General features: G+C 45.4%; 1 protein-coding gene across 1 annotated transcript; it reads right to left on the minus strand.

The window, feature by feature from the left end:
* Positions 1-36,523: 36,523 nt before the first annotated feature.
* Positions 36,524-38,486, minus strand: LOC125548314. Its single transcript, XM_048711960.1, has 3 exons — positions 37,752-38,486; positions 37,104-37,470; positions 36,524-36,967 (listed from the first exon to the last, which is right to left on the minus strand). The coding sequence occupies exons 1-2, from the start codon at positions 38,334-38,336 to the stop codon at positions 37,441-37,443; spliced, it is 615 nt and encodes a 204-aa protein (XP_048567917.1). The 5' UTR covers positions 38,337-38,486; the 3' UTR covers positions 36,524-36,967; positions 37,104-37,440.
* Between the last annotated feature and the right edge of the window lie 33,603 nt (positions 38,487-72,089).

Below are 72,089 nucleotides of genomic sequence, written 5' to 3' on the forward strand. Positions count from 1 at the left end.
GCGAGGGCCCGAGGCCGGCCCTCCCCGCCGACCGCTCGGGCCAGAGCGTCGCGCCGCCGCCCGCCTCGTCTTCCTCCCGCGCCGACCCTCGCCTTGCCGCGCCGCCGTGCCGGCCGGTGCGCCAACGATGCCGCCCGGCGCCGCAGGCCGCCGCCGTCTCGACTCCGGCCTCCTCCTCCTTGTCGCCGGCCTCGCCTCCTCGCTCGGATCCGGTCGCCCCGACGAGCTCCGGCTTCTCCAACTCCGGCCGCCGCCTCCGGTGAACAGTGCGCGCGCCGCCGCCTCGGATTGCGTGCCACCGAAACCCTAGATCCGGAGGTTGATTTTTCTACTAAGTCCCCGGATTTTCTAGTCCAAGTGCTCCTGTTCATAGCCCCGTAACTTTGCATCCGTAGCTCCGATTCATGCATATAGCATATCAAAATGTTCATCTCAGAGAGTACATCATTTCATTCCATTGCATCATTTTCATTTGAGTTCATCTTGATGCCCGAAATGCTGTTAGAAGAGGGCTACTTGAGATAATTGTCAGATCTGCTACTCCATTTGCATATTTGTCATTTTTGCCATGATTATTGTGTGCATGATATGCCCATGAGCTCTACATATGTTTTGTTAAGGGTTTTGCCATCTCTCCAGAGGTGCAACCCATGTATTTTTGCAATGTGTGTCGTGACTAGTGCAAGCTTGCGAAGTGAGGCACTTGGTAGTGCTGATCTCAGGGACTTAGTAATTTCACTAACTCCTTGATCTGTTTATTTCATATGGCCATATGTTCATGTTGTTTCGTAGTGATCCGTGCCTCTTTTGAGGATGATCAGTAAGGATGTTTTGTTAATCTTGTAGTGCTCTATCCATCCATGTCTTTGTTTGCAATTATGGAGCACCCTAGCTTGAGTCAATTGAGCTCTACTTTTGCTACTTTGTGAATCTGGGCAGATTGTCAACTTGTTTGCAATTTTGCCGATGATGTTGTAGTTGATCCGTGCATGCTATGCTATTGTTCTTGCCATGTATAGCTTTCTTTTTGTGTGTTCTTGTTAGATGTATGCTTATCTTGTTATGACTTGCACCGTAGTGAGTGCATCGAGCTCGTAAACATGCCTACTTGATATCTGTTTTCAGCAAGTGCCAGTTTTCACTAAGTCTGTGAACTGTTTATGTTTTTGCCATGTTCACATGCTTGCAATTGTATTTTCTGATCCCTTTTGTCTCAAGGTCACTAAGGGACTTTTGTTAAACTCTTTGAGTAGCTCTATGCCATGCTTTACTTTGCCATGTTCAGGTCCTGTAGCATGTAGTTTTGTTGCTCCGAAGAGAGCTACTTGATCTGAAATTTCAGACAAGTGTTAATTTCACTAACTCTGAGATCTGTTTACCATATGCATTTTTGCCATGCTTGTTTGAACCTGTTAAGGGATGAATTGGTCGTAGCTCAGTGCTAGACTTTTGTTAAGAATCTTGAGTGCATCCCTTCCATGTATTTTGATTCCATGTTTGAGTGTTGTAGCTTGTTCATTTCATTGCATTTAGATGGCTACTTGCTGTAAATTGCAGACCGGTGTCATATTTGAATCGCTTGCCATTTCCAAACCGTAACTCCGATTCCGATGATCTTTATATCGTTTTCAAGCGATTTCATCTCATCTTTCCAGTGTCACACTTGGATTTCCAAGTGGAGGCCAGGTTGATGCATCCCTTGTCAATTCTCGCATATGCATCCCGCATCGCATCCCGCATAGCATACCATGTTTGCATCTTATTGTTTGATCTTGCACGTGGTTGATTGTATCCTTGTTGCTAGTTTGTCTTGTTTGGGTAGAGCCGGGAGACGAGTTCGCTAACGAGGATCCCGTTGAGTTTGCTTTCGAGGATCCAGTCAACTCTCACAACTTTGCAGGCAAGATGATCATACCCTCGAAATCACTACTATCTTTGTTATGCTAGTTTGCTCGCTCTTTGCTATGTCAATGCTACGATGCCTACCTTTTGCTTTCAAGCCTCCCAAATTTCCATGTCAAACCTCTAACCCACCATGTCCTAGCAAACCGTTGATTGGCTATGTTACCGCTTTGCTCAGCCCCTCTTATAGCGTTGCTAGTTGCAGGTGAAGATTGGAGGCCGTTCCTTGTTGGAACCATTTATTTATTTGTTGGGATATCATTATACTGTCATGTTTTCTTAATGCATCTATATACTTGGTAAAGGGTGGAAGGCTCGGCCTCTCGCCTAGTGTTTTGTTCCACTCTTGCCGCCCTAGTTTCCGTCATATCGGTGTTATGTTCCCGCATTTTGCATTCCTTACGCGGTTGGGTTATAATGGGAAACCCTTGATAGTTCGCCTTGATTAAAGCTTTTCCAGCAATGCCCAACCTTGGTTTTACCATTTGCCACCTAGCCTCTTTTTCCCTTGGGTTTCTGGAGCCCGAGGGTCATCTTATATTAGCCCCCCGGGCCAGTGCTCCTCTGAGTGTTGGTCCAACCGAGCGTTGTCCGGGGCTACCAGGGGCAACTCTGGGCTGGCCTACCCGACGTCTGGCTCATCTGAGTGTGCCCTGAGAATGAGATATGTGCAGCTCCTATCGGGATTTGTCGGCACATTCGGGCGGTGTTGCTGGTCTTGTTTTAACATGTCGAAGTGTCTTGAAGAACCGAGGTACCGAGTCTGATCGGAACGTCTCGGGAGGAGGTCTATTCCTTCGTTGACCGTGAGAGCTTGTCATGGGATAAGTTGGGACTCCCCTGCAGGGATTTGAACTTTCAAAAGTCGTGCCCGCGGTTATGGGCAGATGGGAATTTGTTAATGTCCGGTTGTAGATAACTTGAAACTGAATTTAATTAAAATGAATCGACCGTGTGTGTTACCGTGATGGCCTCTTCTCGGCGGAGTCCGGGAAGTGGACACAGTGTTGGAGTAATGTATGCGCAGGTTGTCCTTTAGTTTCTCGCTCGCGCTTTGCCTCCTCTTCTCGCTCTCTTTTGCGAATAAGATAGCCACCATATATGCTAGTCGCTTGCTGCAGCTCCACTTATTTTTACCTTGCCTTACCTATAAGCTTAAATAGTCTTGATCGCGAGGGTGCGAGATTGCTGAGTCCTTATGGCTCACAGATTACTATTACACCAGATGTAGGGCCTGATGATTCCGCTCCAGGTGACGCGCTCGAGCTCAAGTGGGAGTTCGATGAGGACTCTCAACGCTATTATGTTTCCTTTCCTAATGATCAGTAGTGGTGCCCAGTTGGGGGTGATCGGGACCGTGTCGCATGTTGGGTTATCTTTTATTTTGGCGCCGTAGTCGGGCCATGAGTGTTTGGATGATGTAATGTTATTAATGTACTGGATTGACGTGGCGAGTGTAAGCTAACTATGTTATACCTTTTATTTATCTATATTACATGGGATGTTTGTGATGATTGCCTGACTTGCGACATATGCCTTCTATGCGATTATGCCTCTAAGTCGTGCCTCAACACGTGGGAGATATAGTCGCATCGAGGGTGTGACACTAGCAAAGGTGGAAGGGTGAGAGTGCGTATAATCCATGGACTCAACATTAGTCATAAAGAACTCATATACTTATTGCAAAAATCTAGAAGTTATCAAAGAAAAGTATTACGCGCATGCTCCTTGGGGGATAGATTGGTAGGAAAAGACCATCGCTCGTCCCCGATCGCCACTCATAAGGAAGACAATCAATAAATAAATCATGCTCCGACTTCATCACATAACGGTGTCACCATACGTGCATGCTACGGGAATCACAAGCTTCAACACAAGTATTCTTTAAATTCACAACTACTCAACTAGCATGACTTTAATATTATCACCTCCATATCTCAAAACAATTATCATGCTTCAATCTTTTTTCTTAGTATTCAACACACTCAAAAGAAAGTTTCACAAATCTTGAATACCAAGCATATTATTATTAAGCAAATTACCATGCTATTAAGAGACTCTCAAAATAATTTAAGTGAAGCATGAGAGATCAATACTTTCTTTAAAACAAATCCACCACCGTGCTCTAAAAGATCTAAGTGAAGCACATAGAGCAAAATTACTTAGCTCAAAAGATATAAGTGAAGCACATAGAGCAAAACTACTTAGCTCAAAAGATATAAGTGAAGCATATAGAGTATTCTATCAAATTTTAATTCATGTATGGCTCTCTCACAAGGTGTGTACAGCAAGGATGATTGTGGCACACTAACAAACAAAGACAAAAATAATACAAGACGCTCCAAGCAAAACACATATCATGTTGGTGAATAAAAATATAGCTCCAAGTAAAGTTACCGATAGAAGTAGACGAAAGAGGGGATGCCTTCCGGGGCATCCCCAAGCTTTGGCTTTTAGGTGTCCTTAGATTATCTTGGGGGTGCCATGGGCATACCCAAGCTTAGGCTCTTGCCACTCCTTGTTCCATAATCCATCAAATCATTACCCAAAACTTGAAAACTTCACAACACAAAACTTAAGGTAGAAAACTCGTGAGCTCCGTTAGCGAAAGAAAACAAAAGACCACTTCAAGGTACTGTAATGAACTCATTCTTTATTTATATTGGTGTTAAACCTACTGTATTCCAACTTCTCTATGGATTATAAACTATTTTACTATCCATAGATTCATCAAAATAAGCAAACAACACACGAAAAACAGAATGTGTCAAAAACAGAACAGTCTGTAGTAATCTGTAGCTAGCGCAAGATCTGGAACCCCAAAAATTCTAAAATAAATTTCTGGACGTGAGGAATTTATCTATTAATCATCTGAAAAAAGAATTAACTAAATATCACTCTCCAAATAAAAATCACAGCAGTTCTCGTGAGCGCTAAAGTTTCTGTTTTTTAGAGCAAGTTCGACAAGACTTTCCCCAAGTCTTCCCAACGGTTCTACTTGGCACAAACACTAATTAAACACAAAAAATACAACCAAAAAATAGGCTAGATAATTTATTTATTACTAAATAGGAGAAAAAAGCAAGGAATAAAAATAAAATTGGGTTGCCTCCCAACAAGCGCTATCGTTTAACGCCCCTAGCTAGGCATAACAAGCAAGAATAGATCTAGGTATTGCCATAATAGTAAGATAGATTATTAAAACTCATTTCATATTCTCTATGTTCGGCAGCAAGTTTTCTTTGAGGCAAGCAAAATTAATCAAAAGGAATAAATTTAACGGGACAAAAGTCCCCAAGATCAACCTTGGGAGGTATAGGTTCCTCCTTTGGTCCTTCATAATGCACAACCAATTCATCATTATAAGCATTCTTTTGACAGAACTTTGTGAGCCTATATTGAAGAGAATATCCTAGTTCATTATTTCAAATAGCCAAATCATCATTAAGTTCAGAAATTCTATCAACTAAAACATTGTTAGGAACCCTTTTTCTAAGATTTTCATTGAAAGCAACATAGTCTAGAGATTGAAAATGCATTATTTCTTCTTGATCAAAGAGGATAGCCTCTATCGGAGGACGGCAAGCGTCCACCCTATAATGCGCAAAGATTTCTTTGGCTTATTTTATTATGAATCTAAACTCATGAGCCAAAAAGATAGTAGCGGCGCGCTTAATAGAAGAATGCTCAATATTAGAAAATTCCAGAAAAATCCTTTGTATGCAAGGATGCATGTGCATGAATTGTCTTTCAAGTTCAACTACAAGCATGGCAATAGCGTCTGCAAGACTACTAGTTCTGTGAAGGATAGAACTACCCATAGAAGGTAAAGCACCGGCACAAGTAAAGAAATCTTGAATAACTCCTTTTCCAATAATATTACCACTGCCAACACGGAATTTTTTTGTATGAAAGATGGTAGGTTCTTTAGCAGGAGCATCAGAATTTTTCATGATATTATTATTGTCCATATCGACAATAATTTCCCCGATTTCAGACATAGAGGCAGAAGGTAAAGGACTTGACATAACGACAAGAAAACAAACTAACACACAAGCAAACAAAAAGGCAAGCGGAGAAAGAGAAGGAGGAGGAGATTGGGAGAGAGAGGGCGAATAAAACGGCAAGGGTGAAGTGGGGGAGAGGAAAACGAGAGGCAAATGGCAAATAATGTAATGCGAGAGATAGGGATTGTGATGGGTACTTGGTATGTTGACTTTTTGCGTAGACTCCCCGGCAACGGCGCCAGAAATCCTTCTTGCTACCTCTTGAGCTTGCATTGGTTTTCCCCGAAGAGGAAGGGATGATGTAGCAAAGTAGCGTAAGTATTTCCCTCAGTTTTTGAGAACCAAGGTATCAATCCAGTAGGAGGCCACGCTCAAGTCCCTCGTACCTGCACAAAACAATACCTACTCGCAACCAACGCGATTAGGGGTTGTCAATCCCTTCACGGTCACTTACGAGAGTGAGATCTGATAGATATAATATTTTTGGTATTTTTGGTATAAAGATGCAAAGTAAAAGTAAAAGCAAAGCAAAAAAGCAAAGCAAGATTAAAGTGATGGAGATTAATATGATGAGAATAGACCCGGGGGCCATAGGTTTCACTAGTGGCTTCTCTCAAGAGCATAAGTATTCTACGGTGGGTGAACAAATTACTGTTGAGCAATTGACAGAATTGAGCATAGTTATGAGAATATCTAGGCATGATCATGTATATAGGCATCACGTCCGTGACAAGGAGACCGAAACGATTCTGCATCTACTACTATTACTCCACTCATCGACCGCTATCCAGCATGCATCTAGAGTATTAAGTTAAAAACAGAGTAACGCTTTAAGCAAGATGACATGATGTAGAGGGATAAATTCATGCAATATGAAATAAACCCCATCTTGTTATCCTCGATGGCAACGATGTAATACGTGCCTTGCTGCCCCTTCTGTCACTAGGAAAGGACACCGCAAGATCGAACCCAAAGCTAAGCACTTCTCCCATGGCAAGAACTACCAATCTAGTTGGCCAAACCAAACGGATAATTCGAAGAGACTTGCAAAGATAACCAATCATACATAAAAGAATTCAGAGAAGATTCAAATATTATTCATAGATAGACTTGATCATAAACCCACAATTCATCGGTCTCAACAAACACACCGCAAAAAGAAGATTACATCGAATAGATCTCCACAAGAGGGGGGGAACTTTGTATTGAGATCCAAAGAGAGGGAAGAAGCCATCTAGCTACTAACTATGGACCCGAAGGTCTGAGGTAAACTACTCACACTTCATCGGAGAGGCTATGATGATGTAGAAGCCCTCCGTGATGACGGCCCTCTTCCGGCGGAGCTCCGGAACAGGCCCCAAGATGGGATCTCGTGGATACAGAAAGTTGCGACGGTGGAAATAGAGTTTTGGCTCCTGTTCTGGTCGTTTGGGGGTACGTAGGTATATATAGGAGGAGGAAGTACGTCGGTGGAGCTCCGAGGGGCCCACAAGGTAGGGAGGTGCGCCCTAGGGGGGGCGCCCCCCACCCTCGTGACCGCCTCTTTTGTTCCTTGGAGCAAGGTCCAAGTCTCCTGGATCACGTTCGATGAGAAAATCACGTTCCCGAAGGTTTTATTCCGTGTGGACTCCATTTGATATTCCGTTTCTTCGAAACACTGAAATAGGCAAAAACAGCAATTCTTGGCTGGGCCTCCGGTTAATAGGTTAGTCCCAAAATAATATAAAAGTGGAAAATAAAGCCCAATATAGTCCAAAACAATAGATAATATAGCATCGAGCAATCAAAAATTATAGATACGTTGGAGACGTATCAGTCCCTTGCCTTGATCTCTCCGCACCTCGCGAGCCAGCCTGGTAAGGCCACCCCTGAGTAGGTCTTGCATCGTCCGCCTCACGAGGCTTGGCCCCTCGCGAGGGTCTTGAGTGTTTGCTGGTGAAGATAGGCCGTACAGGCCACTGGGGGAGCCACGCCGCAGGCCGCACGCAGGCAAGTCTGGGGACCCCCATTCCTAGAATGCCGACACAGCCTCCAGCTTGCGGGTTTCCTGGACGATGAAGGACTGCTTCTCTGTGGATTGTCGTCGCGCATTCTACTTCACAGGGCGCACATTGGGGCGCACCCTCAAGTGATGCTCGATCACCCCTCTTGGGATCCCTACTAGCTGCTTGGGTTCCTAGGCGAATACATCCTTGTTCGCGCGCAGGAACCTCACCAATGCCTCCTCTTGATTTGGGTCGAGGTTGGCGCCTATGGTGAAGGTAGCTCCTAAGGACCCATCTTCCTCGACCGGCACCTGCTTGTTTCAGCCCGATCTTGAGTGAACAATTGTTTCTTCTTTGTTGGCGTGGCCTCCTTACCCCCTGGGGTGGCCTCGTTGGCCGGTCGTGCTACCGCGGCGGTTTTGAGGGCATACTTGAGCGCCGCTAGAGCCTCCTTGGTATCTCCAACTACAGCGAGGACGTCCTTGCTCCCGGGAATCTTCATGAGGTTGTAGGCCAGATGGGTCGCCGCCATAAACTGAGCCAGACCCGGGTATCCGACGATGGCATTGTATGGGAGGCCGATGCGGGCGATGTCGAAGTCGATCAGCTTGGTGCGGTAGTTATCGCGGGTGCCAAAGGTCACAGGAAGGCGGATCTGCCCCAAGGGGCTGGTGGAGCCGCCGCCGACCCCGGAAAAGGGCTTGCTGGGTCGGAGCCGTTGGAGTGGTACGTGAAGAAGGCTGAAAGCGTCCACAGAGAGCATGTTGAGACCGGCACCACCGTCGATGAGGGTCTTGGTGATAGCTACGCTGCAGATGGTGGGCGTGCACAACATTGGGAGCACGGCCGAGCCGACGGTGGTGGCGGGGTGATCCCCCGTGTTGAAGGTGAGGTCAGCCTTGGGCGCCGCCCAACCCGGGGGAGCTCCTTGCCTCGCGGAGGCGGTGTCAATCTGGCGAAAGAACGGCTTGGTGTGATGGTCCGAGGGTGGTGCTTGCCAGCCGCCGAGGAGGGCCGCGACGGCGAGGGGCGCGGGTGCCGCGAAGTGCGCGACAAAGAGACCGCACAGCTCCTCCCAGGAGGTCACCGAAGATCCTGGCAAGCTGAGCAGCCAGGCGCGTGGCACGCCGGCCGGGGCCAGGGGAACCAGTTGGCCATTACCTGGTCGTCGCCTCCGGCTTCGAGGACGACCTTCTCATACGCCTGCAGGAAGGCCGCCGGATCTGTTGCGCCATCGTAGTGGGGCGACATCTCTGGCTTGAACTTGCGCGGCCACCGCACCTGCTGCAAGGTGTGGGTGAACTCCTGGATGCCCGCGACGCATCCGCAGGCGCCCGTCGGCCTAACTAGAGGGATGGCGTCTGCCATGGAGCTGGACGAAGCAAGCATAGAGGCGGAGCTTCGGCGCACCCCTACCTGGCGCGCCAAATGTCAGATTTCGGGTTCCGGCAAAACCCTTGAGGTTCGAACACTGGGGTGTGCACGAAGATCTTTCCTTCCCCCTCATGCCCTCGCAACGATCTAAAGACCTAGCTCACCGAACTCGAAGAACAAGGGACTCAAGAGTTTATACTGGTACGGGCCACCGATGTGGTGTAATACCCTACTCCAGTGTGGTGTGGTGGATTGCCTTGTAGGCTGAGAATGAACAAGTACAAGGGAAGAACAGCCTCCTGAGAAGAGGTGTTCTTGAGCTTGATGAGCTTGTGCGTATGAGGGTGGAATGGATCTCTCTCCCCCCTATGGTGATGGCTAGTCCTATTTTATAGAGGCCCTGGTCCTCTTCCCAAATGTAGACGGGAAGGGATCCAACAACAGTCAAATTTGAAGGGAGACGACTAGTACAAGTTATCCTGACAAAAGGTGGTCTTCGCCTGCCAAAGGCTCTGATGGTGACGCTGACGTGGGCTCCACGGTGACCTCCATCCTGCCGTCCTGCTGGTCTTGATCTTGTTGCACCGATATGGAAACCTTTGTCTGTTGCCTCGGGACTCCTCGCCTGCGCCTGTCCCTTTAGCACCAAAGAGGAAACGAGGACACTACGCGCGCTGGCGCCCGCCTGGTGTCCGCCTGGTCTTGGTCGTCACGGCTTACGTCACAGGGACCACGCGAGGTGCCCCCTACCTTGATCTCCCCGCCCCTCATGGGCCAGCCTGGTGAGGCCGCCCCCGAGGAGGTCTTGCATCGTTCGCCTTGCGAGGGTCTTGAGTGTTCGCTGCTGAAGATGGGCCGTACGGAGCCGCTGGTGGAGCCACGCCGTGGGCTACAGGCACGCAAGTCTGGGGACCCCCGTTCCCAGGGCGCCGACAAACTACTTGCGTACGATCCTCTGTAGCATTTCGATTGGCATTGGGTGCCCTCTGTGGGTCACTCGGGCGGTATTTTGATGGGTTGTAATCGTGATGTATGTGATGTAATGAACTGGGAGGTTGGTGTATTTTCTCTAGCTGGCTACCATTAAACACAGAGCCTGAGGTCTGTCGTGTGTTGTCGTGTGCGTCTATGGGCCTGCCGATCACTCCCAATCAGTGGCGTTCCTGCTTGAACTTACCAATTTGGTCGGGGCCAAACGGGCTATCAACATGTCGTTGATGGTAGGGGAGATTTTAACTTGATCCGCTCAGGGACGGACAAGAACAATGCTAACATTGACTGGACTATGGTGTCCTTGTTCAATAATGACATTGCGGCGGCGGCATTGAGGCTGCTAGGACTGGGGCCAGGTTCACTTGGACTAACAAGCAGACGCAGCTGGCGTAGAGCGTGCTTGACCGGGTTTTCCTCACACCCGAGTGGAGGTGCTTTTCCCCCTGTGCACACTTGTCTCTGAAACGCGAATTGGTTCGGACCATGTTCCATTGATTTTCTCCTCAAGGGAGGATTACATCAGACGTAGCCCTAGATTCTACTTCGGAACGGCGTGGCTCAAGTCCGAGGGCTTTGCACAAATGGTTGTAGACCGTTGGTTGACGATCCACGCCGAACTTGAGCCGCAACATGGACCGGCAGAGTGCTGGAATGCGGCGGCAGGCAAGCTCCAGGCATTCCTGCGAATGTGGGGTGCCAACCACGATAGTGAATCCAAATGGGAACGCTAGGATTGTTGATGAAATTGCATCGCTGGATGTGGAGGCAGATCATCGCCCCTTCTTGGAGGGAGAATGGGCTCATATATATACCCTAGAAAACCAAGTCATCGCAATCTTACGAGCGGAGGAAGAGTATTGGCGGTGTAGAGGCGGAGTCAAATGGGTTACTAAAGGAGACGCAAACACTAGTTACTTCCACGCTTATGCTAACGGAAGGAAACAAAAGTGTACTATTTTGCGCCTTAAATCAGATAGTGGTCTCCTTCTAACCCAAGAGCAAATAGTTGCCCAAATTTACGAGTTTTTCATTGGGGACGGCTGAGGAAAAAACTCTTTGCCTGCGGGAGGATTTCTGGGACCCAACGGAGCGGGTGTCGCAGGAGGAGAACGAAGGGCTCGCTCTCTCGTTCCTGCCGGAAGAGATCGACAAAGCCTTGGCCGACATGAAAACGGACACGGCGCCCGGGCCCGATGGGTGGCCGATAGAGTTTGTCAAGAAGTTTTGGCCGTGCCTTAAGCACCTTTTTTCTATGAAATTGTTAGCGGCTTCGCTTTGCGTACGGTAGATTTGTCGCACCTTAACTACGGGGCTATTAGTTTGATCCCTAAATTGAAAGGGGCCGATAACATCAAGCTCTTTAGACCGATCACTTTGGTCAACGTCCCTTTCAAAATCTGTGCGAAAGCCTATGCCTCACGCTTGGCTCTTGTGGCACAACGCATGATTAGCTCTAGCCATACTGGTTTCCTTAAACACCGTAACATCCTAGAAGGACTCATTGCGCTACAAGAAATTGTCCATGAGCTAAAACGTACCAAGGCACAGGGAGTGCTTCTCAAGTTAGATTTCGAGAAAGCCTATGACCGCGTGAACTGGGAGTTCGTGCGAGAGGTCCTCCTCAAAAAGGGCCTTGAGGCGGTATTTGTGCACCGCATCATGCACCTCGTGTGTAGTGGGCACACGGCGGTAACCATCAATGGTACTATGGGCAAATTTTTCTGCAACAAACGTGGCGTTCCGCAGGGAGACCCGAGCTCGCCACTAATTTTTAATTTTGTTGCGGATGCTCTTGCGGCCATGATCAACAAAGCCAGATCTATGGGACACATTAAAGGGCTTGTTTCCCTCCTAATTCCAGGCAGTGTTACTCACCTACAATACGTGGACGACACAATGTTACTTTTTGAACTCGACGACCATAGTATCACCTCGATCAAGTTACTCCTTCTCGCTTTTGAGATCTTGTCGGGGCTTAAGATCAATTTCCTAAAGAGCGAAGTGATCACCATTGGGATGGCTGATCAACATAGCATGCAGATTGCCAATGTGCTTAATTGCGGGCTTGGGAGCTTCCTGATCAAATTCCTTGGCCTTCCGATCTCGCACAAGAAACTTACCATTGCTGAATGGGAGCCACTCTATGGCAAAGTGGCCAACCGAGTGAGGCCGTGGAGAGGTAGGTTTATGTCTTCGGCAGCTAGGTTGATCCTGACCAATTTGATCCTGTCCTCGCTCCTGCTATTCACAATGGGGATGTTCCTCCTCGCGGATGGTGTCCACGCTAAGCTTGATACCCCGCGATCTCAGTTCTTTTGGGAAGGAACCGGGACCAAGCGCAAATACCACTTGGTGAAATGGGCTACGAAGTGCAGACCAAAAAAGTTCGTAGGCTTGGGCATTACGAATTCTAAGCTCATGAATGTTGCCTTGCTCACCAAGTGGTGGTGGCGCCTCGCCCAAATGAGTCGGGACTCTGGGCTGATATCCTCTGGGCGAAATATTTCCCGGATGGAAATCTTTGCAAGGCCAAAACCAATGGCTCGGTGTTTTGGAATGGGATCCAAGGGGTGAGACTGGCCTTCTTAGTTGGAGCCCAGTTCTGTGTTAACAATGGCACGTCCACGCGGTTTTGGCTTGAATATTGGTGGGGTCAAGCACCATTGTGGCAAACCCATCCGGAGCTATACCAACTTTCCACGGACACTAACATTCTGGTGCCGACGCCTTGAGAGTTCACCCTCCGGCGATCACGTTCTTTTAGGCACTAGAGCCGGGGGAGGCTGCTAGATGGGTCGCGCTAGTAGCCGACCTTGATGGGCCGAACCTTAGCCTAGAGAATGACTCAATTGTATGGAAGCTTACATCCTCCCGGAAGTTCTCGTTAAATCTCTATACGATAAGTTGACTGAGGGCAACACACTAGACATGGCTAGGGGGCTATGGAAGGCCGGCATCCCCCTAAAGATCAAGATTTTTATGTGGCCAATGCTCCGCAACCGCCTTCCAACCTCGGATAACGTGGCCAAATGAAACGGGCCGGCGGACGGAACATGTGCCATTTGCGGGTTAGGGGAAAATGCAAACCACGTGTTCTTTGGTTGTTGTCTTGCTAGATTTGTGTGGAGTGCGGTTAGGTATGCCTTCAAGCAGAATTGGAACCCTCAATCTAGCGATGACCTATTGACCTTGCTTACCAATGCAAGGGTAGTTTGGCGTTGCGTAGGGGCGCTGCTATGGTCGCTTTGGTTAGTGCGGAACAAAATCACAATAGAACACAAGTTCCCTGCCCACCCAGCTGCTATTATCTTCAAATGCCACATTTTTATAGGCTTGGGCGCCATTGGGGAAGAAGCATGATGAGGACCGCATGACTGAGATTATGGAGCAAATCAAGATGTGCATGGTGAAGTCGCGACAAGGAGGACCGCTAGCTTGAGTCTTTTGCGTTGAGCATTATGCTTTGCTCCGCTTTTGTGATCCATAAAACTGCATGTTGCTTAACCTTTGCTGGGACGTCGAGCCCGAGGAACTTATGTTTTGTTGGTCTATAATGTTTAAAACCTTGTGTGGATGCTGCCTTGTGGCTTTATTAATTTAAAGCCGGACGCTCCGTGCATCTACATTCAGAAAAAAGTTTCAGAAACATTCCCGTATCTCTCTATTTTCCTCGAGCCACAAGGGACATATTTTTTGTCAAGCCAATCCCATTTTTACCATGGGTGTCGAGCAGTCGCCCCTCTCTCTCCCATCAATAGCGCATCACCTCAAACCATGGCACCACTTCCATATCTTCTTCCTCAATCCGTTCTCAGTTTCCTCCTGGTGTGTCGAGCAGCCGCCGTTCTCCTCTACCATGAACAACGCACCACCTACCAGACATCAGGCTCTCCTAGAAAGATTAAAGATAAGAGGGCTTGGCAGATCACGGAAGCTAACTGATTGCTTTCCAAGCGATCGGACGCGGCAAAGATATGCATGTATGTAGCAGCTACCTGATTGATTTCTCACGGGGAGACATGCATGCTACTAGATTGCATGCATCTATAGAAATCGTTATGTAGTCATCACCAGGAGTCAGTGTTCCTCACACCAGAATTGGTCTAAAAACAGGGTATGATGCAATTCATCCTCACACTAGAAGCCCTTTTCGGCAAAGCGGGGCGAAAGCCTTTTTTGGTAAAAGATAGGGTATGATGCAATTCATCCTCACACTGGAATTGATCTACAAAAAGGGTATGATCCAATCCATCTTCTCCTGTTGTGTTCATATTCTTCTCTGACCTTGGAAATCTTCAATGTCATCTGCTGCTTTCATATTTCGACCACGCAGGAATCCATCATCTATTTTTGACATGAGATGAATCTATCTATGATAGTTGATGCAATGGAGGGGTAGGGGCAGATCATCTCCATTGCCTTATCATGGTCCTATGACCTCGCCCCCTACCTCTCCACCTATATAGAGCAAAGAAGTTGAGCGGAGCACCAAGGAAAAAGAGGCCAACGTGGCTCTGTGGTGGTCATGACTGCGACCTAATGATGGTGATATTTGGTGCAGCATAGGATGAGGTGTTCCAATGATTTTTTATTGGAAATGGAGGCGTACCCCCGGCCTCTGCATCATAATGTGCATGCAGCCATTTTATTAAGAAGTCGCAAAGTATCACAAAGTCGTCAAAGTATTACAGCTCGCAAGAGGAGCGGAAAATAAAAGTAAAGCAAAGTTCATGGTAACAATCACAACCGGAATGGCAATAAAAAGGATAAGCTTCCTAGACTCCTATCCTATTATGCGACTGCCATCCGAACCGGTTGAATATAGCCCGTGCGACCATCTCCCACTAGTTGCACCCAGTAACCAAAGGCTCCCTGGATTCCATAGGAGTGAGTAAGGACCACGTACGGATCCAAGTGGTAGCTCTGAAGATGACCTGCAAGAAAGTTAAATTGTGTTGTCTGTTAAATATCAAATCATTCCAGCAATTTCATATAGCCCACAATAGCGCACATATTCCAATCCGAATACGAGCCGTCGTAGTATGTTCGACCCCACTTAACCACATTCCAAACAACGATGCAATGTCAACTGGAGGAGTAATGTTGAAGGCTATATGAATCATTCTCCAAAGCAATTTGGCCAATGGGCATTCAAGAAATAAATGTTGTATTGTTTCATCATGATCACAAAAGCAACATCGTGGACTACCTACCCATCGCCTCTTGATTAAGTTGTTCTTTGTAAGAATTACTTGTTGTGGACAAACCACATAAAGATTTTAATGCGCAAAGGAACCTTAATCTTCCAAATATGCAACGATCTCGGGATTGGGCCAGAATTGATCAAATCCATATAGAAAGTGTTTATCATAAAAATCCCATTCTTAGCTAGTTTCCATTGCGTGGAGTCCGGTTGATCAGAGAGTTGAACATCTATCAATCTCCGAACCAGGTGCATCCATGCAATTCATTGCTCATGTAGCGACCCAACCTCAAACGGTCAAGTCTCTGTGGTTCAGTATCATCCCTGGATCGGTAATGCTGACACACACAGTACTCAAGGATTTATAACAGAGTAGAAATCACACACTTATTACATCGCATGTCACAAAAGAGAACTTATTACAATAAATATGGCTTAAGGCCATCTAATACGATAATAGCGGAAGGCTTGGAAGATAAAGTGAGTCCATCAACTCCAACGGCATAGCTGAGCTGCACGACAACGAACTAACGAACCTTACTCCTCGTCTGAAAAGTCTGCAACATAATACGTTGCAGCCCGAAAAACGGGTCAGCACATGGAATATGCTGGCAAAGTAACACAGTAGAGCAAGAATAGAATAATGCTATCACTACATGCGTATTTGGCTGGTGGAAAGCTCTATGGTTATAGTTTTTGCGAAAAGCCATTTTTTCCCGACAACAAAGGAATAGATTTTATTTAACTATCATGGTAGTTGAAACATCATTGAGAAGGTTCCTCCAACTCAATCCCAATTAAAGTAATTAACAACCCAACAATATTATTTAATAGTGATGAGATACTTTTGATACTCCAAGTACTAGATACTCAAGATGTCCATAACCGGGAACACGGCTAACCATGATTGGTTTATACACTCTGCAGAGGTTTGCGCACTTTTCCCCACAAGACTTGATCTCCTCCATTGTATTTCTCGCACTTCATGGTGTTTGAGAAATGGATGACCGAGACACAGTCTTTCAGAAGCATTAACCCCTTACTCTGGGCAGACCATACCAACCTACATCCCTGTACCTGCTGATCCACCTCTTCGGGAGCTTCACGCAACTTACTCAACTATGCTAGAGCCCATAATAGCTTGTGGCCGCACACGGAAGTTTCTAGCGTGAAAATATCTCAGACCATAGGATTATCACACGGGTACTCCGGGATATCCTAGGACAACATTGTATTCCCCAGGTGCCCAACAAATAATCCACCCATATGTGTATTCAAGTTGCCACCTTAAGTTGAACCATTAATGAATAATCTCACATCTGTCATGGATTTCACTCAACCAATCCACGTCTACGAGCATAGCGTAGCAGTATAATCATAACGTATAAGTAACTCCCAAGGTTTGAATATAACAGGGCAATAGGTTCTACCTCATCAACTACTTCCCAACCCACATGTTAATCACATCCTAATCATGCAATTTTTTAGGATTGGAACTAATGCATAAAAACTGGGTGATAAAGGGGTATGATCAAAGTGTTACTTGCCTTCCTGATGATCCGCAAAACCTAGGGACTCGTAGTAGCACGCTTCGCACTCTGGGTGTTCTATCACAAAGAAACAATAGCATACATAAGAAATCAAGCAAAGAAACATGGGTAAATATCAAATAAGAAGATCTAACCAGAAAGTTCAACTTAAGAACTCCGGTTTGCGAAAAGAATCAAATCAAACAGAGCAACGAAACTAAAACTGCGAAAGAAACAAGATTCGTTTACTAATATGGACTAAGGTCAAATTTTACAGTACCAAAATCATGTTCAAGTTGGTTAAACTGAAAGAGGGTTTCAAGACGAAGATCTAGGCGCTTGAATCGCCTGATTCCGATAAACGAGCGAAAAGATAAACTGGAACGAAAATTGGACCAGAAATCGCGATTGAAAATAATCGCGAAAAATCCGAGAAAAAGAAAAACTGACGAACAGGCTAACGAACGAACGTTCATTGTCTATAACTAACGAGCGAAAGCTGTTCGTTAAAACGAACGTATGGACGAACGTTCACAAAGTAACTAAACCAAAAAAATAACGGCAAACCGATCAAATCAAAAAAAACTAGGGTTTTCTAACAAAAGACCGAGTCTTTCTTTAAAAAAACGAACGGCGCTTATACCTCCGGCGAGGTCCGGCGGGGCGGGGCGGCTCCGGCGAGGCGGGGCTGCGGCGGCGGGTGGCGCGGGGCAGGCGGCGGCAGCGGCGAGCGGCGGCGGCGGCTGCGGCACAAGGTGGCGGGGCGGGCGTGGCGGCGGGGCGGCTTGCGCCGGCGGCGGCGGCTGCAGCTTGGGGTCCCAAAGGGGGCCCCGGGCTCGGCGGGGGTGGCGTGGCTTGGGGAAGGGGGGGTCGTGGCCGACTCGGACAGGGCGTGCGGCGGCGGCGGCGCGGTCTCCAGGTGGGTGACGGCGGCGCGGGGAGGTGGGCCAGCGGCCTGGCTTGGCTGGGCCTCGGCCCAGTCGGGCACTGCGTTCCTTTTTTTAAAAATAATTTCGCCGGAACTAAATAAATCCTAGAAAAATAAATAAAAAATCTAAAAATGCCAAAACAAATTTTCACCATCTAAATAAAATATTTAGAACAAGATGAACATTTTCTTGGCCCTAAAATGCAACTTTGCAAAACGTGCAATTTTTCTAATTCGAATAAAATAGCAATAAACTCCAGATAAAATCAAATATTTGATTTTTAATATTTTCCTCCAATATTTCATTTATTTTGGAGAAGTCATATTATCTCCTCTCATATATTTTAATTATGAAATATTGTCGGAGAGAAAAATAATTAAAACCAAAAGCCCTCGTTTCAATATTTGATAAAACTCAAATATGAAAACAGGGAAATCCCCAACTCTCTCCGAGGGTCCTTGAGTTGCTTAGGATTTCGAGGATTTCGCGAAACGAAGTGCAATAAAATATGATATGCATGAATGATCTATGTATAACATTCCAAATTGAAAATTTGGGATGTTACAAACCTACCCCCCTTAAGATGAATCTCGCCCTCGAGATTCGGGTTGGCTAGAAAATAGGTGTGGGTGGTCTTTGCGAAGATCATCCTCTCGTTCCCAGGTGGCTTCATCCTCAGTATGGTGGCTCCACTGAACTTTGCAAAACTTGATAACCTTGCTGCGGGTGACTCGGCTGGCAAATTCAAGAATCCTGACTGGCTTCTCCTCATAGGTCAAATCACTGTCCAACTAAATCGCCTCCAAGGGTACTGTATCTCTTAACGGTATATCGGCCATCTCAGCATGGCACTTCTTCAGCTGTGAAACATGAAATACATCATGAACTCCTAACAGTCCTTCAGGTAACTCCAGCTTGTAGGCAACTTCTCCCATACATTCCAAAATTCGATACAGTCCTACAAACCTCGGGGCTAAATTTCCCTTAACTCCAAAACGTTTCACTCCTCGCAGGGGTGACACTCGCAGATAGGCTCTATCTCCAATTTCATAGGTTATTTCCTTGCGTTTCGAATCTGCATAACTCTTCTGCCTCAAAGCGTCTGCTAGAACATTGGCCTTGCCTGGATGATAGTGAAGCTTCATGTCATAATCCTTTATAAGATCCAACCATCTCCTCTGCCTAAGGTTCAGCTCCTTCTGTGTGAAAATGTACTTCAAACTCTTATGATCCGTGTACACATCACAACGGTTTCCAATAAGGTAATGTCTCTAGGTCTTCAACGCATGCACTACGGCAGCCAACTCCAAATCATGCGTGGCATAATTCAACTCGTGCGGTTTCAGTTGTCGCGAGGCATACGAAACAACTCTTCCGTCCTGCATAAGCACACTTCCAAGTCCTAGGTGAGAGGCGTCGCAATACACTTGAAACTCCTTGCGTATATCTGGCAGAATCAACACTGGGGTTGTGGTCAAACGTTTCTTTAACTCCTAAAAACTCGCTTCACATTCTTCTGTCCATTTAAATTTGGTATCCTTCTTCAATAACTCCGTCATTGGCTTCGCAATTTTGAAAAAATTCTCAATGAATCTCCGATAGTACCCTGCAAGTCCAAGAAAACTTTGGATCTCGCTAACTGAAGTGGGTGCCAACCATTCAGTGACTGACTGAACCTTGGTGGGATCTACTGCTACACCTTCTCCTGATATAACATGTCCAAGGAATCCGACCTCCTTCAGCCAAAACTCGCATTTGCTGAACTTGGCATACAACTGGTGTTCCTTGAGTTTCTCGAGAACTAAACACAAATGCTCTTCGTGCTCTTCCTCATTCTTCGAGTATACCATTATATCATCAATGAACACCACAACAAACTTATCCAAATATTCCATGGACACCTTGTTCATCATGCTCATGAAATAGGCAGGGGCGTTAGTCAATCCAAATGACATGACGTATATTCATACAACCCGTACCATGTGGTGAATGATGTCTTTGGTATGTCCTTCTCTCGTATCTTCAGCTGGTGATATCCAGATCGTAGATCGATCTTTGAAAACACCTTGGCTCCTTGCAGCTGGTCAAACAAATCATTGATCATCGGCAGTGGGTATTTGTTCTTGATTGTCACCTCATTTAACGCACGATAAGCAACAACCATTCTTAGAGACTTATCCTTCTTCTCGACCAAAAGCACTAGGGCTCCCCATGGTGACGAACTCCGTCGAAAGTAACCCTTCTCCAATAACTCCTTGATCTGTTTCTTAATCTCTTCCAGATCATTTGCGGGCATCCGATATGGTCGCTTCGATATAGGCCCGGTGCCTGGCAATAGCTCTATCAAAAACTCGATGTCTCGATCCGGTGGCATGCCTGGTAACTCCTCTGGAAAAACATCCGGGTAATCCTTGACTACAGGAACTTCCTCCTGAACAACTCCCGTGAGGGTATTCACTTGGCTACTCCTAGGCGCATGCCTAGATACATACTTGATCCTTTTTCCCCCAGGGGTGGTGAGACAAATTGACTTACTAACACAGCCAATGCTTCCTCCATACTTCGACATCCAGTCCATGCCTAATATCACATCCAATCCTTGTGACTCCAAGATTATTAGGTCGGACGGAAAAACATGGCTACCAATGGTTAAGGGTATCTGATCGCACCACCGACTAGCCATATACTCTGCTCCAGGTGAACTCACTAACAGATAGATCCTAAGGGTTTGGGTTGGTAGTTTCCATGAATTCCCTTGATATGTATGAATGCGATGCACCAGTATCAAAAAGAACAAGGGTGGTAAAAGACTTAACCAAAAACTTACCAATAACTGTGTTTGGCTGCTCTTCAACCTCCTCCACGTTGACGTGGTTCACTTGTCCTTTGTTGAATGGATTGGGCTTCTTTCCAGCGCTCCCATTGTCGTTTCCATTCTTTGCTTCAGGGCACTCCGTGGCATAGTGTCCGGTCTTCCCGCACTTGAAACAAGTAATGTGGCTTAGGTCTCTCTTGGCGGGTGTGGCTGGATTGGAACGGTTCTGCTTGTTGCTTGCTCCATTCCCATTCCTTGGGCCAGTATGAATTATGGTTACTTCCTCCATTGTGGGTGTGGCCTCCATGGTTGTGAACAAGTCTTCTCGTGTTCGAGGTTAGGCGAGGCTTCTGCTGAGCTCCTGAATTATACCTTCCTTGTCCATACTTCCTCTTACGGCTCTCAATCTGCTGCTGCTGCTTCCCTTCAATCATAAGAGCCTTATCTACCAACTCCTGGTAGTTGTTGAATGTTTCCACCATCAACTGCATGCTCATCTCATCATTCAGCCCTTCCATAAACGTCTCCTGCTTTGCGGCATCTGTGGCCACATCATCAAGGGCATAGCGAGATAACTTGCTAAACTCATCCGCGTACTGAGCCACAGTACGGTTCCCCTGCCGTAAGTTGCGAAACTCACGCTTCTTCATACTCATAGCTCCAGTTGAGACATGGGCTGTATGGAAAGCTTGCTGAAACTGATCCCATGTAACAGTGGCTATAGGGTAGGTGACAGTGTAATTCTCCCACCATGAGGCTGCTGGTCCATCCAACTGATGTGCGGCAAAACGCACCTTCTCAGAATTTGTACATCTTGCAGTGGTTAACTCCCTTCCAATCCTGCGGAGCCAATCATCTGCTACTATCGGCTCGGTGCTACTGGAAAACACCGGCGGCTGCAACCTCAAAAGGTAGGCTAAGTTATCAACTGGTGGTGGTGGCGGTGGATTGTTGTTGTTGTTGTTGCCTTGGTTTTGAACTAACAACTACATCAGGGTATTCTGCTGCTGGATCAACTAGGTGAGCTCTGGTGGGAAAGTGAATCTGGGGTCACGTCTCGGAGGCATCTGATGGGTTTGGAGGGGAGAGATTAGAATAGAATGAGGTCTAATGAGAAGACACTACCCATATGCACATGAGACAAACACATTCATTTCACTCAATCAATCAAGCAAGGGCATACAATCGATCTAATTATCGTTACAAAAGTGCTCGGACTATACTATATACATGGTGGAATACTACTACTGATGTGGTGGTCTACTAAAAATATTCCTCAGTTGAAGACTCCATGATGTCTACTCCAGCTTCGTCTTCATAGTCATCATCACTATCGTCGGGGTCCGTGTCGGTGTCGTCGATGATGATGTAGTTCTCTGGACGAATCTCCTTGGGTTCTTCGTCTTCTCCTCCTGGTGCGGGTTCTCCCATGAATACTCCTAGCTTCCTTTCCAGATCGTCATTCTTCTCCACTAGTACGACGATTTCCTCCTCATAATCTTCACGAGTAGCCTTGAGTTCTTCCTCCAGTTCTGTGATCCTAGTCATCGCCTTCTTCAGGTCTATCATTCCTGCACACATCTGGTTCTCTTGGCGACGAATGTGTTGGTTTAACTCCTGGATGAAAGCTGCAATTGATCTATCCTTCCTGGTGCTGATCATCTCCTATTGCTCATCTCGGCGCCCACAAATCTGATAGATAGTATCCTTAAGCTCCTTATGATAAACTTCTCCAATGCGTCCCATGGTGATGTGAGCTGCCATACTCTTCCCTAGACTCCAGGTTGGTGCATCGAAGGAAAACTCTATGGGCTTAGTGACTGGCGTGAATGTCCTTCCTGGAACTTGAACTTGAATCATCCATCGCTGCTCCTCTGGTAAAGTGGTGTTGTAAGTCCCGATGAAGCTTGGTATTCCTATGTTCAGGTACCTAGTAACTTCCTTCAAATGTCGTCCAAAAGGTGCGTCTTCATCCGATTGTGCAAACATGTTCCTTGTGTCCGCCATCCTAAAGAGTAGAAAATGGAGAGGAGTCAGAAATGAGAAGAGAATAGTGATCTAGGGTTTTAGCTTAGTGGCCGTGTCCTACACTCAGCATGTGCTCTGATTCCATCTTGTAGCGACCCGACCTCAAACGGTCAAGTCTCTGTGCTTCAGTGTCATCCCTGGATCGGTAATGCTGACACACACAGTACTCAAGGATTTATAACAGAGTAGAAATCACACACTTATTACATCGAATGTCTCAAAAGAGAACTTATTACAATAAATATGGCTTAAGGCCATCTAATACGATAACAGCGGAAGGCTTGGAAGATAAAGTGAGTCCATCAACTCCAACGGCATAGCTAAGCTGCACGACAACGACCTAACGAACCTTACTCCTCGTCTGAAAGTCTGCAACATAATACGTTGCAGCCCGAAAAACGGGTCAGCACATGGAATATGCTGGCAAAGTAACACAGTAGAGCAAGAACAGAATAATGCTATCACTACATGCGTATTTGGCTGGTGGAAAGCTCTATGCTTATAGTTTTTGCGAAAAGCCAATTTTTCCCGACAACAAAGGAATAGATTTTATTTAACTATCATGGTAGTTGAAACATCATTGAGAAGGTTCCTCCAACTCAATCCCAATTAAAGTAATTAACAACCCAACAATATTATTTAATAGTGATGAGATACTTTTGATACTCCAAGTACTAGATACTCAAGATGTCCATAACCGGGGACACGGCTAACCATGATTAGTTTATACACTCTGCAGAGGTTTGCGCACTTTTCCCCACAAGACTCGATCTCCTCCATTGTATTTCTCGCACTTCATGGTGTTTGAGAAATGGATGACCGAGACACAGTCTTTCAGAAGCATTAACCCCTTACTCTGGGTAGACCATACCAACCTACATCCCTCTACCTGCTGATCCACCTCTTCAGGAGCTTCACGCAACTTACTCAACTATGCTAGAGCCCATAATAGCTTGTGGCCGCACACGGAAGTTTCTAGCATGAAAATATCTCAGTTCCCTTTGAGCCTGGGTGGCGGACCATAGGATTATCACACGGGTACTCCGGGATATCCTAGGACAACACTGGATTCCCCAGGTGCCCAACAAACAATCCACCCAAATGTGTATTCAAGTTGCCACCTTAAGTTGAACCATTAATTAATAATCTCACATCTGTCATGGATTTCACTCAACCAATCCACGTCTACGAGCATAGCTTAGCAGTATAAGCATAACGTATAAGTAACTCCAAAGGTTTGAATATAACAGGGCAATAGGTTCTACCTCATCAACTACTTCCCAACCCACATGTTAATCACATCCTAATCATGCAATTTTGAGGATTGGAACTAATGCATAAAAACTGGGTGATAAAGGGGTATGATCAAAGTGTTACTTGCCTTGCTGATGATCCGCAAAACCAAGGGACTCGTAGTAGCACGCTTCGCACTCCGGGTGTTCTATCGCAAACAAACAATAGCATACATAAGCAATCAAGAAAAGAAACATGGGCAAATATCAAATAAGAAGATCTAGCCAGAAAATTCAACTTAAGAACTCTAGTTTGCGAAAAGAATCAAATCAAACGGAGCAACGAAACTCAAACTACGAAAGAAACAAGATTCGTTTACTAATCTGGACTAAGGTCAATTTTACAGTACCAAAATCATTTTCAAGTTGGTTAAACGGAAAGAGGGTTTCGTGACAAAGATCTAGGCGCTTGAATCGCTTGATTCAGATAAATGAGCGAAAAGATAAACTGAAACGAAAATCGGATCAGAAATCGCGATTGAAAATAATCGCGGAAAATCGAAGAAAACGAAAAACTGACGAACAGGCTAACGAAAGAATGTTCGTTGTCTGTAACTAACGAGCGAAAGCCGTTCGTTAAAACGAACGTATGGACGAACGTTCGCAAAGTAACTAAACCGAAAAAAACCGGCGAACCGATCTAATAAAAAAACTAGGGTTTTCTAACAAAAGACCGAACCAGTTTTTCTTTAAAAAAACCGAACGACGCTTATACCTCCCGCGAGGTCTGGCGGGGCGGGGCGGCTCCGGCGAGGCGGGGCTGCGGTGGCGGGGCAGGCGACGGCGGCAGCAGCGGCGGCGCGCGGCACAAGGTGGCGGGGCTTGGCGCGGCGGCGGCAGTAGCGGCGAGCGGCAGCGGGGTGGCTTGAGGCGGCGGCGGCTACGGCTTGGGGTCCTAGAGGGGGCCCCGGGCTCGGCTTATAAAGAGGGGGTGGCGTGGCTTGGGGAAGGGGGCGGGGTCGTGGCCGACTCGGCCACTGCGTGCGGCGGCGGCAGCGCGGTCTCCAGGTGGGAGACGGTGGCACGGGGAGGTGGGCCGGTAGCCTGGCTCGGCTGGGCCTCGGCCCAGTCGGGCATTGCGTTCCTTTTTCTAAAATAATTTCGCCGGAACTAAATAAATCCTAGAAATATAAATAAAAATCTAAAAATGCCAAAACAAATTTTCACCGTCTAAATAAAATATTTAGAACAAGATGAACATTTTCTTGACCCTAAAATGCAACTTTGAAAAACGTGTAATTTTTCTAATTCGAATAAAATAGCAACAAACTCCGGATAAAATCAAATATTTGATTTTAATATTTTTCCTCCAATATTTCATTTATTTTGGAGAAGTCATATTATCTCCTCTCATATATTTTAATTATGAAATATTTTTGGAGAGAAAAATATTTAAAACAAAAAACCCTCGTTTCAATATTTGATAAAACTCAAATATGAAAACAGGGAAATCCCCAACTCTCTCCGAGGGTCCTTGAGTTGCTTATGATTTCGAGGATTTCGCGAAACGAAGTGCAATAAAATATGATATGCATAAATGATCTGTGTATAACATTCCAAATTGAAATTTTAGGATGTTACAGCTCACCAACTAGTGCTCGTCTGAATTGAATATTTAAGGGGATCGTATGTAAAATTGTGCCTACGTAATCCTCCTTCTATTGCACAATGTTATACGGGGTATGATATTGTACGGCCAGAGGCGTCTCTCCTAACCACGTATCCTCCCAAAACCTTGTTGACATCCCATTGCCAACCAGAAATTTGACCCTCCGAAAGAACAGGTCCTTTACTCGCATAAGCCCTTTCTAGAATGGCGAGTCTGTTGGTCTCATGGTAACCTGAGCGAGTGTTTTGGACTGGAGGTATTTATTACGCAAAATATGTGCCCACATGCCCTCCGGCTCTGTCTCTAACCTATACAGCCATTTGCTCATGAGGCACTTGTTCTTAATTTCTAAGTTCTCAATACCGAGACCGCCCTGGTGTTTTGGTCGACAAAGAATGTCCCATCACGCGAGATGGTATTTCCTCTTGGCCTCATCTAACTGCCAGAAGAACCGAGATCTAAAGAAATTAAGTCGTTTCCGTACCCCTTTCAGAATTTCGAAGAACGATAGTAGGAACATCGGCATACTAGTCAGTACTGAGTTAATCAACACTAGCCGACCTCCATAAGACATTAGCTTACCCTTCCCGCAACTAAGCTTTTTTCTATTCGATCTTCGATGCATTTCCATTCTTTATTGGATAACTTACGATGATGAATTGATATACCCAGATAAGTGAATGGTAAAGAACCCAATTCACACCCAAACAATTTTCTATATGTGTCTTGTTCGTCTTTGGCCTTCCCAAAACAGAACAACTCACTTTTGTGAAAGTTTATCTTTAAACCAGACAATTGTTCGAAAAGACATAAAATAAGTTTCATATTACGCGTCTTAGCAATGTTATGTTCCATGAATAGGATAGTGTCGTCAACATACTATAAGATGGATACTCCTCCATCAACTAGATGAGGAACTAACCCCTCCACTTGCCCATGTTTCTTAGCCCTGCTAATAAGAATGGCTAACATATCAGCCACTATATTAAACAGGAGAGAAGACATGGAATCTCCTTGTCTCAACCCCTTGTGTGTCTGAAAATAATGACCGATATCATCATTAACCTTGATTCCGACACTACCCTTCTGGACTTGAGAACCCACTTGGTTCCGCCAGACGTCACTAAATCCTTTCATGCGCATTGCCTGTTGTAGGAAAGGCCACTTAAATTTATCATATGCCTTCTCAAAATCCACTTTGAAGATAACCCCATCTAGCTTCTTCGAATGAATTTCGTGTAGCGTTTCATGCAAAACGACCACCCCTTCAAGTGTATGCCGTCCTGGCATGAACGATGTTTGGCTCGATCGTACCACTGAATGCGCGATCTGTGTCAGTCTATTAGTTCCCACTTTTGTGAAGATTTTGAAACTCACATTGAGAAGACAGATTGGCCTAAATTGTTCAATTCGAACTGCCTCTTCTTTCTTTGGCAATAGTGTAATCATACCAAAGTTAAGATGAAACAACTCTAAATGACCGCTAAAGAAATCATGAAACATAGGCATAAGATCATCCTTAATAATATGCCAACATTTCTTATAGAATTCAGCTGGAAATCCATCTGGTCCCGGTGCTTTATTCAATTTCATTTGTCAGATTGCATCTAGAACCTCTTTCTCAGTAAACGGTGCAGCCAAAATATTGTTCTCTTCTATCTGTAGCTGTGGAATATCACCAATTACCGACTCGTCTAGGGACACCGTACTTGGTTCTGGATGGCCAAAGAGTTGTTTATAGTAATTAGAAATATACGCCTTCAGGTTCTCATGCCCTATAATTGTCCCCTCGTCCTGTTCAAGCTGAATAATTTTCTTCTTCCTATGTTTGCCATTCGCAATCATATGGAAAAATTGTGTATTGTCATCCCCTTGGACAACCTTAATCACTTTGGCACGCACTGCCCACTTGAGCTCCTCTTCTCTAAGAAGTGGACGAAGGCTTAGCTCAGCTTCGGACTTGGAACTTTGCCCATTTGCCGTAAGAAGGGTACTTTCTGCTTTTAAATCTAAAGCTTCAATCAAACGAGTAAGTCTCTCTTTTTCTTGTTTGTAAAGCCCACTTTCGTTTCTGGCCCAACCTCGCAAAAACTGTCTCAAATGACGGATCTTATTTTGCCATCTCTCAAGACTAGTGCTTCCACTAACCGGAATTGCCCATTCACGTGCGATGATCTCCAAGAAGTTTTCTTTCTCGAACCAACTAAGTTCGAAAGAGAAAGCATTCTTATTCGCAACATGAGTGGCCTTGCCCGAGTCTACAAGCAATGGTGTACGATCTGAGATCACTCTTTGCATTGCATGAACCGACACCAAAGTATATTTTTGTTCCCATTCCACACTAGCAAGTACCCTATCCAACTTCTCATACGTTGGAGTGGGCAACGAGTTGGCCTAAGTATACTGTCTACTGGTGAGTTCAATTTCTCTCAAATTAAGACTCTCGATAATCATATTAAACATCATAGCCCACCGACCATCAAAATTTTCATTGTTCTTTTCATCTCTCCTCCGGATTATATTGAAGTGACCACCGACAAGGATCGGTAGAGTCTCATCTCCACAAATCCGCACCAAGTTGGCTAAGAAATCTGGTTTAAGTTCAGGTTGTGCTGCACCATACACAGCCACGAGAGACCACTGGAACCCATCCAATTTTGATCTCACCCGAAACTTAACCGCAAAATCACCCCGAACCACGTTAAGGACCTCAAGTGTTTCACATCAAACTCCTAGTAAGATCCCACCAGATCTTCCTCTAGGAGGTAAGATGTGCCAGTCAAAATCAATTCCCCCGGCAAGAGTTGCAAGTAATTGTGAGGTAAAATTATCCCGTCGTGTTTCTAAAAGTGCAATAAAATCTAAATGTTGCTCCACTGTTGTTTCTGCCAAGAACCTTCGTTTAGCCAAGTCAGCTAGACCTCTGCTATTCCAAAGATTCCTTTCATATGTCATCATGGGATTTTTTCTTAAGCTTAACTCTAGCACTTCTACGAACTGCAGAGGTAGGATAAATCTTTCGTAGAGTGTTCCAATGATGTTCCAATGAACCGCGGAGGTGTTCCAATGATGGTTTAAAGTAGATTATGATGCTGCCATAATTTGTGCATTGCCCATTGGAGAACCTAGAGTGAATGGATGCATGAGACCCCACCCCATCGCGCTTGAGCTGCCCCCAGGGGGCGGCTCAAGCAAACCCTAGCCGCCGCCCCAACCCATCCCGACCCACCCTTCACTGCTACTGCCGGAGGAAGCTGGCGAGCAAAGCTCGTCCGGCGGACGGCGGTGGCGGGCTCGCCCTTCGTCCTGGGGGCGGACTCGGGTTGCGGGCGACGGTGACCCTGGGCGTCAGGCGTGGCGGCGGAGATAGGACGCTGGAGCGGAGGCTCCAGGGCTTTTCGGCCGGGCTGCACCTCCATGGCTGTCGGGGCAGCGTGGTGGTCAGCCATGGCACGCGGTGGCGACAGATCTGAGTGCCCCTCCCCAAATTCATCCTACTGTGGGTGGTGGCGGCCCGTGGAGTCGTCGGCACTTGGTTGTGTGTCCGGGGTGGTTCTCCACTCCGGCGAGTGGAGGTGGTCGTCGGCGCGGCGGATGCGTCGGATCTGGGTGTGGCCAGATCTGTGGCCGGCATTGTCGGGGTCGGCTTGTTCGGCTGCCAGTGCGTTCTAGCACCAGATCTGGCCGCAGTCATCCGACCCTGATTAGTGGGCTTCTCTCCTGTGGGTTCCTGACGGTGCCGGCTTGGTTGCCGAACCCTGGCCGCGGGTGAAGCTGGTGGAGGAGATCCAGATTGGGGGAAACCCCTTGGTCGGCCCCGGCCGGCCGCACCGGCGACGACGCTCAAGGGCGCCGCTTTTCTTCTTGGAGACGTCGGTCTATGTCTGCTCCTTCATTTCCCCACTCTCTGCCTCTTGGGTGAAAACCCTAACTCCGGTGGGCAGCGGCGGTGTCCTTGACGCCGTGACCTTCCTGAAGGCGTCGCCTTGAGGGCTGAGTGGTGGTGGGCATTGTGTGGGTCCTTGACGGTTGCTGGTGATGGGCACTGCTTCAGGGGAAACCCTAGGATCTGGTTCTCCAGATCGGACGATGGCGGTATTGCGGTGTCGTTTCTCTCTTGGGAGCATCGTTTGTGGAGAAGCGCTAGAAGACACAGGCAGGAGGTAGAGCGGCTCCGTCTTGCATGGAGCTTCGGTGGAGTTGTCAAGTCATGCCTGGCCGACAGGTGCTACACTGAGTCATGCCTGGTTGACAGGTGCTACGCACGCCAGATCTTCCAGAGTCTTCGCGTCTGGACGGACGAGCGTAGGGCGGTGGCGCCGTTGGGCGCCGTGGTGGCATCGATGGATGTCTGGACTGGCAAGGATGATGTGGAGCTATCTCCTGAAGATGGGCCTATGGTCCGATGAAGATGGCGGCTTCTAAAACGTGTGCATGTGTTGTGCGCTTTAGGTCTGCTGCACCGGCTGTTAGTCCCGATACGTTATGTTGATGGATCGGCGACGACACTGATTGTAGATATGGGGAGTCAGAGCACTCCTCATTATCGAATTTATAGGTGTGAGTGGTGGCGTCGGGTGATTTGTTGTATGTTCTTATCAGACCTTTGTGAAATAATTAATAAAGATGGCTGCATACATCGATTGATGCAGAGGTCGGGGATTCAACCTCTTTTTCTAAAAAAAAAAGAGTGTATAGAAAACACACCAACTTACCTTTTTTTCGAAATAGCACACCAACTTACCTATCCGATGGTGTTGAGTTTGTCCTCAGTTCTCAAACTCTCCACGGGGCACAGGCATGTAATCTATCGTGAAATTCATTTAATGAATAATTGATAAATTATCTTCATAGCTTGTGTCGTGTCAAGATAAAATTTGCTACTTTGGATCCTATCCATGAGCATACTTCTCTAGAGCCTAGACGTGATTACTAGCTATGTCCGCGCGGCGGCACGCCGCGCCCTTTGATGAGTCATATGATGAAATGTGTTGCATGATAGTAACGTTGGGTTGCCATTTTATTTTCTTCTTTGACTAATTTGGATTTAAGACAAGAATGGTATGTGTGCAATATGGGGCTTACAACAATTTTGCCGCGTCCACACCAACCTGTTTCTCATATTCAAGCTTGTAGAGGTTTTTATAGTGTACAGTTCTATGTAAAAATATAAAGCTACAAAATATGAAATGTGACCTAATAGGTTTTACCATTGTATCAGGAATAACCAGATGGATCAAGGATCACACTTCAGATCACTGATTACAATGGTACGTCAGTAGCAGGTTTAGCATGGAGGTCCAAAGAAACGGATAAAAAGTTCACAGGATTAAAGCAAGCTTACTGTAAAGGTGCACCTCATATCTCATCTCTCTTTGAATCAGCTAAGCCTGCATATTCTAAAAAAGCTTCATCTGAACCAGAGAATCAGCTAAGCCTACATATTATAGAAGAGCTTCTGTATGAAGTACGATCTTGCGTTTGTGAATAGCTAACAGTGAAAAACAAACACCAAAAGCAAATCAGTGTTGAACCACTGCCAAATCTGATGTCCTACTGTTGGCCTTAAGCCCTTAATGGTCAACATCTAATGCATCTCCTTAACTTACAATAATTTCTTCATCAGGGCACCAACTTGTGGATTATATTCCAATTGATCTTTTTGATTCCTATTGTTATTAACATGTCTCTACCTAGCTTATGCACTCGCCTGTTCCCCTCTTGGAAGACACCATTACCTTAATTAAGAGCACTTCTTTTCTCTCGAACCAGAACCAAACTTGGCCATATACTATACTAGATCATCAAAGACGCGCGTTGCCGCGTCCGTCCATTTTTTTCAATAAAATGATAGGTAATTAGTAAAATATATGTTAGTGTAAGTCATTTTTTAAAATTAGTTTTGGGTGAATATTGTATAAGCAAGTTAGTACGCATTACTTTGTGGTTCAATTTAGTAAGTGAATATTAGAATTCAGAGACAAGTCAAATAAAAATAATAATTATATAAATTATAACAGACTCCTTTGAAAACTCATAAAACAAAAGGTCACTCTCGACTTTACGCAAAATCAGCTTCAAGTGACTATCAAACATTTCACATGCCTTAATATTTTATGTGTCATACTACCAGATCAAGCAGACAACTACACAAGACCTTGAACACGTAAACAATCATAGATCATCAAAACTTTGATGTTAATCTACCGATCAGTCACACTGCCCAAGGATCAAAGTAAGACGGTCTTCCTGACCTGCCATCAAAGAATAATGAGGTAGATGAGATCGTATAAATCAAGACAAGATATTGTTTTCAAAAATAATGGAAGTGTACTTCTCATTTTTCATTTTTGATAAAGGGCGATTTTATTATCTCAAATGTAGCATCAAGCGGATACAAAACATTATGAGTAACACCCGGCCTCTACATAACTAGGATGCACACAGCCATTATCCTCTGGGTGTGAACATGAACTGAACAGTTACCTGCCATTTGCTTTGACATCAGGTTTAGTTGTACCAGCATCTATGCATTCAGAAGTCAAGAGATTGATATAATTAGTTTGAATGAGTGCACGTGTGTTTCACCAGCTAAAGATAACTACAAAATCTTTCAAGAAGTAAAAAAGAGATGGACTACACATACAACTATTGGTAGCCCCTTGCACTTTCTACTTGTTCAATTAAGCATTATTTGGCAAGCCTCAACAGAAGCACTGCAGCTAGTGCGGCAGGGAACTTCAAATGAAAAATTGGGAACATAGAAAGTAGTGCATCACCTTCCAGATGGTTAATGCCTAAACTTTCTAATGCAACAGAATCAGCAAAACACCTGCATTTTTTGTGAGCACAAAGAACAATATCAATAAACCCAAACAAATTCTAAAAATGAAGGAAGAATTGGGGGAAGAGGAGATGCATGAAGGAGAGACAATTGGAACGAATTGGAGACCTGAACATCACCCATCGCTGCTGGAGATTGGTTTGCAAGAGTGGGGAGAGTGGGAAAGGAGCATCGGCAAGTCGGGGTTATATGGCGTGCGTTAATTGAATGTAGATGTAGAATATATTTTTTTAACAACAAAAGGCGCACGAAGCGCCAAACTTTCCATTCAGCTCAGCTCAATAGCAACGTACAACATGAATTACAAAGCCCTCAAACTCGAAATTAGAGAGGAGAGAAACTACAGGGCAAGCCATGTTCCTGTGAGCCGAAGCAAAACAACATATGTCAGGTTCTACATTTGATGTAAGAACCTGATGAGCGACGTTGTGAGCAATTTCATTAATTTCCCTGGAAATATGGAACACTCTAGGTTGAAGGTCTGAAGAGTAGCAGAAGAAATCAGCTAAAACTTTCCTGATAGTCCAAGGGGTAGCAGTTTCAGTAATCTTTCTACTAGCCGCAAATGAAGCCAAAGAGAGACAGTCTGTGAGGAAGGTCGGCTGGCTGATGTTGAGACATTTAGCTACTTTTGCGGCCAAGAGAAGAGCAAACTCTTCAGCCTGCAGAGGAGTACTTGTAATTGAGGTGGAAGCTTGAATCTGCACGCTGACTTCCTTCTGATCGTGCGGCAAAGAAATGTAGATACCAATTCCAGTGGCTGCTGTTCCCTGCAATAAACCTGGAATTTTTTTGCACTTAAAAGATGCATCAGTATATATTTTCGGTCCCGTGATAAGAAGATCTGATTTAAGCGTTTGTCCCTGCAAGGGAAGTTGATTAGTATGGGTTAAGATACAACTGGAGTTTTGAGGCTGATGGTGTGAAGAACTGTTAAGCAGATCACAGTAATCATTAGATAGAGAAGTAGCAGCAATATTAACTTGGTGAGGGGTAGCTTTCTTTCTATTAAAAAGATAATCATTCCTCGCTTTCCAAAGACACCACATAAAATTTAGAATGTTGACAATAGAAGCATGCGGATGGTTCATATTAAGTAAAGCAAGAATAATACTATGAATATTGGTATAGATCTGAACTAAAGCATCTGTTCTGATGAACCAAGGATGAGAAAACCAAGCAGCTCTAGCGAAGTCACAAAGAAAAAACATGTGAACCTCATCCTCTTGCTGACCACATCTGCAACAATATTGAGAAATATGTACGGAAAAGCGCCCAACCCTCAAACCTGTGGGAAGAGCTTTCCGAAGGAGTCTCCAAGCGAAAGTTTGAACTCTGGGGATCATCAACTTTTGCTTCCAAATCAACTTGAGAAGATTTTTCATCTGCAAAGAAACTTGGGAAGGAGTATTTCTTGGATTGGCATGAATATCCTGCAAACACAATTTATAAGTGGACTTGGAAGAACAAGTACCATTAGGAGTTAGATCCCAACATAATATATCCGGGCAATCTTGGTGAATAATGTCAGTTTGAACGATAACAAAGGCTAGAGGCTGTTGAAAGAGAGAGTTAATGAGGTCATTGTTCCAGACTTTCTGACCCGGTATCCAAAGGTCCTTAACAAGAGAAGGATATATGTAGATCCTGAAGGCTGAATAATAAGATTGTCATGAACAGAAGCCCAAAGGGAACACCAAGGGGTACTCCAAAGAGAGATATTCCCTTGCGTGAGTTGGTAAAAAGAGTGATCTTTCAGTTTAGGAAACATTTTTAAAATGGATGACCAGAAAGCAGATTTTGGAGTAGTAGAAATAGCAGTCCAAATAGAGGCATCATGGAAGTATTTAGATTTGAGCACAAGATGAAGGTGGGAGGAAGGGTCTTTAGCAAGCCTCCAAGCAGCTGCAAGAAGTAAGCCCTCATTAATTGCTTGCAAGTTCCTAATGCCAAGACCACCTTCCTGTTTGGAATTGCAAATGTCCTTCCAAGCCCTAAGACAAAGGCTTTTGTTAGAATTATTCTCTCTGATTCCTGTCCACCAAAAGTTCCTTATAATAGCAGTGAGTTTGGCTATAAACTTCTTGGTAAACAAAATATTAGACATGTAGTACACAGGAATAGCAGAGAACACAGACCTAATGAGCTCAAGCCTAGCAGCATGAGAGAGCATATTAGCTTTGTAAGCAGGCAATTTATTCAGAAATTTATCAATAACAAAGTTGTAAGCAGCAGTTCTATTTTTAGCAGGAAGAATAAGCGGATGACCAAGGTGGGTGAAATTGTTATCCATGATAGAAACAGGAAAAACTTGCTTAGTCTCTTGAATAGTGGTTTGACTAACATGAGTACTAAAAAGAATAGCAGATTTGGCCTAATTTGGTGTTTGACCTGAAATATAACAAAAGTGATGGATGAGTTGAGCCATAGAATTTGCTTCCTGCATAGTGGCTTAACCACAAACCAACAGATCATCTGCAAACAACAGAGAATGAATAGAAGGGTAATCTGGACCAAGTGAAATACCCTGGAGATGATGAGCAGCTAGAGCTTCATTAAGAGCAACAGATAATTCATTGATAGCAATAACAAACAAATAAGGCGACATGGGACAGCCTTGACGAATACCTCTGAAACTTTTAAATTTATGAGAAGGCTGCCCATTAATAAGCACAGAGAAAGTAGGAGAAGAAATGCAAGCATGAATCAAATTAATGAAATGACCATGCAGACCTTTACGTGCAAGAGCAGACACAATGAAACTCCATTCAAGACGATCAAAAGCTTTAGCAAGATCTATCTTGAGCATGAAAGCATGATGATTCCACGATTTTAGAGCGAAGGAGTGAGTAATCTCTTGAGCAATAATGATGTTATCGCTAATTCTTCTACCCTCAATAAAGGCTTGTTGTGTCGGATCAATATAGTCCGGAAGATGAGGCTTAATCCTATTAGCCAATGTAGATGTAGAATATGAGTCGCCATATGTAACTGACCAGTAATCAATGGCCGGACCATCGACTGCTATTTGTGGGTGATTAATCTCTGAATCAATATTCTTGAAGGAGAGGAGAGAAGTTACCAGTACGCGAGGCGTCTGCCATTATCTCCCTCCCCCGCACCTTGACTCCGTAGCACACCTCTACAACACGCTGGATTGGATCGGCTCGACACGGATCCCGCTCCTCCGGTCGCTGGGATCGACCGGATGGACTCGGCTTGACCTGGATCCAGCTCCTCCGGTCGCTGCGATCAACTGGATGGACTCGATCCCATCCTTGACCTCAGGTTAACCGACGCACCCCGGCGGTCTTCACTGGATGGAACCGGCTGCCCCTCTCTGTGGCTTGATTCCGGAGTGGAATCTATGCGGTCCCGTTCCCCTCGGCCTCGGTCGGGACTCGATGAGGGTTCGCGAGCATTTTTTTTTTAGCGATTGGGTTCGCGAGTAAATGGAGCTGACGTGGTCACTCATAGGCCTCCCTCCTTCCAATGGGCTGCCGGCTCGCCAAAGGCCCAATGCATCAGAGGAGTCTGTTTCGGCCGGTGGAGTAGCAGCCCACAGGACAGCTGGCCCAGTTTACACAGATTGCGAAACAGACTGCCTTAAACACGAAATCTGACGGCCAGAAACTTCCAGATCAATAAAACGGACGATCAAAAACCCAAATCGCTGTGAGGGCAGGGATTAGGTGCAGTTATACTGTCCTTAATAAGGGCTCAGCCGTGGCGACCACACCAAAGGTGCTTGGCCACATAAATTTGCAATATGGAGAGGCTCAACAGTGGCGACCGGACGGAAGACCTTGTATAGACTATAAGTAAGGTGACTGGCGTCCGGGGCATGGTCTAGAAGATGAACTGCGAATGAATCACCACGAATTGCCGTTGTTGATGCAGCTGCATCTATTGCTCCTTCTTCTAAAAAGATGCACCTCCTTCTCAAAAAAAAGAAAAAAAGCTGCATCTATTGCTGCACCTCGAGCAGAAGCTGGGCATGAACCACCCTGCACATTGAGGATATGGAAATCTGATCTAGGTTATGATGGGCAAAAGTGTGGTTATCTTTGAACATGAGTTTACTATGGATGGAAGAATGAAATATTATTTAGTACATGTGAACAAAGTGTCCAGGTCGAGCCAGATAAGTTTTAAATTCGTATATGAACAATTATATACAATCATAATGAAAGGAAAATAGCAACTCCTTTTGCTGAAGTCCTTTATTTAGATCTTGCAGCTCCATATCCAATTTTTCCTGTATGGATAAGTCTTCTCTTTCCATTTCTTCATCAACTTCGCCCGGAAAAGAAGGGTGCTTATTAGAGAAAGTGACAAACACATGGTATTGTTTCAGTAACTTACTTAGCACTTTGAGTACTCCTGCTTCACAACCTGAATCTAGATCGTCCATAAGCATGCTCTTATACAGTGAAAGTTGATCATGCAAACCATATCTGCAAACAACGTCATGTGTTCAGCTCTCGACCCTTGAGCAAGAGAAATCAAAACAGAAAACTGGGGAAAATTAACATATGGCCCATGATAATCAAGACCACAACAATATGTATATTTGAAGTTCTAACATATTACCTCTTCAGTACAATCTCCATCAACAATCTGATGCATTTTGTGGCTGCTTTTCATCTGAAGTTTGCTCGCAGAAGGCAAGCAAAATCCCATAATCCAACATGTTACCGATGGGGTTAAATATGCAAGTCCATGATACTGTAACTCATTTCAAAAATAGAATGGCCAGGCTGAAGATTTACGTAGGGAGAAGATGACAAGTCGTGTACTGAATAAATTGCACTGCTCCAGATGGAAGGGCATTAGAAAGAGTAAAGGAGTAGCAAAACTTAAGTAGAGAACTTCTGTAGTGTTACTTCAGCTTCCAAGTGCTGAATCTATAATAAGATCCACAATCCGCTCAGAAAAAAATCCACAACCCCAGCAGCTGCTGCAACGAAACAAATTTATCATCAGTATGGTGTGCATCATGTTAAGGTGTGATTCTGATTTCAATTAGCTCCTCAGTTTTCTAGTATCTCATAGCCTTCAAATTCACTAACATCCATTGCTGATACTCGTACTCGTATACATATGGCAGACTTGCAAACCAGCATCTGATTAAAACAATTGACCAACCGGCAATACCCCATAATATGTTCCTCACTTCCTTAACATCATAAGAGTTAACTGAATTGTAGAAAAGAGAACGGAGAGGCAAGGATTACTTACTGTCATTTTTTTTGTACAGAACGGAGGAGGGAAAGAGAGCCTGCTGATGCCGAGGGTCAGACAGTGGCACCGGATAGCGGAGATTGGCAGGAGAGCCAGAGAGCGACAAAGGCAGCGCTCTCGGCTCAATCCCTCCATGGATGCCTGCTTCTGCTGGTTGGTCTCGTCATCTCGTGGAGCCGTGGACGTCGATGAAGAACATTGGAGCCATCCCAACCTCGTACGCACCATACCCTCAGGTCGTAGGGGGAGACAGTGCATGGCGAGCCAGGCCGGGGCGCGGAGACTGCCGTGGCCGGCGAAGGCCCCGGCCGTTACACGCGGGGTGTGGGTGGCGCACGCAGGGACGACCTTAGGCAGCGGCGGTGCGTCCCTGCCATCGATGTTGTAGATTTCCGAGGAGAGGTCGACGACGCACAGGATGCAAGGAAGCTGCGGTGTGAATATGGCCATGCCGGCGGGGCCGATTGACGCCAGCGCTCTCGGGGTTGGGCTGGAGCTGGAGGACAGCGAGGGGATCGGAGCGGCCGGAGGGGAGGATGCGCTGGGCGGCGAGGCGGAGGCAGCTCCCCCGGTGCGCCTCATGGTATCGGCTCTGCGGAGCTGTCCCTCTGCAGCTGCGGCCTCATGTGCATGGGCGAAACCGGGGCCTGCTTATATAGTGATCCGATAGACCGCTAGGACGGTGGCAAGCGGCGAGCGGCAAGCGGCGGCCTAATCAAAAGGGATGGCAGACTCCAGAAGCAATGTCGAAAGCGGCAGCGTCAGCACCATCTAGATGAAGCGGCCGAGAGATGTAAGGCGGCACCGCTCTGTCAGAAAGAAAGCGTACCAAAACAACAGCAACCGGGCCAACAGCAGCACGCACGAGACCCAATGAACAACAGAAAGAGACACAACAACTGGGCCAACAGCGGCGACAGCGACAGATGCAGAACGCAATGACGAATAGAAATCAAGGAAAGCATCGAGGTAGAACGGCCGCTCCAGGGACAAACTCGACCGTACAGACAAAAAAAGAGCTAAACCAACCAACACAACCGTCAAGCACGTTCAAAAAATTTGAAACGAAACCCTGAATACACCAAGCATTTGTACAGTCATTTATCAAAATAATACACGTGCCATGTACAAACTTACCCAGAGGTCATTTTCATACAAATGGGTAAATCTTAGAGCGAAAACGGCCCCGGAAATAGGGGCTTGGGTATATTGCAGAAGAACAGAGTAGATTGAGTTGGAATGGTCTGGATCCTATCTAGCAGGAAGCCAGCAACACGAGATCCTTAATGTAGGTTAAACAAATGAATATATGATACACTACAGCATGATGTCGTGTGGTGCAAAGCCTGCTAGGAACATGTGTGCATGCGTGTGGCCTCATGCCAAGTCCAGCGGTGCAGGATGGGTCACGCTAGAAGAGTGCAAGAAGAACGTTTATTGTCTAGAATTTTCAAGGGAATTAATTTTAGTTTTCCTATCTAGTTGATAGTACTCTGATTATACGTATTGTACTACATATGAAATTATTCTGCATTTTAGTATGAAACAAAAGGTATGCAATGCCTAAAATTGTGTTATTTTCTATACCGAAAAAGGTTTTCGCCCCGCTTTATTATAAATAAAGCAACCACCAAGCACAGCGTATCAAGGTAACAACTGAACTCACCACACACTCACACAATGTCACCGTAGGCAAGGTCCAACACTCGCACACACACAAACTAACAGACCCAAGTTCAGCTGTGGGCACAGCACAACAAGCCCAACACAGACGCACGACGATACAACACATAGACGGCCGTGACGGAGGCGAGAAGACGACGATCTAATCAGGTTCCGGTGGTGGCAGGGGAAGCGTGTTGGGGAACGTAGTAATTTAAAAAAAATTCCTACGCACACGCAAGATCATGGTGATGCATAGCAACGAGAGGGGAGAGTGTTGTCCATGTACCCTCGTAGACCGAAAGCGGAAGCGTTAGCACAACGCTGTTGATGTAGTCGTACGTCTTCACGATCCGACCGATTAAGTACCGAACGTACGGCACCTCCGAGTTCAGCACACATTTAGTCCGATGACGTCCCTCGAACTCCGATCCAGCCGAGTGTTGAGGGAGAGTTTCGTCAGCACGACGGCATGATGACGATGTTGATGTTCTACCGACGCAGGGCTTCGACTAAGCACCGCTATAGTATTATCGAGGTGGACTATGATGGAGGGGGGCACTGCACACGGCTAAGAAACGATCAACTTGATCAACTTGTGTGTCTAGAGGTGCCCCCCTGCCGTTGTATATAAAGGAGCAGGGGGGAGGCGGCCGGCCTAGGAGGAGGGCGCGCCAAGGGGGGAGTCCTACTCCCACCGGGAGTAGGACTCCTCCTTTCCTTGTTGGAGTAGGAGCGAAGGAAAGAGGAGGAGAGGGAGAAGGAAAAGGGGGATGCACCCCTTGTCCAATTCGGACCAGAGGGGGGGCGCAGGCCTCCTTCCTTTTGGCCTATCTCCTCTATTCCCGTATGGCCCAATAAGGCCCATATACTCCCCGGCGAATTCCCGTAACTCTCCGGTACTCCGAAAAATACCCGAATCATTCGGAACCTTTCCAAAGTCCGAATATAGTCGTCCAATATATCGATCTTTATGTCTCGACCATTTCGATACTCCTCGTCATGTCCCCGATCTCATCCGGGACTCCGAACTCCTTCGGTACATCAAAACATATAAACTCATAATATAACTGTCATTGTAGCGTTAAGCGTGCGGACCCTACGGGTTCGAGAACTATGTAGACATGACCGAGACACGTCTCCGGTCAATAACCAATAGCGGAACCTGGATGCTCATTTTGGCTCCTACATATTCTACGAAGATCTTTATCGGTCAGACTGCATAACAACATACGTTGTTCCTTTTGTCATCGGTATGTTACTTGCCCGAGATTCGATCGTCGGCATCCCAATACCTAGTTCAATCTTGTTACCGGCATGTCTCTTTACTCGTTCCGTAATACATCATCCCGCAACTAACTCATTAGTTGCAATGCTTGCAAGGCTTAGGTGATGTGCATTACCGAGAGGACCCAGAGATACCTCTCCGACAATCGGAGTGACAAATCCTAATCTCGAAATACGGCAACCCAACAAGTACCTTCGGAGACACCTGTAGAGCACCTTTATAATCACCCAGTTATGTTGTGACGTTTGGTAGCAAACAAAGTGTTCCTCCGGTAAACAGGAGTTGCATAATCTCATAGTCATAGGAACATGTATAAGTCATGAAGAAAACAATAGCAACAAACTGAACGATCAAGTGCTAAGCTAACGGAATGGGTCAAGTCAATCACATCATTTTCCTAATGATGTGATCCCATTAATCAAATCACAACTCATGTCTATGGTTAGGAAATATAACCATCTTTGATCAACGAGCTAGTCAAGTAGAGGCATACTAGTGACACTCTGTTTGTCTATGTATTCACACATGTATTATGTTTCCAGTTAATACAATTCTAGCATGAATAATAAACATTTATCATGATATAAGGAAATAAATAATAACTTTATTATTGCCTCTAGGGCATATTTCCTTCAGTCTCCCACTTGCACTAGAGTCAATAATCTAGTTCACATCGCCATGTGATTTAACATCAATAGTTCACATCACCATGTGATTAACACCTATAGTTCACATCGTCATGTGACCAACACCCAAAGGGTTTACTAGAGTCAATAATCTAGTTCACATCGCTATGTGATTAATACCCAAAGAGTACTAAGGTGTGATCATGTTTTGCTTGTGAGGGAAGTTTAGTCAACGGGTCTACCACATTCAAATCCGTACGTATTTTGCAAATTTCTATGTCAACAATGCTCTGCACAGAGCTACTCTAGCTAATTGCTCCCACTTTCAATATGTATCCAGATTGAGACTTAGAGTCATCTGGATCAGTGTCAAAACTTGCATCGGCGCAACCCTTTACGATGAACCTTTTGTCACCTCCATAATCGAGAAACATATCCTTGTTCCACTAAGGATAATTTTAACCAATGTCCAGTGATCTACCCCTAGATCACTATTGTACTCCCTTGCCAAACTCAGGGCAGGGTATACAATAGGTCTGGTACACAGCATGGCATACTTTATAGAACCTATGGCTGAGGCATAGGGAATGACTTTCATTCTCTCTCTATCTTCTGTCGTGGTCGGGTTTTGAGTCTTACTCAACTTCACACCTTATAACACAGGCAACAACTCCTTTTTGACTGTTCCATTTTGAACTACTTCAAAATCTTGTCAAGGTATGTACTCATTGAAAAACTTATCAAGTGTCTTGATCTATCTCTATAGATCTTGATGCTCAATATGTAAGCAGCTTCACCGAGGTCTTTCTTTGAAAAAACTCCTTCTAAACACTCCTTTATGCTTTGCAGAATAATTCTACATTATCTCCGATCAACAATATGTCATTCACATATACTTATCAGAAATGCTGTAGTGCTCCCACTCACTTTCTTGTAAATACAGGCTTCATCGCAAGTCTGTATAAAACTATATGCTTTGATCAAGTTATCAAAGCGTATATTCCAACTCCGAGATGCTTGCACCAGTCCATAGATGGATCGCTGGAGCTTGCATATTTTGTTAGTACCTTTAGGATTGACAAAACCTTCTGGTTGCATCATATACAACTCTTCTTTAATAAATCCTATTAAGGAATGCAGTTTTGTTTATCCAATTGCCAGATTTCATAAAATGCGGCAATGGCTAACATGATTCGGACAGACTTAAGCATAGATACGAGTGAGAAATTCTCATCGTGGTCAGCACCTTGAACTTGTCGAAAACTTTTTTGCGACAATTCTAGCTTTGTAGATAGTAACACTACTATCAGCGTCCGTCTTCCTCTTAAAGATCCATTTAATCTCAACGGCTCGCCGATCAATGGGCAAGTCAATCAAAGTCCATACTTTGTTCTCATATATGGATCTCATCTCAGATTTCATGGGCTCAAGCCATTTCACGGAATCTGGGCTCATCATCGCTTCCTCATAGTTCGTAGGCTCATCATGGTCAAGTAACATGACCTCTAGTAACTTGATGTGAAGTTACATGATCATCATCATTAGCCTCCTCACTAATTGGTGTAGTAGTCACCGGAACAGATTTCTGTGATGAACTACTTTCCAATAAGGGAGCAGGTACAGTTACCTCATCAAGTTCTACTTTCCTCCCACTCACTTCTTTCGAGAGAAACTCCTTCTCTGGAAAGGATCCATTCTCAGCAATGATTATCTTGCCTTCGGATCTGTGATAGAAGGTGTACCCAACATTTTCTTTTGGGTATCCTATGAAGATTTACTTCTCCGATTTGGGTTTGAGCTTATCAGGTTGAAACTTTTTCACATAAGCATCGCAGTCCCAAACTTTAAGAAGCGACAGCTTAGGTTTCTCGCCAAACCACAGTTCATACGGTGTCGTCTCAACGGATTTAGATGGTGCCCTATTTAACGTGAATGTAGCTGACTCTAATGCATAACCCCAAAACGATAGTGGTAATCGGTAAGAGACATCATAGATCACACCATATCTAATAAAGCACGGTTATGACGTTCGGACACACCATTACACTGTGGTGTTCCAGGTGGCGTGAGTAGTGAAACTATTTCACATTGTTTTAACTGAAGGCCAAACTCGTAACTCAAATATGTTACTTCTGCGATCATGTCGTAGAAACTTTTATTTTTGTTACGATGATTCTCCACTTCACTCTGAAATTCTTTGAATTTTTCAAATATTTCAGACTTGTGTTTCATCAAGTAGATATACTCATATCTGCTCAAATCATTTGTGAAGATCAGAAAATAATGATACCTGTCGCGAGCCTCAATATTCATCGGACCACATACATTAGTATGTATGATTTCCAACAAATCTGTTGCTCGCTCCATTGTTCCGGAGAACGGAGTCTTAGTCATCTTGCCCATGAGGCATGGTTCGCAAGCATCAACTGATTCATAATCAAGTGATTCCAAAAGCCCATCAGCATGGATTTTCTTCATGCACTTTACACCAATATGACACCAATATGACCTAAACGGCAGTGCCACAAATAAGTTGCACTATCATTATTACCTTTGCATCTTTTGGCTTCAATATTATGAAAATGTGTATCACCACGAGTGAGATCCAACAAACCATTTTCATTGGGTGTATGACCATAGAAGGTTTTATTCATGTAAACAGAACAACAATTATTCTCTAACTTACATGAATAACCGTATTGCAATAAACATGATCCAATCATATTCATGCTCAACGCAAACACTAAATAACATTTATTTTAGGTTTAACACTAATCCCAAAAGTATAGGGAGTGTGCGATGATGATCATATCAATCTTGGAAACCATTTCCAATACACATCGTCACTTCACCCTTAACTAGTCTCTGTTCATTCTGCAACTCCCATTTCGAGTTACTATTCTTAGCAACTGAACTAGTATCAAATACTAAGGGGTTGCTATAAACACTAGTAAAGTACACATCAATAACATGTATATCAAATATACCTATGTTCACTTTGCCATCCTTCTTATCCGCCAATTACTTGGGGTAGTTCCTCTTCAAGTGACCAGTCCTTTTACAGTAGAAGCACTCAGTTTCAGGCTTAGGTCCAGACTTGGGTTTTTCACTTGACCAGCAACTTGCTTGCCGTTCTTCTTGAAGTTCCCCTTTCTTCCCTTTGTCCCTTTACTTGAAACTAGTGGTTTTGTTTACCATCAACACTTGATGCTTTTCTTGATTTCTACCTTCGTCGATTTCAGCATCACGAAGAGCTTGGGAATCGTTTCCGTTATCCCTTGCATATTATAGTTCATCACGAAGTTCTACTAACTTGGTGGTGGTGACTAGAGAATTCTGTCAATCACTATTTATCTGGAAGATTAACTCCCACTTGATTCAAGCGATTATAGTACCCAGACAATCTGAGCACATGCTCACTGCTTGAGCTATTCTCCTCCATCTTTTAGCTATAGAACTTGTTGGAGACTTCATATCTCTCAACTCGGGTATTTGCTTGAAATATTAACTTCAACTCCTAGAACATCTCATATGGTCCATGACGTTCAAAACGTCTTTGAAGTCCCGATTCTAAGCCGTTTAAGCATGATGCACTAAACTATCAAGTAGTCATCATATTGAGCTAGCCAAACGTTCATAACATCTGCATCTACTCCTGCAATAGGTTTGTCACCTAGCGGTGCATGAAGGACATAATTTTTCTGTGCAGCAATGAGGATAAACCTCAGATCACGGATCCAATCCGCATCATTGCTACTAATCATCTTTCAACTTAGTTTTCTCTAGGAACATATCAAAAATAAAACAGGGGAGCTAAACGCGAGCTGTTGATCTACACCATAGATACGCTAATACTACCAGGACTAAGTTCATGATAAATTTAAGTTCAATTAATCATATTACTTAAGAACTCCCACTTAGATAGACATCCCTCTAATCCTCTAAGTGATCACGTGATCCATATCAACTAAACCATGTCCGATCATCACGTGAGATGGAGTAGTTTCAATGGTGAACATCACTATGTTGATCATATCTACTATATGATTCACGCTCGACCTTTCAGTCTCAGTGTTCTGAGGCCATATCTGTTATATGCTAGGCTCGTCAAGTTTAACCTGAGTATTTTGCGTGTGCAACTGTTTTGCACCCGTTGTATTTGAACATAGAGCCTATCACACCCGATCATCACGTGGTGTCTCAGCACGAAGAACTTTCGCAACGGTGCATACTCAGGGAGAACACTTGTACCTTGATAATCAGTGAGAGATCATCTTATAAAGCTACCATCAAACTAAGCAAAATAAGATGTATAAAAGATAAACATCACTTGCAATCAAGATATGTGACATGATATGGCCATCATCATCTTGTGCCTTTGATCTCCATCTCCAAAGCATCGTCATGATTTCCATCGTCACCGGCATGACACCATGATCTCCATCATCTTGATCTATATCAATGTGTCGTCACATGGTCGTCTCGCCAACTATTGCTCTTGCAACTATTGCTAACGCATAGCGATAAAGTTAAGCAATTATTTGGCGCTTGCATCTTATGCAATAAAGAGACAACCATAAGGCTTTTGCCAGTTGCCGATAACTTCAACAAAACATGATCATCTTATACAACAACTTATATCTCATCATGTCTTGACCATATCACATCACAACATGCCCTGCAAAAACAAGTTAGACGTCCTCTACTTTGTTGTTGCAAGTTTTACGTGGCTGCTATGGGCTGAGCAAGAACCGTTCTTACCTACGCATTAAAACCACAACGATAGTTTGTCAAGTTAGTGTTGTTTTAACCTTCTCAAGGACCGGGCGTAGCCACACTCGATTCAACTAAAGTTGGAGAAACTGACACCCGCTAATCACCTGTGTGCATAGCACGGAGGTAAAACCAGTCTTGTGTAAGCGTATGCGTAATGTCGGTCCGGGCCGCTTCATCCAACAATACCGCTGAACCAAAGTGTGACATGCTAGTAAGCAGTATGACTTATATCGCCCACAACTCACTTGTGTTCTACTCGTGCATATTACATCAACGCATAAAACCTGGCTCGGATGCCACTGTTCGGGAACGCAGTAATTTTAAAAGTTTTCCTACGCAGACGCAAGATCATGGTGATGCATAGCAACGAGAGGGGAGAGTGTTGTCCACGTACCCTCGTAGACCGAAAGTGGAAGCGTTAGCACAACGCGGTTGATGTAGTCGTACGTCTTCACGATCCGACCGGTCAAGTACCGAATGTACGGCACCTCCGAGTTCAGCACACATTCAGCCCGATGACGTCCCTCGAACTCCGATCCAGCCGAGTGTTGAGGGAGAGTTTCGTCAGCACGACAGCGTGGTGAATATGTTGATGTTCTACCGACGCAGGGCTTCGACTAAGCACCGCTACAGTATTATCGAGGTGGACTATGGTGGAGGGGGGCACCGCACACGGCTAAGAGACGATCAACTTGATTAACTTGTGTGTCTAGAGGTGCCCCCCTGCCCCTGTATATAAAGGAGCAAGGGGGGAGGCGGCCGGCCTAGGAGGAGGGCGCGCCAAGGGGGGAGTCCTACTCCCACCGGGACTAGGACTCCTCCTTTCCTTGTTGGAGTAGGAGTGAAGGAAAGAGGAGGAGAGGGAGAAGGAAAAGAGGGCTGCACCCCTTGTCCAATTCGGACCAGAGGGGGGGGCGCAGGCCTCCTTCCTTTTGGCCTATCTCCTCTATTCCCGTATGGCCCAATAAGGCCCATATACTCCCCGGCGAATTCCCGTAACTCTCCTGTACTCCGAAAAATACCCGAATCACTTGGAACCTTTCCTAAGTCCGAATATAGTCGTCCAATATATCGATCTTTACGTCTCGACCATTTAGAGACTCCTCGTCATGTCCCCGATCTCATCCGGGACTCCGAACTCCTTTGGTACATCAAAACATATAAACTCATAATATAACTGTCATCGTAGCGTTAAGCGTGCGGGCCCTACGGGTTTGAGAACTATGTAGACATGACCGAGACACGTCTCCGGTCAATAACCAATAGCGGAACCTGGATGCTCATATTGGCTCCTACATATTCTATGAAGATCTTTATCGGTCAGACCGCATAACAACATACGTTGTTCCTTTTGTCATCGGTATGTTACTTGCCCGAGATTCGATCGTCGGCATCTCAATACCTAGTTCAATATCGTTACCGGCAAGTCTCTTTACTCATTCCGTAATACATCATCCCGCAACTAACTCATTAGTTGCAATGCTTGCAAGGCTTAGGTGATGTCCATTACCGAGAGGGCCTAGAGATACCTCTCCGACAATCGGAGTGACAAATCCTAATCTCGAAATACGCCAACCCAACAAGTACCTTTGGAGACACCTGTAGAGCACCTTTATAATCACCCAGTTACGTTGTGACGTTTGGTAGCACACAAAGTGTTCCTCCGGTAAACGGGAGTTGCATAATCTCATAGTCATAGGAACATGTTTAAGTCATGAAGAAAGCAATAGCAACAAACTAAATGATCAAGTGCTAAGCTAACGGAATGGGTCAAGTCAATCACATCATTCTCCTAATGATGTGATCCCGTTAATCAAATGACAACTAATGTCTATGGTTAGGAAACATAACCATCTTTGATCAACGAGCTAGTCAAGTAGAGGCATACTAGTGACACTCTGTTTGTCTATGTATTCACACATGTATTATGTTTCCGGTTAATACAATTCTAGCATTAATAATAAACATTTATCATGATATAAGGAAATAAATAATAACTTTATTATTGCCTCTAGGGCATATTTCCTTCAAAGCGGTGGAGCCATCTGGAGAGCCATCGCGCGAAACTGGGTGATGATGGAGGTGATGGCGGCTCTCTCCCTGGGACGGCTAAGCGGCCGCCAAAGCTGCAAGTATCCAGATCATTTGAACAAAGCGTCAGTAGCACAACGAAGAGGAATATGCTGAATCACAAGTTTATTCTTAACAGTCCACAGCATCCAGGCAAGCACCCAAATGGCCAACCACCTAATGTCGTGCACCGCGGGAGGGATCGCCTGGAGTTCGGCAAAGAGAGCGGGGAAGTTGTTGTGGTCCTATCTTCCACCCACTATCTCGTGAAAATAGCTCCATAGGAACTGCGCGGACACGCAGGTGAAGAAGATATGGTTCGAATCTTCTTCAGGCCCGCAGAGCAGGCAACGCCCATCACCACGGCCATTGCGCTTCAGGATCTCTATGTTGGACGGGAGGCGACCGCAAATCCATTGCCACAAGAAGATCCTAAATTTCAGAGGGAGGCGAATCTCCCAGATGGAGGTGAGTGCCTCATGGCCAAGTGAGGGGGCGATGGCCAGGTAGAGAGATTTGGTGGATAATTGCCTAGAAGGCTCTAGTCGCCATCTGGATCGGTCATCATCAGTCGTGAGATCAGGCTCGTGTAGTGCAATGCAGTCAAGCAGCTCCTGCCAGTCCGCGTTCTTAGCCGGGCCAAAAGGCCTCCGGAACGCGAGTTGCGCTAAGTCAATAAGTGCTATTGTTGGGGAACGTAGCAGAAATTCAAAATTTTCCTACGTGTCACCAAGATCTATCTATGGAGAGACCAGCAACGAGGGGAAGGAGAGTGCATCTACATACCCTTGTAGATCGCTAAGCGGAAGCGTTCAAGTGAACGGGGTCGATGGAGTCATACTCGTCGTGATCCAAATCACCGATGATCAAGTGCCGAACGCACGGCACCTCCGCGTTCAACACACGTACAGCCCGGTGACGTCTCCCACGCCTTGATCCAGCAAGGAGAGAGGGAGAGGTTGAGGAAGACTCCATCCAGCAGCAGCACAACGGCGTGGTGGTGGTGGAGGAGCGTGGCAATCCTGCAGGGCTTCGCCAAGCACCACGGGAGAGGAGAAGGACTTAGGAGAGAGGGAGGGGCTGCACCAAAGGCATAAGGGGTGTCTCAAGAGGCCCTCCTACCCTCATTATATATAGGGAGCCCAAGGGGGGTGCGCCAGCCCTAGGAGATCCAATCTCCTAGGGGGCGGCGGCCAGGGGAGGTTTCCCTCCCCCCCCCCAAGGCACCTAGGAGGTGCCTTCCCTCCTTGGGACTCTTCTTTAGGGTTCCCCCTTCACCCTAGGCGCATGGGCCATAAGGGAAGTGGCGCCCCAGTCCACTTTGGGCTGGATCCCTTCCCACTTCAGCCCATGGGACCCTCCGGGATAGCTGGCCCCACCCGGTGGGCCCCCGGGACCCTTCCGGTGGTCCCGGTACAATACCGATGACCCCGATACTTGTCCCGATGGCCGAAATAGGACTTCCTATATATAAATCTTTACCTCCGGACCATTCCGGAACTCCTCGTGACGTTCGGGATCTCATCCGGGACTCCGAACAACATTCGGTAACCACATACAAGCTTCCTTTATAACCCTAGCGTCATCGAACCTTAAGTGTGTAGACCCTACGGGTTCGGGAGACATGCAGACATGACCGAGACGTTCTCCGGTCAATAACCAACAGCGGGATCTGGATACCCATGTTGGCTCCCACATGTTCCACGATGATCTCATCGGATGAACCACGATGTCAAGGACTTAATCAATCCCGTATACAATTCCCTTTGTCTATCGGTACGATACTTGCCCGAGATTCGATCGTCGGTATCCCGATACCTTGTTCAATCTCGTTACCGGCAAGTCCCTTTACTCGTTCCGTAACACATCATCCCGTGATCAACTCCTTGATCACATTGTGCACATTATGATGATGTCCTACCGAGTGGGCCCAGAGATACCTCTCCGTTTACACGGAGTGACAAATCCCAGTCTCGATTCGTGCCAACCCAACAGACACTTTCGGAGATACCTGTAGTGTACCTTTATAGCCACCCAGTTACGTTGTGACGTTTGGTACACCCAAAGCATTCCTACGGTATCCGGGAGTTGCACAATCTCATGGTCTAAGGAAATGATACTTGACATTAGAAAAGCTTTAGCATACAAACTACATGATCTTGTGCTAGGCTTAGGATTGGGTCTTGTCCATCACATCATTCTCCTAATGATGTGATCCCGTTATCAACGACATCCAATGTCCATGGTCAGGAAACCGTAACCATCTATTGATCAACGAGCTAGTCAACTAGAGGCTTACTAGGGACATGGTGTTGTCTATGTATCCACACATGTATCTGAGTTTCCTATCAATACAATTCTAGCATGGATAATAAACGATTATCATGAACAAGGAAATATAATAATAACTAATTTATTATTGCCTCTAGGGCATATTTCCAACAGCTATCATGATGGAAATCCGTGGGCCAGCCACGATGGAGAACAGGTCCGGAAAGCAGGCCACAAGGGGTGTGTCTCCAGTCCATCTATCGAACCAGAACAGTGTGGCGGTATCGGACCCTATCTCGATCGAGGTCCCGATCCAGATGACTGGGAGGAGCAGAATGATGGATTGCCAGAACTGGGAGCCCCCAGACTGCTGGCAGAAAGTGAGAGGCTGGCCGCAGAGGTATTTCTGCTGGATGATGTGAAGCCACAGGCCACCATCTTTGTTGGCAATCCTCCAAAGCCACCGAGTCAGAAGGGTAATGTTCATGCGTTTAGAGGACATGATCCCGAGTCCGCCCTGGTCGCGAGGTTTGCAGATCTCTGACCACTGAACCATGTTGTAAAGCCCCGAGACCGTTGCAGCAAGTGTCTTCCAGTTATGCGAGTTGTTGCCATGTCATTTTCTTGCGTGTTGCATATTGCCATGTCATCATGTGCATTGCATCATCATGTTTTCAAAACTTGCACCTGTCCCGGTCTCCCCGTTCCTTCCGTTGTCTGTTCTGAGCCTAGGCACACTTGCACGAGCCCGCGGCACCTCCGAAATATTATTTTATAAGTGGCCAGAAAATGTTCTCGGAATGGAATGAAAGTTGGCGTGCGGCGTTGTTATGTTGTCAGTAGTCCGCCTGCAAATTTCGTCACATTCAGAGTCCGTTTGATGCCCCAACAGATATATATATCGACATTATAGTCGGTCAAAAATCGGACATTTTCGGTCTCTGAAGACTGTCGCCGGGCCTCTCTTTCACCTCTCTTCTCAGCCAACGCCCCCTCTACACAGCCCATCTAGGCTAGCCTACCCCCCCCCCTCTCTCGACCGTGTCGTCCGATCGAGATCGGAGGGTGCAAAAACACCCCTAAACCCCCAACCCTAGCCACTTTTTCTGTAAAAGGAACCCCCCCTTCCAAATCTAGACATCCCTTCCCCTTCTCCTTGTTTTCCGTGCCCCCCTAATCATCAGCGCCGCCACCCACCTCCATTTCCACGCCGGCCGCGCCCCCGCCGCCACATGGCGCATCCCCACTGGCTGGCGCCACCACAGCCGCTAGCCTCCACCTCTCCCAAGCCGCCACCTATCCCTGGCAGCCTCGAGCGCCACCGCGGCCCGCCCGGACCCAGGGCAGGCCCTCCAAGCCCATTGGGGCCCGTCCTCGAGCCCGCCTACTCCGCTGTCAGGAAGCTCGTGCCTCCCCCCACCCGCGCCCGTCTCTGGCGACCGGACCTCGCCGAAGGCCGTGACCCCGCCGCCCCATCGCCGGATTTCATCCCCGCTACGCCGGAGCTCCCTCGACCCCGGGCTACCAGGCCAGCCTCTACTCCCTGCTCCTTTCCCCTTCTTCTGTGCTCTCTCTCCCTTCCTGATGCAGCCACGGCACCCCTGTTTGCACCGCCGCCCGTCGCCGGAGATGGCCTAGCCGCCGTGGCGGGCCCCCTCACCCTCCACCGTCGTCGGATCCGGGACCCCCTCGCCTAGATCTGCCCGTTTTTGTCGTGTGCCGCCGCACTCGTCGCCGGAACGCCTCGCCCCGCGCTTGCCGGAGCAGCGCTGGGGTTCGTCGTCGTCATCCCGCTCGGGATCAGGTGAGGCCTTGCCCGCTCAACCCCGTTTGCCTCCTCGCTGGGCCGCCGATCCAGCGCCGCTGGCCCAGCTCCACGCCCTCTCCAAGGCCCACTCCAGCGCGCCCCTGCCAGCCTTCCTCTCCACCGCCTGGGCTGGGCCCCTCTGGTGAGGCCCAATCCGCCTCAGATTTGGCCCACGTGGTTTTTTTCCCATCTGGCGAATTTGTCTATTATTCCAGGAATTGCCACTTTTACAGTTTGGACCCTTAACTTCATGCATATAATAACTCATGAACCGTGCATCGGGTTAAAATAAGTTATATATGTAAAATGCTTGGTATTTCATCTAGTTTAATAATTTCCAACTTTCATCCATGTTTAAAATGTTTAAATTGTTGTTTTCTTTAATTTTCTCAAATGCCATGTTAAAATGATTTAATTCATAACTAAATAACCGTAGCTCCAAATTAAATGTTCTTTATATGTAAATGGGGTAGGAAAATGCATAGTTTAACATGGTGGCATTACTTTGCATGTTTAACAACTCTAAAATATGGTTTGGGGTAGAACAGTACCAAATTCGAATATTGCATATGAGGATTTTACGGAATTGTTGTTTGCTGTTTCCGGCCTCATTTAAACTTGCTTAGATAGGTAGTTTTATTATGCTTCACCTCTTGCCATGTTTAACAACATTTAATATTGTTGAGTACCTAACCGAGAGAGAACTAAATAAGTCATGTGGTGTTTCGTCAATATGTAACTCGTTGCATATTGAGCTCCACTTAACTTGTAGTATTGTTTGTTGCACTTTGCCTTGCCATGCCATGCCTCTTTAACCGGACATGCATCATACTTGATTGTGCATCATGCCATGATTATGCTTGGTTGTTTACCATGTTGTTTGTTTCTCTCCGGTGTTGCTTCTTCTTGTTAGTTCCGGTAACGTCGCGTTTGTGAGGATCCGTTCGGCTACACCTGTTTGTCTTCTTCTTGGACTCGTTCTTCTTCCTTGCGGGATTTCAGGCAAGATGATCATAACCTCAATATCACTTCTATCTTTGCTTTGCTAGTTGTTCGTTCTATCTCTATGTCGCGCTGCCTACCACTTGTTATATCATGCCTCGCATATTGCCATGTCAAGCCTCTAACCCACCTTCCTAGCAAACTGTTGTTTGGTTATGTTACCGCTTTTGCTCAGCCCCTCTTATAGCGTTGCTAGTTGCAGGTGAAGTTGAAGTTTGTTCCATGTTGGAACATGGATATGTTGGGATATCACTATATCTCTTATTTAATTAATGCATCTATATACTTGGTAAAGGGTGGAAGGCTCGGCCTTATGCCTGGTGTTTTGTTCCACTCTTGCCTCCTTAGTTTCTGTCATACCGGTGTTATGTTCCGTGATTTTGCGTTCCTTACGCGGTTGGGGTTATGGGACCCCCTTGACAGTTTGCTTTGAATAAAACTCCTCCAGCAAGGCCCAACCTTGGTTTTACCATTTGCCTACTTACCACCTATACCTTTCCCTTGGGTTCTGCAAACTCAAGGGTCATCTTTATTTTAACCCCCCCCCCGGGCCAGTGCTCCTCTGAGTGTTGGTCCGAACCAACCCGCCTGCGGGGCCACCTCGGGGAAACTTGAGAGCTGGTTTTACTCGTAGCCTATCTCATCTAGTGTGCCCTGAGAACAAGATATGTGCAGCTCCTATCGGGATTTGTCAGCACAGTCGGGTGGTCTTGCTGGTCTTGTTTTACCATTGTCGAAATGTCTTGTAATCGGGATTCCGAGACTGATCGGGTCTTTTCGGGAAAGGAATATCCTTCGTTGACCGTGAGAGCTTGTGATGGGCTAAGTTGTGACACCCCTGCAGGGTATAAACTTTCAAGAGCCGTTCCCGCGGTTATGTGGCAGATGGGAATTTGTTAATATCCGGTTGTAGAGAACTTGACACTTGACTTAATTAAAATGAATCAACCGCGTGTGTAGCCGTGATGGTCTCTTTTCAGCGGAGTCCGGGAAGTGAACACGGTCTTGTGTTATGCTTGAACGTAAGTAGTTTCAGGATCACTTATTGATCACTTCTAGCTTCACGATCGTTACGTAGCTTCGCATCTTACTCTTGTTGCAGCTCCACCTCACTACCTTACCCTACCCATAAGCTTAAATAGTCTTGATCTCACAGGTGTGAGATTGCTGAGTCCTCGTGACTTAGGGATACTTCCAAACAGTTGCAGGTGCCGACGATACCAGTGCAGGTGATGCTACCGAACTCAAGTGGGAGTTCGATGAGGATCTGGGTCATTACTGATGAGGACATCAATACCATTGTTACACCCACAGCCCCTACTGTTACATATACTGGACCAATTACTAGAGCTCGCGCACGCCAATTAAATTACCAGGTACTTTTATTTCTTGGTAATGATTCTAATGTTCATGAGATTATGATGCTGCCTAAATTGGATACATTTGTTTTGCTTAAAAATGAAGGGCCTAGCTTGGAGAAGGATGAACATTGGAGCAAGAACACGCATGGAGTTGATGGCATGCGCAAGGGGATCAAGAACGGAGTTACAAGTGATGATTTCAGGACTTTGAAGCCGCCATAAGGAGTGCATGAAGCCTTGGACGAAATATACAAGATGCCACTTCATAATATTCGTCCATAGGCTATTCTAGGTGCTGCGTCACCTTATTAATGGGCCAGGCCCATGTAATTTCGAAATACTTAAGTATAGGCTATTTTTAGAGTCCTTATGTGTGGGGAAACAAGACTTAGGGTTGGTTTCGGACCCCACCCTCAAGGGCCACGAAATTCCCCTCTCTTCCTCCATATATACAGCCCTTAGGGCGTCGTTTAGACTTTGGGTTTTGTTTAGATTAAAAGTTCACCATAGCTGCAACTTCGCGTACTTCGTTTGTGTCCAACGACCAGACCAAGACGTCACAGAACCCCACCTTGATCAATAAAGCTTTCATCTTATATTCACAATATCCCGATTGCAATCTCAGTTTCTTGCTTGTTCTTCGTTTGCTCGCAGGAAACAGACCCTCGTGGTCAGGTTGATCGTGCTCCGGCATGGTCAATAACCCTCGGAAGTTGGTTTAGCGATTGCTAAGGCGCGACGTCTCACACGTTCGTAGTCGGACCGTCAAGGTCGACTCCCACAGAAAACGATAGCCACCATCTCATCGAAACATCGGGACACCTTAGCCTCTATCAAGTGGTATCAGATTTCCAGGTTGCTCGGTGAGATTTTACAGTTTTTCGTAGATTAGATCGAGTCTGTTCTTCATACCTACAGTCCACGAAAAAGCCACACACAAAAATTAGGGTTAGTTCATCATATCCGAACCAATCTGAGCCTTTGCATAATCTTTTTAGGGTTTTTGCTTTGTTGAATTTGCGGTTGCATCGTCATGTCAAGTTGCTGGTCTTAGAGTCTAGTCTTTTAGAGTTTCGAGTTCTGGTCATAAGTTGTCACGCCGCCGCCGCACCATCATCATCGCCCATCTACCACTTTTGCTTATCCGCCACCGCTCTGAATCCATATCCATATACCACTACCAATCCGTATCCATATACCACCACCAATCTCTATCCATATACCACCACCGCTACCATATACCACCACCGCTGCCATATACCACAACCATATATCCACCACCAATCCGAGTTCTTCTCATATTAGGTTTGTTCTTGAGATCAATCTAAATTCTGATTCGTGTTTCCTTGCCTGCGTAGATCTTGAAAAAAAAAGAGTCTGGAGACCCCCGGGCAGTTTTTAGGCCAAAATTTTCACGGGCAAAATTTTTTTTCCCTATCCTATTTTTAGGCTTTTCTGAGTATTTTGAGCCACGTGCCATCATAGTGATTTTTTGTCGCACTTTTTCGTCGTCGCTGCCCTGATTTCCGAAAAAAAAGTGAAAAAAAAAAATTCGTGGCCCTTGAGGGTGGGGTCCGAAACCAACCCTAACTCTTGTTTCCCCACACATACGGACTCTAAAAATAGCCTATACTTAAGTATTTCGAAATTACATGGGCCTGGCCCATTAATAAGGTGACGCAGCACCTAGAATAGCCTATGGACGAATATTATGAAGTGGCATCTTGTATATTTCGTCCAAGGCTTCATGCACTCCTTATGGCGGCGCCCATCCTATCAGTTTGACGAGGGAAGAGTTTTGAGACACTCGCCATTATAGTGATTTTTCGCAAAAAAAAAGAGGAGCACAAAAAAAAGGAGCGCAAAAAAAGAGCGAAAAAAAAGAGAGTTCCAGAGTGTGCTTTTCCCTTATTTACGTGCAGCGCCGTGATTTTGTTAGTGTTCTAGGCTCGCGTCTCTAGCACGGTCTAGCCTAGGACCAGCACAGTACCGTCGTTGAGCGTTTATTCAACTTTGCATCTCTGAATTGATTATTGCTGACCCTTTTTGCTACCATACTATAAGCCTTCCCAGCTCCACATACATCTACGTCGTGCGTTTGACTCTCCCTGGCAATCGCTCTATCCAAGCTTTTGAGAGTTTTTGACTACAACGGTTGCCGATCACCGCCTGCTGCTGGGTAAGAACTGGTAAGAATTTGAGATTTGCTTGACGGATTTGTGACACCCGCCACCACCACCACTTGTTAGTAGTCTGTAGGATCATATTCTTGTGTGTTTCTATTGCTGCTAACCATGCCAGGATCACAAGCCGACGAGACTGACTGGGAGAACTTGACGAACAAGGAGCTTCATGATACGTTTCAGCAAATGATGAATGGACAGGTGCAAGATGTGATAAACAGATTTGAGAGGCCATGGAGAAGATAGATGGCATGGAGAAGACGTTTGAAACAAAGCTCGATAACAAGTTTGCTAAATTGTTGTCGCGTTTTCCACCACCACCACCGGCTGCTCCTGCCGCACCTCTGCAACAACAGCAACAACACCGACTACCTCCACGTCGGTAAATAGCCCTCCGCCGAGCGAGCCATGTCCCTCTTCAGTCGGGCCAAACTGCTGGTGCTGCTGTTGATACTTCTGTGGCTCCTACTGCTGATGTGGAGGAGGAGGATTATGTGGGAGATTATGAGGATGAGGTTGATCAAAATCAGAACTATGTGCCACCAACAGCACAGCAACCACCAGGTCGTCCACATGCAAATAATGGCAATGGTAGGGCTCACCCTCAGGTACGAGATCATGACCATCTCCCTAAACTAAAATTGAATATTCCACCATTTGAGGGTAGATATGTTCCTGATATATATCTTACTTGGGAGTTAGAAACTGAACAACGATTTACATGTTTACAATATCCTGAGGAGAGACGTGTTCCTGCTGTTGTTTGTGCTTTCACTAGTTTTGCATGTGTTTGGTGGTCTGAGCATTGTAGATTATATCCTATTCCGGCTACTTGGGCTGCTTTGAAAACTGCTATGCGTACTCGTTGGGTTCCACCATATTATCAACGTGAATTACTTCAAAAATTGCAGCGCTTAAGACAGGGAAAAAATTCTGTAGAAGAATATTATCAGGAATTACAAACTAGCATGATTAGATGTGGTATTGTTGAGGAGAATGAAGCTATGCTTGCATGTTTTATGGGTGGATTAAATAGAGAGATTCAAACGATTCTAGAGTATAAGGAGTATACTAATATCACTCGTTTATTCCATCTTGCTTGTAAAGCTGAACGTGAAGTGCAGGATCGACAGGCATTGGCGCGGACTAACTTTTCTGCAGGTCGACCTTCATCATGGACACCACGTGCATCATCTACTTCCACACGTTCTGCTACACCGGCGCCTCCGTCGGCTGTCACCTCCAACCGTGATACAATAAAGCAGGCACAATCACCACTATCTGCCAAGAGCACACCTTCTGGGCCTGCAAAGAGCTCTTCTTCATCCATGGCATCAACAGGGCAAACACATGATATTATTTGTCGACGTTTCAAGGGTGGAGGTCATTATGCGAGAGAATGCCCATCTAAGCGTGTGATGATTGTTACTGAGGATGGTGGGTATGAGTCCGCTAGTGACTATGATGAGGAGACTTTGGCTCTTATTACACGTGAAGAACACGGTGGAGACGATTCTGATCATGAGACGCAATACATGGCTCCTGAAGATGCTGACAAGTATGAATGTTTAGTTGCTCAACGTGTTTTGAGTGTGCAGGTTACACAAGCTGAGCAAAATCAGAGGCATAATTTGTTCCATACAAAGGGAGTTGTGAAGGAACGTTCTGTTCGCGTGATCATAGATGGAGGGAGCTGCAATAACTTGGCTAGCATGGAGATGGTGGAGAAGCTATCTCTCACCACAAGACCACATCCACATCCTTACTACATCCAATGGTTCAACAACAGCGGCAAGGTTAAGGTAACACGTACTGTTCGTGTGCATTTTAGTATCTCTACATATGCTGATTATGTTGATTGTGATGTGGTACCTATGCAAGCATGTTCCTTATTACTTGGTAGACCATGGAAATTTGACAAAAATTCTGTACACCATGGTAGAAACAATCAGTATACTCTTGTTCATAACGATAAAAATATTACTTTGCTTCCTATGACTCCTGATTCCATTTTGAAAGATGATATTAATAGAGCTAATAAAGCAAAACAGGAGACAAATAAGAGTGAAAATCAGATTGTGGCAAAAGAATTTGAGCACCAAATGAAGCCTAATAATAAACCATCTACTATTGTTTCTGAAATTAAATTGAAAAGTGCATGTTTACTTGCCACCAAATCTGATATCGATGAGCTAGATTTTAGCAAATCTGTTTGCTATGCTTTTGTGTGCAAAGAGGCATTATTTTCATTCGAGGACATGCCTTCCTCTTTGCCCCCTGCTGTCACTAACATTTTGCAGGAGTTCGCTGACATCTTTCCACAAGACGTGCCACCGGGATTACCACCTATTCGAGGGATTGAGCATCAAATTGACTTAAATCCCGGTGCTTCGCTACCCAACCGTGCACCGTACCGTACCAATCCAGAGGAGACGAAGGAGATTATGCGTCAAGTACAAGAACTGCTCGACAAAGGTTATATACGTGAATCCCTTAGTCCTTGTGTTGTTCCTATCATTTTAGTGCCGAAAAAGGATGGTACGTCGCGTATGTGCGTTGATTGTAGAGGCATTAATAATATTACTATTCGTTATCGTCATCCTATTCCTAGGCTAGATGATATGCTTGATGAATTGAGTGGCTCTACAATATTCTCCAAAGTTGATTTGCGTAGTGGATACCATCAAATTCGTATGAAATTGGGTGATGAATGGAAAACAGCATTTAAAACTAAGTTTGGATTATATGAGTGGTTAGTCATGCCTTTTGGGTTAACTAATGCACCTAGTACTTTCATGAGGTTAATGAACGAAGTTTTACGTGCTTTCATTGGACGATTTGTGGTAGTTTACTTTGATGACATATTGATTTATAGCAAATCTTTGGAGGAACATTTGGAACATTTACGTGCTGTTTTTATTGCTCTACGTGATGCACGTTTGTTTGGAAACCTTGGAAAGTGCACCTTTTGCACCGACCTAGTATCTTTTCTTGGCTATGTTGTTACTCCACAGGGAATTGAAGTTGATAAAGCCAAGATTGAAGCTATTGAGAGTTGGCCGCAGCCCAAAACGGTCACACAAGTGAGGAGTTTCCTTGGCCTCGCTGGTTTCTATAGGCGTTTTGTGAGAGATTTCAGCACCATTGCTGCACCTCTCAACGAGCTTACAAAGAAGGATGTGCCTTTTGTTTGGGGTACCGCACAGGAAGAAGCCTTCACGGTATTGAAAGATAAGTTGACACATGCTCCTTTACTCCAACTTCCTAATTTCAATAAGACTTTTGAGCTTGAATGTGATGCTAGTGGAATTGGATTAGGAGGTGTGTTATTACAAGATGGAAAACCTGTTGCATGCTTTTCTGAAAAATTGAGTGGGCCTAGTCTGAACTATTCTACTTATGATAAAGAATTGTATGCTCTTGTTCGGACCTTAGAAACATGGCAACATTATTTATGACCCAAGGAATTTGTTATACATTCTGATCATGAATCTTTGAAACACATTAAAAGTCAAGCAAAACTGAACCGTAGACATGCTAAATGGGTTGAATTCATTGAGACTTTCCCTTATGTCATTAAACACAAGAAGGGTAAAGAAAATGTTATTGCTGATGCCTTGTCTCGTTGTTATACTATGCTTTCACAACTTGACTTTAAAATATTTGGTTTGGAGACCATCAAAGATCAATATGTTCATGATGCTGAATTTAAAGATGTATTGCAGAATTGTAAGGAAGGGAGAACTTGGAACAAGTTCGTTCTTAACGATGGATTTGTGTTTCGTGCTAACAAGCTATGCATTCCAGCTAGCTCCGTTCGTCTTTTGTTGTTGCAGGAGGCGCATGGAGGAGGATTAATGGGACACTTTGGCGTCAAGAAGACGGAGGATATACTTGCTACACGTTTCTTTTGGCCAAAGATGAGACGGGATGTTGAGCGTTTTGTTGCTCGCTGCACTACATGTCAAAGAGCTAAGTCACGACTCAATCCTCATGGTTTATATATGCCTTTGCCTGTACCTAGTGTTCCTTGGGAGGATATATCTATGGACTTTGTTTTAGGTTTACCTCGAACAAAGAAGGGGAGGGATAGCATATTTGTTGTCGTGGATAGGTTCTCGAAAATGGCACACTTTATACCATGTCATAAAAGCGATGATGTTGTTAATGTTGCTGATTTGTTCTTTCGTGAAATTATTCGCTTACATGGTGTGCCAAATACTATTGTTTTAGATCGTGATACTAAATTTCTTAGCCACTTTTGGAGATGTTTATGGGCTAAGTTGGGGACTAAGCTGCTTTTTAGTACTACTTGTCACCCCCAAACTGATGGACAAACTGAAGTAGTCAATAGAACATTGTCTACTATGCTTAGGGCTGTTTTGAAGAATAACAAGAAAATGTGGGAAGAATGCTTGCCTCATATTGAATTTGCTTATAATCGTTCATTACATTCTACTACTAAGATGTGCCCTTTTGAAATTGTGTATGGTTTCCTACCTCGTGCACCTATTGATTTGTTGCCTCTTCCATCTTCAGAGAAGGTTAATTTTGATGCTAAAGAACGTTCTGAATTGATTTTAAAAATGCATGAGTTAACTAAGGAAAACATTGAGCGTATGAATGCTAAATATAAACTTGCTGGAGATAAGGGTAGAAAACATGTTGTGTTTGCGCCTGGAGATCTTGTTTGGTTACATTTGCGTAAAGATAGATTTCCTAATCTGTGCAAATCAAAGCTAATGCCACGTGCTGATGGTCCTTTTAAGGTGTTAGAGAAAATAAATGATAATGCATATAAACTTGAGCTACCTGTAGATTTTGGGGTTAGTCCCACTTTTAACATTGCAGATTTGAAGCCTTATTTGGGTGAGGAAGATGCGCTTCCGTCGAGGACGACTTCATTTCAAGAAGGGGAGGATGATGAGGACATCAATACCATTGTTACACCCACAGCCCCTACTGTTACATATACTGGACCAATTACTAGAGCTCGCGCACGCCAATTAAATTACCAGGTACTTTCGTTTCTTGGTAATGATTCTAATGTTTATGAGATTATGATGCTTCCTAAATTGGATACATTTGTTTTGCTTAAAATGAAGGGTCTAGCTTGGAGAAGGATGAACATTGGAGCAAGAACACGCATGGAGTTGATGGCATGCGCAAGGGGATCAAGAACGGAGTTACAAGTGATGATTTCGGGACTTTGAAGCCGCCATAAGGAGTGCATGAAGCCTTGGACGAAATATACAAGATGCCACTTCATAATATTCGTCCATAGGCTATTCTAGGTGCTGCGTCACCTTATTAATGGGCCAGGCCCATGTAATTTCGAAATACTTAAGTATAGGCTATTTTTAGAGTCCGTATGTGTGGGGAAACAAGAGTTAGGGTTGGTTTCGGACCCCACCCTCAAGGGCCACGAAATTCCCCCCCTCTTCCTCCATATATACAGCCCTTAGGGCGTCGTTTAGACTTTGGGTTTTGTTTAGATTAAAAGTTCGCCATAGCTGCAACTTCGCGTACTTCGTTTGTGTCCAACGACCAGACCAAGACGTCACAGAACCCCACCTTGATCAATAAAGCTTTCATCTTATATTCGCAATATCCCGATTGCAATCTCAGTTTCTTGCTTGTTCTTCGTTTGCTCGCAGGAAATAGACCCTCGTGGTCAGGTTGATCGTGCTCCGGCGTGGTCAATAACCCTCGGAAGTTGGTTTACCGGTTGCTAAGGCGCGACGTCTCGCACGTTCGTAGTCGGATCGTCAAGGTCGACTCCCATAGAAAACGATAGCCACCATCTCATCGAAACATCGAGACACCTTAGCCTCTATCAATTACTATGTTTTGTTTCCTGATGATAGGTAGTGGAGCCCAGTTGGGATGATCGGGGATCTAGCATTTGGGTTTATCTTCCTTTTGTTCGGATTTGACCGTAGTCGGTCTATGAGTGTGTCTGGATGATGTATGAATTAATTATGTATTGTGTGAAGTGGCGATTGTAAGCCAACTCTTTATCCCTTTCTTATTCAGTGCATGGGATTGTGTGAAGATTAACCCTCGTGCGACAAAACCACCATGCGGCTATGCCTCTAAGTCATGCCCCGACATGTGGGAGATATAGCCGCATTGTGGGCGTTACAAGTTGGTATCAGACCCATCCCCGACTTATGAGCCCCCCTGCTTGATCGAATCGCTGACGTTGTTGAGTCTAGAACAAAATGTTTTGAGTCTTAGGATTATATATATCGGAGAGTAGGATTCTGTTTACTCCTTAGTCCCTTCGTCGCTCTGGCGAGGCCTCCTGACAAGTTTTGACTTCCCTCTCCTCAAATTTCACGAAAAAACTAGGATCACGCGGGTATCTTGGAATCATTCCGATAGTCTTGTGACGAGAACATTTTTCTTGGTGCCTCCTGACATTTAGGGGTTGTGGCAGTGTCCCAGGGAGTTGAGCTCCGAGGTGTTGTTGTCACAATTTAATCATTGCAGTTCTGGAATACCTGAGTTTCGCCGACATCGAAAATCTCTTTTATGCAGTTGTTGGTGAGATAACATCGACGCCACCCAGTACTGGGGCGGGAGTTCAGGAGTATTGCCATAACTCGCATAACAGATGCTTTTCGAAGGTTGAGGTACATGATTTCCAAAGGTTTCTTGGTTATGTGTTGATAGATGGATACAGCTGGATGTAGGGATTGTTACTTTGGGTGAGATATTATGCTTCCCCTGTATTGAAGGAAATATGCCCTAGAGGCAATAATAAAGTTATTATTTTATTTCCTTATGTCATGATAAATGTTTATTGTTCATGCTAGAATTGTATTATCCGGAAACATAATACTTGTGTGAATACATAGACAAACTAAACTTCACTAGTATGCCTCTACTTGACTAGCTCGTTAATCAAAGATGGTTATGTTTCCTAACCATAGACATGTGTTGTCATTTGATTAATGGGATCACATTATTAGGAGAATGATGTGATTGACATGACCCATTCCATTAGCTTAGCACCCCGATCGTGTAGTATGTTGCTATTGCTTTCTTCATGACTTATACATGTTCCTATGACTATGAGATTATGCAACTCCCGTTTGTCGGAGGAACACTTTGTGTGCTACCAAACGTCACAACGTAATTGGGTGATTATAAAGGAGCTCTACAGGTGTCTCCAAAGGTACATGTTGGGTTGGCGTATTTCGAGATTAGGATTTGTCACTCCGATTGTCGGAGAGGTATCTCTGGGCCCTCTTAGTAATGCACATCACATAAGCCTTGCAAGCATTGCAACTAATGAGTTAGTTGTGAGATGATGTATTACAAAACGAGTAAAGAGACTTGCCGGTAACGAGATTGAACTAGGTATTGAGATACCGACGATCGAATCTCGGGTATGTAACATACCGATGACAAAGGGAACAAAGTATGTTGTTATGCGGTCTGACCGATAAAAGATCTTCCTAGAATATGTGGGAGCCAATATGAGCATCCAGGTTCCGCTATTGGTTATTGACCGGAGACATGTCTCGGTCATGTCTACATTGTTCTCGAACCCGTAGGGTCCGCACGCTTAACGTTACGATGATAGTTTCATTATGAGTTTATATATTTTGATGTACCGAAGTTAGTCCGGAGTCCCGGATGTGATCACGTACATGACGAGGAGTCTCGAAATGGTCGAGACATAAAGATTGATATATTGGAAGCCTATGTTTGGACATCGGAAGTGTTCCGGGTGAAATCGGCATTTTACCGGAGTATCGGGAGGTTACCGGAACCCCCCGGTAACCTAATGGGCCTTAATGGGCCTAGTGGAGGAAGAGGAGAGGAGGCCTAGGGGCTGCCGCGCACCCCTCCCCCCCCCCCAAGTCCGAATTGGACAAGGAGGGGGGCGACGCCCCCCCCTTTCCTTTCTTCCCTCTCTTCCTTCTTCCCCAAGTCCTAATCCAACTAGGGAAAGGGGGGAGTCCTACTCCCGGTAGGAGTAGGACTCCTCCTGCGCACCTCCTCCTATGGCCGCCCCCCCCCCTTGGCTCCTTTATATACGGGGGAAGGGGGCACCCCTAGACACACAAGTTGATCTATAAGATCATTCTCTTAGCCGTGTGGGGTGCCCCCTTCCACCATAATCCTCGATAATATTGTAGTGGTGCTTAGGCGAAGCCCTGCGACAGTAGAACATCAAGATCGTCACCACGCCATCATGCTGACGGAACTCTTCCCCGACACTTTGCTGGATCGGAGTCTAGGGATCGTCATCGAGCTGAACGTGTGCTAGAACTCGGAGGTGCCGTAGTTTCGGTGCTTGATCGGTCGGGCCGTGAAGACGTACGACTACATCAACCGCGTTGTCATAATGCTTCCGCTGTCGGTCTACGAGGGTACGTAGATCACACTCTCCCCTCTCGTTGCTATGCATCACCATGATCTTGCGTGTGTGTAGGAAATTTTTTGAAATTACAACGTTCCCCAACACCTGATTGCATAACCAGAAAGTTTAGGGAGTTTATAGGTGGGAATTCAAGTAGCTCCTAGAATATCTTCTCGACAGATGCATGATATGGGATTGGGTAAATCTCTATCATATGTATTTGTTCCGGCTTATTCTGCGAGCCAAATCCATGTTTTGTTTTTGTGGTGGTATTCGAGTTGCTTCGAAGTCAAATGTTGATTCCATACCTTTCCTAAGCGGTGTTCTCATATTCCTATGTGAATACAAATCCTTCTTGATCTTTGAGTTTGCCATCCCAATTTCTTCTCAACCGGTGTGTTTCTCTTCAAGTGGATCCGATCATTTTCAACATCCGCAAGATCAACTCTAAGTTTTCTCATCGGTGTTTGTTTCATCCGTCCCAAGTTGCCTTTGTTTTTCCCGTCCTCCCACCCTTTTCCTTCAAGGACTCGGATTTCTTAATCAAGTATCTTTTTTTAGTAATGGGAAGTCTCTCCATTCTTTTCCGTCAATATTATTATCCAATGATTCTCAAGAAGATACTAACGGAGCTTCAAGTTCCTCATTCTTCATTCTTTTTCTTCTCCAATGGATTCAATTCAAGCTTTCGGTGTTGATCATACCATTTCCTGCGTTTCAAATGTTTTCTCATGTCGGTGCACCTCTTAATCATTCACTTCTCGTTATTCATTTGTTCTGGAGTTCTGAAGATATCTCAGAAGGCTCGTCCTTTCATTCAAGATCCGTTCAACCTATCTCGAGATTGTTATCTCTTTTGAGTCATTTAATTCAATCGGTGCAATCTCCCTTTCAAGTAATCGTTCAATGGTGTTTCTTTTGAGTGGGCCCTAACCCACAGATTTTTTTTCTCCCAGGATCTTACTTGACTCTTCTATTTTCCCAAAGCTATTCTAAATTCATTTCAAAGTTTTACATAAGAATGAATTATCATTAGTCAAATGTCTTTCTCCAAGATCTTTCTAATTCTTTGCATCTTTGGTTCAACATTAATATTTTTCATTGTTCCTGAGTGCCTCAACAATTCATGGTGGTGTTTCTCGTCGTCATTCTCGGATCTTGAAGACCGAAGAAGAGTTTCCTCCAAATCATATCCGCTCTCTTGAAGATTCATGGTTCTAGCTTCATGTCATCCTCATAATTGTTTTCGTTTGTGAGAATTCTTTTCATACTCATTCGGAGCATTTCAGGAGTTGTTTCCGTTTCTTGATCATCCAAAGGCCATCATTCCAAAGATCTAATCGTTCTCAACATTTAGCTCTTGTTCACCAATTCTCCTAAATTGTTATTTCTTCATTCATCTCAAATTTCTTCCGGTGCATTATTCAAGTACTCTCTAATTATTTCATGATCTCTTCATCATCTTGTATCTAAATTCACTCAAGTATCTTTGTGCATTTTAATGCTTCCCGGAGAGCCATTCTCTTTTCTTCAATCATTTTCAATTCTTACGGTGGTTTGTTCAAGATTTCTTTTCCTATGTTCTCACTTCAATTCATTCGTTCTCTCTAAATCCTACTGGTGGTTCGTTGAAGACTTTCTCAAGTTCAAGCTATATCTCTCTTAATCCTCTCTACGAGAATAAGTAGTATGCCAAATCCGTTGCTTGTCATCAATCTAAATTGGTGAAGGATACGCATGACGTAATTCTTATTATTGTTTCATCCAAGTGATCTAGTTTCTTCTTTCTAGAGTTCTTCATCATGTCACATTTCTCGATTCGAAATACTTCATCTTTTCTTTTCCGGATTTCCAAGTTTACCGCATTATCTCGTCACAAAGCTCCATCTAAATCATTGCAGGACTTCACCTTGTCCTTCCAAATTCTCTTTTCTTTCTATCATTCTTTTCTTAACAGAGTTCTTAATGGAGGCTCTACATGATGGTTCGTCAAGGATTCCTCTCATTCGTCATTTGTTCTTAAAGATTTCTCTCGAAGTTATGATCTGCCAAGCTATACTCTGAAATAAACATGTTGTTCAACACATGTCTTGTTTTGAGGAGTTCAAGCATTCTTCATCTTGCATTCCAAAGTGCAATTCTTTCTACCTTATCTTTTGAGATGGTGTTATGTCATTTTGACAGTTTCCTTCATGTTTCGCGATTCACATGTTGTCAAGAATGAGGTATTTTAAATCCATCAATCTCTTCATTGGGGTTATCTTGTGTCATATTTTTACCTAAAGCCTTCCCTAAGGAATGTTTCTATTATAGTGCTTATAATTGACCCAAGTCCTTCATTTATCCACCCGGTGAAATAAGTTTCTCGTCTCCTTGTTGATATCAATCCAATATTTTGTTTCCATTTGTGGCAAAATTTCACCTCAAGTTTTGAGATGTTTTCATAAGCCCACAAGCAGCTTATTGTTTTCGTTGTTGATTTTTTAACAACTTTGTTATATCCTTCTCTGCAAGGATGCGTCCTAAGTTCATTTGGGTCAGAAGTTGTCATCTCCTCTGTCTCTTGATCCCAACAATCTATCTTCTATTCTTTCTTCCAGAGGCATTTTGATGTTGCTCTCTTCACTCATCATCTCGAATTGTGAGGACCGTGTTACTTTCGGGCTTATCCAGTTAACCGGAGTGCCATGTCCTCTTTTCAAGTTCTTCCCATTTTGTCAAGTTTTGCTTCTATTTTCTACCGGAGTGCTTCCTGCATTCTTTCATTCTCATTCCTTGCTTATTCCGTTTCAACCGGAGTGGTTACTTGGCCTTCCTTGTCGCTGGAGCTCTTCATCCATGTCTTTCAACCCACAAGGTTTTCGCAATGTTCCTTGTTCCTCTTTTCTAACGGATTGTTTTCAACTTCGATCATCTTCATTGTATTCTTCTTTCAATTGTATATCCTATCAAGGTTCTTTGGTTTCACTCGTTTGTCAAAGAAGCAACTTTGATTTACCTCTTCATCTTCCGTTTTCTCTCTGGTGCCATCCTAGATCTCAGGACGAGATCCTCTTGTAGTGGTGGAGTGTTGTAATGCCCCGAGACCGTTGCGCCATGTGTCTTCCAGTTATGCGTGTTGTTGCCATGTCATTCGCTTGCGTGTTGCATCTTGCCATGTCATCATGTGCATTGCATCATCATGTTTTCAAAACTTGCATCCATCCCAGTCTCCCCGTTCCTTCCGTTGTCTGTTCTGAGCCCAGGCACAATTGCACGCGCCCGTGGCACCTTCGAAATATTATTTTATAAGTGGCCGGAAAATGTTGTCGGAATGGGATGAAAGTTGGCGTGTGGTGTTGTTATGTTGTCAGTAGGCCGCCTGCCAAATTTCATCGCATTCGGGGTCTGCTTGATGCCCAACGGATATATATAGCGACATTATAGTCGGTCAAAGTCCGGATGTTTTCAGTCTCCGAAGACTGTCGCCGGGCCTCTCTTTCACCTCTCTTCTCAGCCCACCCCCCCTCTACACAGCCCATCTAGGCCAGCCTACCCCCCCCCCTCTCTCGACCGTGTCGTTCGATCGAGATCGGAGGGTGCAAAACACCCCTAAACCCCCAACCCTAGCCACTTTTGCTATAAAAGGAAACCCTCCTTCCAAATCTAGATATCCCTTCCCCACCTCCTTGTTTTCCGCGCCCCCCTAATCATCAGCGTTGCCGCCCACCTCCATTTCCGCGTCGGCCACACCCCCGCCGCCACTTGGCACATCCCCACTGGCTGGCGCCACCGCAGCCGCCAGCCTCCACCTCTCCCAAGCCGCCACCTGTCCCTGGCAACCTCCAGCGCCACCGCGGCCTGCCCGGACCCGGGGCAGGCCCGCCAAGACCATCGGGGGCCCGTCCCCGAGCCCGCCTGCTCCGCCGCCAGGAAGCTCGTGTCTCCCTCCGCCTGCGCCCGTCTCCGGCGACCAGACCTCGCCGGAGGCCATGACCCCACCGCCCCGTCGCTGGATTTCATCCCCGCTGCGCGAGATCTCCCTCGACCCCACGCCACCAAACCAGCCGCCGCCCCCTGCTCCTTTCCCCTTCTTCCGTGCTCTCTCTCCCTCCCTGATGCAGCCGCGCCACCGCTGTTTGCAGATCCGCCGCCCGTCGCCGGTGATGGCATAGCCGCCATTGCCGCGCTCGTCGCCGGCCCCCTCGCCCTCCACCGCCGTCGGATCCGGGACCCCCCTCACCTGGATTTGCCCGTTTCCGTCGTGTGCCGCCGCGCTCGTCTCCGGAACGCCTCGCCCCGCGCTCGTCGAAGCAGCGCCGGGGTCCATCGTCATCGTCCCGCTCGGGATCGGGTGAGGCCTTGCCCGCTCAGCCCCGTTTGCCTCCTCGCTGGGCCGCCGATCCATCGCCCCTGGCCCAGCTCCGCGCCCTCTCCAAGGCCCACTCTAGCGCGCCCCTGCCGGCCTTCCTCTCCACTACCTGGGCTGAGCCCCTCTGGTGAGCCCTAATCCACCTCAGATTTGGCCCATGTGGTTTTTTCCCATCTGGCGAATTTGTCTATTATTCTAGGAACTGTCAGTTTTACAGTTTGGACCCTAAACTCCATGCATATAATAACTCATGAACCGTGCATCGAATTAAAATAAGTTATATATGTAAAATGCTTGGTTTTTCATCTAGTTTAATAATTTCCAACTTTCATCCATGTTTAAAATGTTTAAATTGTTGTTTGCTTTAATTTTCTCAAATGCCATGTTAAAATGATTTAATTCATAAGTAAATAACCGTAGCTCCAAAATAAATGTTCTTTATATGTAAATGGGTAGGAAAATGCATAGTTTAACATGGTGGCATTATTTGAATGTTTAACAACTATAAACTATGGTTTACGGTAGAACAGTACCAAATTCGAATATTGCATATGAGGATTTTCCGGAATTGTTGTTTGTTGTTTCCGGCCTCATTTAAACTTGCTTAGATAGGTAGTTTTATTATGCTTCACCTCTTGCCATGTTTAACAACATTTAATATTGTTGAGTACCTAACCGAGAGAGAACTAAATAAGTCATGTGGTGTTTCGTTAATATGTAACTCGTTGCATATTGAGCTCCACTTAACTTGTAGTATTGTTCGTTGACTTTGCCTTGCCATGCCATGCCTCTTTAACCATACATGCATCATACTTGATTGTGCATCATGCCATGATTATGCTTGGTTGTTTACCGTGTTGTTTGTTTCTTTCCAGCATTACTTCTTCTTGTTAGTTCCGGTAACGTCGCGTTTGTGAGGATCCGCTCGACTACGTCTATTTGTCTTCTTCTTGGACTCGTTCTTCTTCCTTGCGGGATTTCAGGCAAGATGGCCATACCCTCGATATCACTTCTATTTTTGCTTTGCTAGTTGTTCGTTCTATCGCTATGTCGTGCTTCCTACCACTTGTTATATCATGCCTCCCATATTGCCATGTCAAGCCTCTAACCCACCTTCCTAGCAAACTGTTGTTTGGCTATGTTACCGCTTTTGCTTAGCCCCTTTTATAGCGTTGCTAGTTGCCGGTGAAGTTGAAGTTTGTTCCATGTTGGAACATGGATATGTTGGGATATCACTATATCTCTTATTTAATTAATGCATCTATATACTTGGTAAAGGGTGGAAGGCTCGGCCTTATGCCTGGTGTTTTGTTCCACTCTTGTCGCCTTAGTTTCCGTCATACCGGTGTTATGTTCCTTGATTTTGCGTTCCTTACGCGGTTGGGGTTATGGGACCCCCTTGACAGTTCGCTTTGAATAAAACTCCTCCAGCAAGGCCCAACCTTGGTTTTACCATTTTCCTACCTACCACCTATACCTTTCCCTTGGGTTCTGCAGACTCAAGGGCCATCTTTATTTTAACCCCCTTGGGTCAGTGCTCTTCTGAGTGTTGGTCCGAACTGAGCCGCCTGTGGGGCCACCTCAGGGAAACTTGAGGGCTGGTTTTACTCGTAGCCTATCTCATCCGCTGTGCCCTGAGAACGAGATATGTGCAGCTCCTATCGGGATTTGTCAGCACAGTCGGGTGGTCTTGCTGATCTTGTTTTACCATTGTCAAAATGTCTTGTAACCGGGATTCCGATACTGATCGGGTCTTTCCGGGAGAAGGAATATCCTTCGTTGACCATGAGAGCTTGTGATGGGCTAAGTTGGGACACCCCTGCAGGGTATAAACTTTGGAGAGACGTGCCTGTGGTTATGTGGCAGATGGGAATTTGTTAATATTCGGTTGTAGAAAACTTGACACTTGACTTAATTAAAATGAATCAACCGCGTGTGTAGTCGTGATGGTCTCTTTTCGGCGGAGCCCGGGAAGTGTACACGGTCTTGTGTTATGCTTGAACGTAAGTAGTTTTAGGATCACTTCTTGATCACTTCTAGCTTCACGACCGTTACGTAGCTTCTCATCTTACTCTTATTTGCGTATGTTAGCCACCATATTTGCTTAGTGCTTGCTGCATCTCCACCTCACTACCTTACCCTACCCATAAGCTTACTTCCAAATAGTTGCAGGTGCCGACGATACCAGTGCAGGTGATGCTACCGAACTCAAGTGGGAGTTCGACGAGGATCTGGGTTGTTATTATGTTTCGTTTCCTGATGATCAGTAGTGGAGCCCAGTTGGGACAATCGGGGATCTAGCATTTGGGGTTTATCTTCCTTTTATTCGGATTTGACCATAGTCAGTCTATGAGTGTATCTGGATGATGTATGAATTATTTATGTATTGTGTGAAGTGGTGATTGTGAGCCAACTCTTTATCCCTTTCTTATTCAGTACATGGGATTGTGTGAAGATTACCCCTCGTGTGACAAAACCACCATGCGGCTATGCTTCTAAGTCGTGCCCCGACACGTGGGAGATATATCCGCATTGTGGGCGTTACACATGTGGTACTTATG

The sequence above is a fragment of the Triticum urartu genome, chromosome 3 (genome assembly GCF_003073215.2).
Source record: "Triticum urartu cultivar G1812 chromosome 3, Tu2.1, whole genome shotgun sequence".
Classification (NCBI taxonomy): domain Eukaryota; kingdom Viridiplantae; phylum Streptophyta; class Magnoliopsida; order Poales; family Poaceae; genus Triticum; species Triticum urartu.

What these genes read in the sequence shown, in the direction of transcription:
- LOC125548314 (XM_048711960.1), bottom strand. Translation starts at nt 38,336, where the DNA reads ATGAGGCGCACCGGGGGAGCTGCCTCCGCCTCGCCGCCCAGCGCATCC. An exon ending in TCTGTACAAAAAAAATGACA is followed by an intron (nt 37,471 to 37,751) that starts GTAAGTAATCCT and finishes GTTTCGTTGCAG; the next exon opens with CAGCTGCTGGGGTTGTGGAT.